This window comes from Jatropha curcas, chromosome 9, assembly GCF_041381405.1.
Source record: "Jatropha curcas cultivar XTBG-Jc1 chromosome 9, XTBG_Jcur_1.0, whole genome shotgun sequence".
Lineage (NCBI taxonomy): Eukaryota > Viridiplantae > Streptophyta > Magnoliopsida > Malpighiales > Euphorbiaceae > Jatropha > Jatropha curcas.
In genome coordinates, this window is record NC_143159.1 from 24,246,607 (window position 1) to 24,318,695 (window position 72,089).

General features: G+C 33.0%; 6 protein-coding genes and 1 non-coding gene across 11 annotated transcripts in view; 4 read left to right on the forward strand and 3 right to left on the reverse strand.

Moving 5' to 3' along the window:
* The window catches only part of LOC149493862 (uncharacterized), a 1,624-nt gene extending 347 nt beyond the window's left edge, over window positions 1-1,277 (reverse strand). Inside the window, exon 1 of the mRNA XM_089726118.1 lies at window positions 161-1,277. Within this exon, the coding sequence (XP_089582244.1) occupies window positions 161-1,277 (1,117 nt within the window). The remainder of the gene's footprint in view (window positions 1-160) is intronic.
* A 247-nt stretch (window positions 1,278-1,524) lies between these two features.
* On the forward strand, window positions 1,525-4,957 carry LOC105640130 (uncharacterized). Its single transcript, XM_020681708.3, has 2 exons — window positions 1,525-4,130; window positions 4,344-4,957. The coding sequence occupies exons 1-2, from the start codon at window positions 1,535-1,537 to the stop codon at window positions 4,691-4,693; spliced, it is 2,946 nt and encodes a 981-aa protein (XP_020537367.1). The 5' UTR covers window positions 1,525-1,534; the 3' UTR covers window positions 4,694-4,957.
* An 18,691-nt stretch (window positions 4,958-23,648) lies between these two features.
* On the forward strand, window positions 23,649-26,948 carry LOC105640084 (putative serine/threonine-protein kinase PIX13). Its single transcript, XM_012224306.4, has 6 exons — window positions 23,649-24,232; window positions 24,353-24,750; window positions 25,106-25,241; window positions 25,368-25,507; window positions 26,088-26,208; window positions 26,312-26,948. The coding sequence occupies exons 1-6, from the start codon at window positions 24,100-24,102 to the stop codon at window positions 26,635-26,637; spliced, it is 1,254 nt and encodes a 417-aa protein (XP_012079696.1). The 5' UTR covers window positions 23,649-24,099; the 3' UTR covers window positions 26,638-26,948.
* Window positions 26,949-27,478: 530 nt separating this feature from the next.
* On the forward strand, window positions 27,479-29,663 carry LOC105640083 (putative serine/threonine-protein kinase PIX13). Its single transcript, XM_089726374.1, has 7 exons — window positions 27,479-27,623; window positions 27,763-28,004; window positions 28,047-28,097; window positions 28,394-28,529; window positions 28,652-28,818; window positions 28,854-29,028; window positions 29,122-29,663. The coding sequence occupies exons 1-7, from the start codon at window positions 27,479-27,481 to the stop codon at window positions 29,445-29,447; spliced, it is 1,242 nt and encodes a 413-aa protein (XP_089582500.1). The 3' UTR covers window positions 29,448-29,663.
* Window positions 29,664-29,939: 276 nt separating this feature from the next.
* LOC105640082 (eukaryotic translation initiation factor SUI1 family protein) lies at window positions 29,940-42,148 on the reverse strand. Of its 5 annotated transcripts, none has more exons than XM_020681713.3 (9): window positions 41,828-42,148; window positions 41,212-41,323; window positions 38,063-38,203; window positions 37,847-37,941; window positions 37,343-37,768; window positions 34,659-34,767; window positions 33,284-33,929; window positions 31,193-31,329; window positions 29,940-30,418 (listed from the first exon to the last, which is right to left on the reverse strand). In XM_020681713.3, exons 1-8 carry the CDS (start codon window positions 41,857-41,859, stop codon window positions 31,208-31,210), a joined length of 1,683 nt encoding a protein of 560 aa, XP_020537372.1. In that variant the 5' UTR covers window positions 41,860-42,148; the 3' UTR covers window positions 29,940-30,418; window positions 31,193-31,207. The 5 variants fall into 5 exon arrangements, with proteins under 5 accessions (XP_020537372.1, XP_012079693.1, XP_012079694.1 ...); XM_012224303.4 differs by having other exon boundaries at window positions 38,063-38,253; window positions 41,828-42,147; XM_012224304.3 differs by lacking the exon at window positions 41,212-41,323.
* A 3,110-nt stretch (window positions 42,149-45,258) lies between these two features.
* Window positions 45,259-45,419, reverse strand: LOC119370758 (U1 spliceosomal RNA). Its single transcript, XR_005178312.1, has one exon. It is a non-coding gene; the product is annotated as a U1 spliceosomal RNA (small nuclear RNA).
* A 19,865-nt stretch (window positions 45,420-65,284) lies between these two features.
* LOC105640128 (putative terpene synthase 3) lies at window positions 65,285-69,532 on the forward strand. The gene is made up of 7 exons (XM_089726277.1): window positions 65,285-65,389; window positions 65,514-65,781; window positions 65,887-66,253; window positions 66,426-66,644; window positions 66,747-66,885; window positions 67,745-67,993; window positions 69,239-69,532. The coding sequence occupies exons 1-7, from the start codon at window positions 65,285-65,287 to the stop codon at window positions 69,530-69,532; spliced, it is 1,641 nt and encodes a 546-aa protein (XP_089582403.1).
* Window positions 69,533-72,089: the final 2,557 nt, after the last annotated feature.

A 72,089-nucleotide genomic window follows, 5' to 3' on the forward strand; every position in this document is an offset into this window, starting at 1 on the left:
ATGTCAGCCGCCTCAAAAGTCATTGTATCAGTAGCACCACAGTCAAAAATCCAGCGATTATCTTTTCTTGTCTGTTTATTATTATTTTCAAAAGATTTGGGGCATTTCTCATACTTTCCTTGGGGTTTTATGTTAAATGACCCCATTCTTTTTCCTTCACCTTCTAGGGTTCCATCTGCCCTTTCATTTTGTGCCGCCACCATCCCCATCGCTCCTCTCTCATTCTGACCTCCTCTGCTGTCGCCACCGCTGCTGGCAGCCTCTAGGTTACCCACGGCGGCGGCTGCTTTGCTGGTCTTTGTGCCCTTGTTTCGGTGATTCTCGTTCCACCATTCTGGATAGCCAATTAATTCGAAGCATTGATCTTTTGTGTGTTTGCTCATCCCACAATAAGAGCACTTGAGTCTCGATTTATCTGGACGGGATGATGAACCATCGTTTCTTGGTTCTGACCGCCGCTGGCCACGCGCGACGAGTCCTACACCAGTTGCTTCACTTGCTTCTTTCTTCCCGATGATGACAAATCCGTCGCCTATGCCCTGTGATAGCGATTCTCTGTTAGCTGGTCCCATGATGTTCAATCGGGCGGCTTCTTTCCGAACAGAGGCGTAGGCGGCTTCAGCTGAGGGAAGATGCTCCGATCTGAGGATTTCCCTTTTGATCTGATCATACAGGTGATCTATTCCATTTAAGAATTGAAATAGTTTTTGTTCTTGTTTGACTTTGTTGTATGTCGCGATATCTGTTGAGCATGTCATCGGATTAGGCTCCCTGCGATCGATCTCCCCCCATATTCCTTGCATGGTGAGCCAGAATTCTTCTAGTGTTGATGATCCCTGTTTCATGCTGTTTGCTCTGGTATGTAGATCAAATATCTGTAATTTATCTTTCCCACTGCTATATGTGATAACAAGAGCATTCCACAAATCTTTAGCTGTGGAATACTCTGTTAAGTTGTTTGCTAGTTGTGGTTCCATGTTCTGAATTAACCATGAGAACACAATCAAATCTTCTTGTTCCCACTTTTCAAAATGTGGATCTCCAGCGGATGGAGGTGTAGCAGCTTCAGTGATGTGGTTTAACAATTTTTTTGATTTTCCCCCAATAGCTACTTTCATCATACGTGACCATATTGCATAATTTTGGCTATTTAATTTGACATTGATGGTGAGGTTATCTGAAATGGTTTGTTTCTGGTTTTGGGTATTAATCAGGTTTGCAATTCTTGTCAGGTCTTCGTCGTTGAGACCCGAGGTATGAACACTATCATCAGACATGATGATATTTGGTTATTTCAGGTAAGTCAGAAGGTAGGTGATGAGCTAAATGTGTTCAGTCAGTTCTGACTGAAAAACACCAGCTCTGATACCATGTTTCACAGAGGGAAAAATTGTTATTATTTTCTGTAAAGATTACATTGTTTTAATATACAAACTGCTTCTAACTATCCACTAATTACGGCTCTAATTACTCCTAAAGTTCCACCTAACATGATTTTTACTTTTACTGTGTGTACAGTTTAGTGGACAGGGAAATGATGAACTATGATTCTGATCCCTACTTTTTCTCTTCATCCGACAAAGACCCTTTTCATGCCTTGAGTTCTTGGAATGATTCTCTGCACTACTGTCAATGGCGTGGTGTTTCGTGCAGTCGCCGACATCCTGACAGGGTCACAGCCTTAATCTTCAACTCACGAGGCCTAACAGGACCTCTGTCGCCTCATATTGGAAATCTCTCCTTTCTGAATGTCATTGATTTCCAAAACAATAGCTTCAATGGCCGAATTCCACAAGAAATTGGTCGTCTTCGTCGCCTGCGATATCTAATACTTGCCAACAATTCATTTGGTGGGAATATACCAGCAAACTTGTCCAGTTGCTCTGAACTTTTATACCTTGACCTCATCGACAATAAGCTTACTGGAAACATACCTGCTGAGTTGGGATCTTTGCCAAAACTTGGAGCACTAGGCTTGGGACGTAATAATCTGACAGGAACTATTCCTCCTTCAATTGGGAATCTCTCATCTCTTTACCAAATATCTATAAGAACAAATAACTTGCACGGACAGATTCCGGAGGAGCTTTCGCAACTTGTGAAACTAAAGGATGTGTTATTTGGAGAAAATAATCTGATTGGTGAGATTCCTTATGGCCTTTTTAACATCTCAAGCATTGAAATATTTAACTTCATTTATAACCAGCTACAAGGAGGCATTCCCTCTGATATAGGCCTTACTCTTCCCAAGTTATCTTCTCTTGCACTAGCATATAATAAGTTTACTGGGTCAATTCCTGTTACATTATCAAATGCTTCCACTCTTGAAAGATTTGCTTTTTCTTCAAATCATTTTACTGGTTCAATTCCAAAAGATCTAGGGAAGTTGCCACGTCTTTTGATGGCTTTCTTCTCAGAAAATCAGTTACAAGATGACTTGAGTTTCATTGATTCTCTAACTAATTGTTCTGGTTTACAACAAATCCATGTTGAGAGGAACTTTTTCAATGGGTCTATTCCCAAATCCATAGCCAATCTCTCCAAAGACATGTGGTTTCTTGGTCTGTCAGAAAATCAGTTGCAAAATGGCATCCCCTTAGGTCTTGAAAACCTCGTTAATTTGAGATTTTTGCAGCTGGGTTGGAATTATCTCTCAGGTCGTATTCCTATTGATTTTGGCAGATTTCCGTACTTGCAATATTTGACTTTGTCTAGCAACAATTTCACTGGAACTATCCCATCTTCATTTGGTAACTTAACTTTCCTGACTATTCTTTACATGAGAGCCAACAACTTTCATGGAAGCATACCTCCAAATCTCGGCAATTGTCGTAGCTTGATCGAGTTGGATCTTGGTCGGAATAATCTTAATGGTTCAATACCCAAAGAAGTTATTGGCCTTTCTTCCCTTTCAGTTGGACTATATTTATCTCAAAATGAACTTACTGGTGTCATTCCATCAGAAATTGGATTGCTTCAAAATCTAGTCTCATTGGATTTATCTAACAATAGATTTTCTGGTATAATTCCAAAAACCATTGGTGAATGTTCGAAATTGGAAGGGCTTTATCTATCGGATAATTCATTTGAAGGAGAGATACCTCAAGCTTTGAGTTTTTTGCATGGTTTAAGAGAGCTGGATATTTCAGGCAATAACTTCTCAGGTAAAATTCCAGATTCTTTAGCTGGGCTTGATGGGTTGAGCCTTTTGAATCTGTCATTTAATAGGCTTGAAGGAGAAGTACCAAAACAGGGACTTTTCTTAAATGCAAGTGAAATTTCATTGTTAGGAAACAATCTTTGTGGAGGAATCAAAGAATTGAAGCTTCCTCCTTGCCCTTCCTCAAAATCCACAAAGAATACACTCTCCCCTGCTCAGAAAATATTAATCTCAGTCTTCAGTGTTGCATTATTTTTGCTTGTGTTGACATCCTTCTTAATTTTCTGGTATAGGAAAAGAACTTCTAGAAGTAAAGGCATCTCCATGCCATCATTTAATCACCAGTTTTTGAGACTTTCCTATGCAGAACTCTTCAAAGCCACTGATGGATTTTCTGAGTCCAATATAGTAGGCACCGGTGGCTATAGTTCTGTCTATAAAGGAATTCTTGATCAAACAGCAAAAGAAGTAGCAGTAAAAGTGTTGAACCTGCATCGGAAAGGAGCATCAAATAGTTTTCTGCGTGAATGTGAAGCTCTTAGAACCATCAGGCATAGGAATCTCATGAAGTTACTCAGTGCCTGTTCTAGCATTGACTTTAAAGGGAATGATTTCAAAGCTCTAGTTTATGAATTCATGTCAAATGGGAGCTTGGAGAAATGGTTGTACGCTAGCCATGTAATGGAAGATGGGAGACAAATAGAATCAATAAGTTTGAAGCTAATGCATAGGCTAAATATTGCTATTGACATTGCTTCTGCACTCGAGTACCTTCATAATGGTTGCCCATCGACAATCATACATGGAGAGCTAAAGCCAAGTAATGTTCTTCTAGATGATGAGATGACAGCCTATGTTGGAGACTTTGGCTTAGCAAAGATTGTTTCTACAATTTCTGTTGGGTCTCAGCAACATCAGCATCAAAGTAGTTCTCTAGCAATCAAAGGAACAATAGGCTATGTTGCTCCAGGTAAACATCTTCTCCTAGTTTATCATTCTCGGAAAAAAGTGGAAATTTCTCTCCGTTGGCCTTCTAGATCTAAAACTCCGATCACAATTCACATTCATATGTCATTTAAACATATTTTTATATGTTGAAAGATAAATGAAATGTGATTACGTATATGCTTTGTTTTGTTCCAACATAGCAAGACTAGTTAATTACTGCATATTCTATTTGCAGAGTACGGCATGAGCGACATGGTGTCCGTAGAAGGAGACATATATAGCTATGGAATTATGTTATTGGAGATGTTTACAGGAAAGAAACCCACTGATAATTCTTTTACAAATGAAGTAAATCTTCATGTTTTTGTTGAAAGATCTTTGCCATATAAAGTGATGGAAATTGTAGATCCACGCATTTTAATAGAAGATGGAAGAGGAACTCCGGTAGATTGCTTGGTCTCGGTATTGAGAATTGGAGTTTATTGCTCCATGGAACAACCAACAGAGAGGATGAAAATGGTAGATGTAATCAGAGAATTACAAAAGGTGAAGGATGTGTATATGAACGAATTAAGAGAGCACTAATTGTCGAATTGAAGGCTCGAGCACCTCCCTAACAGCATTAATGAAAAATTTCAACCATTTCATCCTGTTGCGCATTACAACAAGTTGCCTTTCTCATGGCTAATAGTTGACCAAAGTATTTCTTTATATTTGATTTGTTTGCGAGTATTTTATTAATAATAGAATTAGAACTTTTTCATCTCATTCTTAGTATCCCAAGATAGCAATTAGCATGAGTACATGTTATTATCACTCCCTAATTTCAACTGAAATTCCCATTTTTAACCTTTCCTGCTATGTTCATTAGTCTATTGAAGGATTATTGTAAACCAGTACAAAAAAAAGAAGAAGAAACAGATATTTGTTTAGATTTTGAGTAGAACCATCAACACAGCCAGAAAAACAAAATTGCTCATACCTCTTACACATTATCCTTCAACTTCAACGATCAACCGCATAATTTCACGGCCGTTGCGATTCAGTAGTGTGAACCTCTTCCCCAAATATTGGCATATAATGAATATGACTAAGGGCAGAAGTACACGTGAATGTGTGAGTCACCACCTTGTTTAATTATTTTAGGGTAAACTAGGAAAAAACCCTAAATTGACTCCAATTTTAATTAACCTAATTACTAGATTAATTATCCCAATGTTTAAGGCATAGTTTGCGAACCCGAGGTGGATCCCGAGACCATGTCATGTTGATGAACTAACCAATGAATAAATGTTTTGCAAAGTAAATGATGTAATTGGACCAATGAAATGTTTAAGTGATTTCGACTTGCCGCTCGGGGTTAAATCCCAAACGTGCCTACGTACTTCCGTTTGAATGGAAGATCAAAGTCGACGTAGTTCGATAGACATTTTTTAACGGGCTTTGAATGGGTATGCTTAATGCATAAGTGTGTGTATGCTTCGTGCATTTTGTTTAGGCATTTTGCCAAAGAATTGATTGATTTGATTAGGCGTTTGTTGCCAAAAGTGTTGATTTAAGGCTTTTAGCCAAGAAAATTAATTTAGGCAATTTGTTTGCCAAAAGTGTTGATTAGGCGATTGTCGCCAAAATGATTGATTTAAGGCTTTTAGCCAAAATATTGATTAATTCAAGGCATTTTGCCAAAGCTTCGATTTAAGCGATTTGTCGCTAAAAATGGTTAATCTTATTTATAGGGAATTTGTTGCCAAAAATTAATTAAACCGTAGGCAATTTGTTGCCAAAATGGTTGATTAAACTGTAGGCAATTTGTTGCCAAAAACGTGATTGATTAAGGCTTTTAGCCACAATTATTTATTAATTGGACTTTTAGCCGGACTGTTCGAAATAAAGGCGATCATACCATAGTCATTAATTGACCAGGTACTTTAGCCAATATTGTCGGATTTAGGCTTTAACACCATGATTATTAATTAACCGGGCATTTAAGCTTAATCATATTTAATTGAGGCAGTTTTATTTGCCGAATTGATGATGTGAATGAATTTATGCAGCAGTTTAATTCAGAATTAGAGTAGAAGAGAATATGCACAAAATGCTGAAATTAAATGGGCAGAGTTTCGTTCTTACCTGAGTTAATCGGCGGCCGCTTCTTAGCTTCAGCTTGAAAATTCCAGATTAAGCTCCTCGTTTGGGGAATATTAATTAGAATTAATTCACTTAAGTGACCAAATATCACAACAACGGAAGAATAAAAGCCTAAGCTAAATGCAGAAAAGCAGTAAAAGAACCACAAGGAGCGTAGGGGAGAAAGAGCGTCCGTCAACACAGACAGAGTCTCTCAAACTGTCGAATCGGGGCAGTATTTATAGGAAAAAATAGGTCGGAGGGCAGTAGCTACCGCCGTGGTTTTTCATTCCAAAGGCTTTTTCGGGAGTTTCGTACCTCCAAAATATATTCCGGGACCAGTTCTGCGATCCTCGTAATTTTTCGGACGTTTCAAGTACCATATTGGCATACTTTCGGTGAACTTTCTGAATGGTATCTGGTCCGGCCGGACTGTTTGCAGTCCGGAAAAACATGCTTTTTGAGCCTCAAAATTTGAGTATTCACAGTTGCCCGCCACCGGTGACCATAAAAAAGATTTGTGGGAGTCGGTAGTTGTCTGAAAAACAAATTTTGAAGGCGAAAATCGGACGCGTCCAGAAGACCCGCCTTTTGGCTATTTTCCTTGATTTTTTTTCATTTTTTTCAATTTTTTTTTTTGGGCCTTAGGGGCCAAAATGTGAACTTTTGGGCCTTTGTGGCCAAATTGGGCATTTTTAGCCATTTGCGGTCAAATTGGGAATTTTGGGCGTTAGGGGCCAAGATGTGAACTTTTGGGCCTTTGTGGCCAAATTGGGCATTTTTGGGCCTTTGGGGCCAAATTGGGAATTTTTGGGCCTTAGGGGCCAAGATGTGAACTTTTGGGCTTTTGTGGCCAAATTGGGCATTTTTGGGCCTTAGGGGCCAAGATGTGAACTTTTGGGCCTTAGGGGCCAAAATGTGAACTTTTTGGGCCTTTGTGGCCAAATTGGGAATTTTTGGGCCTTAGGGGCCAAAATGTGAACTTTTGGGCCTTTGTGGTCAAATTGGGCATTTTTGGGCCTTTGGGGCCAAATTGGAAATTTTTGGGCCTTAGGGGCCAAGATGTGAACTTTTTGGGCCTTAGGGGCCAAAATGTGAATTTTTTTTTTTTGAGAAAATTATTTTGAAGAAGAAAAATTATTTTGTGAAAAAAAATTTTTTTTTTAGGGAAATATTACTATTCCCCACATTTTAACCAAAAATGCTTGAGAAAATGTAGAAAAATCTTACGAGAAACAGCAAGAGAAGCAGCATGGCAAGCAGCAGGAGAAACCAGCATCAAGGGCGCACTTTTCTATAAAAACCCTGTTTTTTCCAGTCTCCCTCATTCTTTCTCAAAATTCGTGCCAGAAAAACAGTTTTCAGCCAGTTTCTTCTCTTTTCCTCTTTCTTCTTTTTTTTTCAAAAATAAACCCTTTTTATAACCACAGCATGCACAGCTGGACTAAGAGTCTCTCCAAAGTCGAAAAGATCATTTTAAGGAGGTACGGTCTTTCTCCTATCGTTACCCTTAGGGGAGTGGTAATTGACTGGGATTTTCTATGGGCCTGAATCAGACTTTGGGACCCGGAAGCCCACGTTTTTCGGTTCGGGGCCATGATGGAGGAAATGTGTCCTCTCTTTGAAGAATTCTGCAAGATTATAGGGTGCGATCCCAATGCCCCTTTACTCAAGCATGAGGTCAAAATTGGATATGTTCGGTCGTTTGAAAGCCTGTTTCAGTTCAGTCGGCCACAGGCTAGGGCCATGGTTGTGGATGACCAAAAGGCAATTATGCTGCCACTGATTGATGAATTTTCAGAGACTCGACTAGATGACCCAGACCGGATGAGGCTGAGGATGCGGGCCTTGGTTTTCTGCTTATTAGCTGGTTTCTTGTTCAACAAGGACCCAGGCCTTGGGGATTTGCGACTCTGCCCCATGATTCGACAGATGGAGGATATGGGTTGCATCGGCGGCATTGTGCTGGCAAAGACTATCAGGAGCCTTGACAGAGCTGCTTTAGGCTTCGATGACTGGACGGTCTCTCCGATTATTCTCTAGGTATTTCCCCTTTTCCTTTTCCTTATTTTTTCTTCTTTCTTTTGGTTCATTCCTTTGTAATAGAAAGGATCCATTACTCAGGTTTGGTTAAAGGTCCACCTCCAAGTGGTTGCTGCTCCTACTCTCTTGCCCTATAGCCCCGCCCAGTACCGTACAAGGAGGATCTTGATCACACACCCATCTGCTGATGCATGGACTTCATGGCTGATTGAGTTGGGTCCAAACGAGGTACCGTGGTTCATTTCCTGGTATGACATCACCCGCTTTATCCAGGTTAGCTCTCGCCATACTCGGGTTTACCTTTTAGGCCTTAAACACTGTACTTGGTACTGCGCTTCGCGCGTTTTGAGGCAGATGGGGATAGACCAGACTGTCCCAATAGTAGATGGCACTTCAGCTGATTCAGCCATCACTCCGGGTGTTACCCGAGCCGTCCTTAGGGCTTGGGTTAGAGACCATCACATGGTCAGGCCTTTACCTAATCCTGCCGGTGTCCAGACTTCTCCTGAGTATCGGACTTGGTTCATTGCCGTTGTTTGGCCGGTTGAAAGGCCAAGGAGGAATGCACTGCTGAGTGCACTTGAAGGTTGGGCTCGGGCTAACGCTGATAATGAGATTGGGATTGATGAGGAGATTGTGTTGGCTCCTTGGACAGGCGAGGTTGGAGAGAGTTCAGCAGCTAGGGATGACTTGGAGGATGTTGCCCCACGGAGGCGACGGGACACTTAGACTCTTATAGGCTTTTGGACTTTTGTTGTTTTTCCCTTATTTTGACTTTTTTTGACTTTTTATTTGGGACTTTGATTTTGGATTTTGGATTTTGGATTTTGTTCTTTGGCTTTGGATGTATGTTTTGTTTTTTTTTTGGACTTGGACTTAGACTTCATTATTTATTTATTTTTCTTGGACTCTTTTGCTTTCTGCTTGACTTCAGACTGTTTGACTTTATTGCTTCAATGGGGAATGTCATTTGGCTTTTAAGCTTTCCAAGCATTTTTCAACTTTATTTATTCAAGCTCTAATTTTTGCCTAAGCCGCCCTTTTGGGTTTTCAACTTAGCGAGCTACCCATTTTTGCCTAAGCCACCCTTTTTGGGTTTTCAACTTAGGGGGCCCCGACTTTTGCCTAAGCCGCCCTTTCGGGTTTTCGACTTAGCGGGTTTTTATCTTTTTTTTTGTTTTTTTCTTTTTTTGGCAAAGAAGAATGAATTATGAAATGATTTTTCCATTAATGTTTAGACCGCGCTCAAAGAGGGTTGCCTACATATCTCCGATACATAATTTCTTTTTTCCGAGGAGAATCAGGTATAATGTAGCTCTTTTTACATTATGCAATGCTTATTATACAAAATATCTTTTTAACTGATCTAAATTACATGGATTCGTGAATTCCAAACCATCCAAATTAGTCAAAATGAAGGCTCCGCCAGACAATATTTTCTTCAACACATAGGGTCCAGCCCAATGAGGACGAAACTTCTCACGTGGGTCTATGATTGGCTGTCTAATTTCCTTCAGGACCAAACAACCTTCTTCCAGTTTTCGGTCTTTGACCTTCTTATTAAAATGTCGTGCCATTCTTCTCTGGTAAACTTGAGTTTGGTGGATCGCTTGCAATCGTTTTTCGTCCATAGCCAAGAGTTGTAAATGATAATTCTTAGCCCAATCTGCTTCGTTGATCTGGCTTTCCCGGATAATCCTCACCCACTGAACTTCCAGCTCAATAGGCAACACTGCTTCCATACCATACACTAAGGAATACGGAGTTGCTCCAGTGGGCATTCTGATTGAAGTCCTATATCCCCATAGGGCATTCGGTAACTGTTAATGCCAAGCTTTGTGCTTTTTAACTGTCTTCTACAAAATGACTTTTATAGCCTTATTTGCAGCCTCTACAGCCTCATTTGTTTGTGGACGATAGGGTGAGGACTTATGATGTTGGATTCTCTTTTCTTTCAACAAATCAGAAAATTCCCTCGGCAAGTGAGACTCATTATCAGTGATGATCTCGAATGGCATTCTGTACCGACAAAGGATGTTAGTACGAACGAACTGTGCCGCCTTCTTGGTATTCAAAACCGAATAAGAGGCTGCCTCGACCCACTTAGTGAAATAGTCTATAGCAACCAGGATGAATTGATGACCATTGGAAGCCTTTTGGTGGATCTTTCCGATCACGTCTATGCCCCAAAAGCCATGGTGAAGCAATAGGATTCAAATTGACCGGAGAATGTCTTTGCAGCTTAGCAAAAATTTGACACTCATGGCACTTCTGCGCGTGCCTCACGCAATCTGCATTCATGGTTGACCAGTAATAACCCAGGTTCACGATTTTTCGAGCCAAGGCTATCCCGTGCATGTGTGGACCAGACTCCCCATTATGTAAGGAATCCATGATGGTTTGAGCTTCTCCCTCATCAATGCACCTTAGGTGCAGGCCATTCCAACTTCTTTTATACAGTACTCCCTCAGTAAGGAAATATCCGGATGCTAACTGTCTCAATGTCCGTTGATCAGTCTTGGTGGATCCCTCCGGGTAGGCTTCATTCTGAAGATAATTCTGTATATCCCAATACCAGGGCTTGTCATCCACCAAATTCATGATATATGCTGGCTGTTTCTGCAGCCGAACTGTCAGAGGTCGAATGACTTGGTCTCCCCCTACATTAACCATGGAGGCCAAAGTAGCCAGAGCATCAGCAAACTGATTTTTGGCTTGCAGCAAGTAGTGGAAGGATAAATCCTCAAATTGCTGAGCCAATTCGTCCAAGTGTTGTAGGTAAGGAACCAAACGCTCTTCCTTAATTTTCCATTTTCTCAAAGCTTTGGAGACTATTAAGTTGTAATCCCTGAAAACCTTGAGGACCTTTATTTCCTTTTCCAGGGCTGCTTCTAACCCCTTTATGCAAGCTTCATACTCGGCTTCATTGTTAGTGCAGTCGAAATCTAATTTGACTGCGATTGGGACGTATTCTCCACAAGGAGTTTTGAATACGACTCCAACCCCATTTCCATGGTAGTTTGAAGCTCCATCGAAGTACATTTCCCAGACTTCACTTTCCAAGCTCAACAAGTCTTCATCAGGAAATTCTACCTCCGGCATTTGGTTTTCGACCGGTAATTCTGCTAATTGATCAGCCAAGGCTCCGCCTTTCACTGCCTTCCGTTGTATAAATTTTAAATCATAGGTTGTGAGCACCGACACCCACTTAGCCATCTTACTGTCAAGAACCGGCCTCTCCATAAGGAATTTCAAGGGGTTCGATTCAGAAATAACGTATGTGGTGTAGGACGAGAGGTAGTGCTGCAGCTTTGTACAAGCCCAAACTAGAGCCAAACACAACTTCTCTATCTTATTGTATTTTAGATCGTAGTCTAGCATCCTTTTGCTGAGGTAATACACGGCATTTTCTACCCTTGTATCTTTTGCTTGTTGAGCTAGCATTGCACCCATCGCTTCTTCTGTCACTGATAGGTACAATAGCAAAGGCTTTCCTAGCCTTGGTGGCTGTAAAACTGGCGGGGATAACAGATATTGCTTGACTTGGTCAAAAGCTTTCTGACAATCCTTATTCCATTTGATGGCTATTCCTTTCCTAAGTAATTTGAAAATCGGACCATAAGTATTGGCCGATTGATTGATGAACCGGCTGAGGTACTGTAGCCTTCCTAGGAAACCCCGAACTTCTTTTTTCGTCTTCGGTGCTGGCATTTCCAGAATGGCTTTAGCTTTTGAAGGGTCAATCTCAATGCCCTTCCGACTGACCATATGCCCCAGAAATACTCCGGATGTAGCTCCAAACAGACATTTCGCCGGGTTGAGCTTTAAATTGTACTTTCAAAGTCTAAGGAAGAACTTCTCAAGTGCTGTTGTATGTTCTTTAGCTGTTTTTGATTTAACAACCATATCGTCCACGTACACTTCTACTTCTTTGTGAATCATGTCATGGAAGATGGTCATTACCATTCTTTGATAGGTCGCCCCGGCATTTTTGAGCCCAAAAGACATAACCCTGTAGCAGTAGGTTCCCCATTCCGTGATGAATGCCGTTTTCTCTTTGTCTGGCAAATGCATCATTATTTGATTGTATCCGACAGCAAGATCGGTCAAGGAGACCATCTTGTACCCGAGTCTTCTTTCAGTTGACCCATTTGGATTAAATCCTCTACCTTGGTTGCAGTAGCAATGAGCGACTGAAACGTTGGTAGGTACTGAGTTTGCAGTTGCTGTTGGTAGACAGGCAGCAGATTTTTGATGATTATGTCTACCTGTTCTTGTTCAGAAGGCCGGTTGATCATTTGGGCGGCCTTAGCACTCCACCTCGTAAGGAACGAGGAAAAGGGTTCATTGCTTTTCTGTTTGGTGGTCTCCAGCTCCCTCCGAGTAACATCCACCTCATGTTATAATGATATTGCGTATTAAACGCATTGCAGATGTCTTCCCAGGTCATCATTTTAGACCGATCCAGGCTGACAAACCACCTCAAAGCAGCACCGGTGAGTGATTATTGAAACAACTGAGCAAGGAGCTCGCTGTTCAGTCCGAACGGGTTTAGGGCACCCACATACATTTTCAGGTGCGTTTTGGGACAAGTGGTTCCGTCAAACTTGTCCATGTTGGGCATTTTGAACTTTGTTGGCAGTCTTGCTTCGGGGAACAAGGACAAGGAGTCCATGTCCACCACTTCCTTGTGTGTCTTAAGGGCAGTAATAGATCTTTCCAACAATTTCAGCTTTTCTTTCATTTTCTGAGCTTTCAGCTCAGCAGCAGTTCTGGAGGGCATGTCATCCAGGTTAAGGGCAGGGTTTGAAGATATCGGTGCAACAGCAGGTCCCTGATTGGAGGCAGCAGGATCACTTCCCTTAGCGGAAGCCCCATTTCCATTACCACTACCTAGTTCAGCTATTAGGGCAGTCCTCTGGGCAGCCAATGCCTCATTCATTTTGGCCTCCATTCTGGCCTCCAGTTGGTTCATAAGGTTTTGGATGTCAGAGATTAATGCCATTGATGCAGTCGAAGTTGGTGAGTTTGGTGAAGCTGGTGAGGTTGGTGATAGCACTGTAGGTGTGACTGGAACTTGGATAGGCACTCGAACAGTGGGTACCTGATAGGATAAGGGTAGCTGGATTAGGGTATAGTACTGTGTATCAGGGTAGCATGCGTGTGAGGTAGATCGATCCCCTTGTCTAATTGTGCATGACTAAAAAGAATATTACGTGTTCTTTTTAATGTGTTGATATGTCATGAATACGCACAACATCACGTCATACTTCGTTTTAATGGAATGATTCACATCATTGGGTGCATACAGCCCTAAAGGATAGGTTCTATAGGCTGTGACACAAATAGAGAATTGGCTTATTAAGGGACCCTTGAACCTTAAGCATGGATATACCTAACCACATGTGAAACAAAGAGTTTCGCGTGGGTCCAACAGTACGCATACTCATGGGCCACCCCCAAAAGGATTAGGGATGGTTTGCGGTAACAGGGAGGACGCTTTGGCTGTCCGTCGACATAATCAAAGAGACCTGCCGATCATCGCTACTTGCTATTCAGACTCAGAAGTTTGAACAGAAAGAGAAGAAATTCATTTGAAATTCGTTTTTTATGCAATGGAGAAAAAGATTCTCAATCGTGCAAATAAATCCACAAATTAAAATGTTTTAATTAAATTTTACAATTAAGTCCAACTTTCTTTATCCAGTGTTCTTCAAGAAAGAACACTTGATTCGCGTTAGGGTACCCTGTAAAACAAAACACAACAAAAATAATACCCTAAAGAAGGGCAGGTTAGTTGATGCAGCAATTGTAGTCCACTTTATGCAAAATGATTACATAGGTTCCCCAGCAGAGTCGCCAAACTGTGAGCCCCTTCCCCAAATATTGGCATATAATGAATATGACTAAGGGCAGAAGTGCACGTGAATGTGTGAGTCGCCACCTTGTTTAATTATTTTAGGGTAAACTAGGAAAAAAATCCTAAGTTGACTCCAATTTTAATTAACCTAATTACTAGATTAATTATCCCAATGTTTAAGGCATAGTTTGCGAACCCGAGGTGGATCCCGAGACCATGTCATGTTGATGAACTAACCAATAAATGAATGCTTTGCAAGGTAAATGATGTAATTGGACCAATGAAATGTTTAAGTGATTTCGACTTGCCGCTCGGGGTTAAATCCCAAACGTGCCTACGTACTTCCGTTTGAATGGAAGATCAAAGTCGACGTAGTTCGATAGGCATTTTTTAAAGGGCTTTGAATGGGTATGCTTAATGCATGAGTGTGTGTATGCTTCGTGCATTTTGTTTAGGCATTTTGCCAAAGAATTGATTGACTTGATTAGGCGTTTGTTGCCAAAAGTGTTGATTTAAGGCTTTTAGCCAAGAAGATTGATTTAGGGAATTTGTTTGCCAAAAGTGTTGATTGGGCGATTGTCGCCAAAATGATTGATTTAAGGCTTTTAGCCAAAAAATTGATTAATTGAAGGCATTTTGCCAAATCTTCGATTTAAGCAATTTGTCGCTAAAAATGGTTAATCTTATTTATAGAGATTTTGTTGCTAAAAATTGATTAAACCGTAGGCAATTTGTTGCCAAAATGGTTGATTAAACTGTAGGCAATTTGTTGCCAAAAACGTGATTGATTAAGGCTTTTAGCCACAATTATTGATTAATTGGACTTTTAGCCGGACTGTTCGAAATAAAGGCGATCATACCATAGTCATTAATTGACCAGATACTTTAGCCAATATTGTCGAATTTAGGCTTTAACACCATGATTATTAATTAATCGGACATTTAAGCTTAATCATATTTAATTGAGGCAGTTTTATTTGCCGAATTAATGACGTGAATGAATTTATGCAGCAGTTTAATTCAGAATTTGAGTAGAAGAGAATATGCACAAAATGCTGAAATTAAATGGGCAGAGTTTCGTTCTTACCTGAGTTAATCGGCGGCCGCTTCTTAGCTTCAGCTTGAAAATTCCAGATTAAGCTCATCGTTTGGGGAATATTAATTAGAATTAATTCACTTAAGTGACCAAATATCACAACAGCGGAAGAATAAAAGCCTAAGCTAAATGCAAAAAAGCAGTAAAAGAACCGCAAGGAGCGTAGGGGAGAAAGAGCGTCCGTTAACACAGACCGAGTCTCTCAAACTGTCGAATCGGGGCAGTATTTATAGGAAAAAACAGGTCGGAGGGCGGTAGCTACCGCGTGGACGGCGGGCGCTCCCGCCGTTGAAGGCGGGCGCTACCGCCGTAGAGGGTGGGCGCTCTCGCCGTGGACGGCGGGCGTGGCCGCCATGGACTGTCCACTCTCTAGTTTTTCATTCCAAAGGCTTTTTCGGGAGTTCCGTACCTCCAAAAAATATTCCAGGACCAGTTCTGCGATCCTCGTAATTTTCCGGACGTTTCAAGTACCATATTGGCATACTTTCGGTGAACTTTCCGAATGGCCTCCGGTCCGGCCGGACTGTTTGCAGTCCGAAAAAACAGGCTTTTTGAGCCTCAAAATTTGAGTATTCACAAGTAGCTCCCATGCCTTTTTCACCGCCGTGGATGCTACTCTCACTCTCATGACTTCACTGCAGGTTATGACTACACCAATGAGAGAAGAGCATGTTGGATGATGAGCTGGAACAATCAGTTAAATCAAGTGGTTAGTTCATGTAAATATACAAGAGATGTATTTACCAATTTCCCTCTTGGTTTCTCTCTAAACCTCTCCTATTTTCCATCTCTCTCTCTTCCGTCCTCGCTTGCCAAACAGCTAGCTAGGCTAAGGTTGTAACAATTGGACCTCACAGACCAAACTCAAATCCAACCACCGAGGGCGTCAATTCGTGCACCTCGTAATTCGTGCACCTCCTACAACCACCAGCTACGGCTGCGGATGAATTGATTTGGTGGGGGCACGTGAAATGCATGTGCGAACAGTCTCTAGATCTATCAATTACTTGCCATTTTTTGATTTCGCGTTTGAAATTTTGTTCATTGTAGCAATTCTTTTTGAAATTCTATCTCCAACAGAATTGAAAAGGGGAAAAAAACATTATTGATCAAGAACAACAATGTCAGATATGTATTATCAGAGAATACCTCCTTGTCCCAACATCACCACTTAGATCACCTTCAACTGCAACTGATCTCTGCATCCTCACCCTGGGCATATAGGAGATGAACACCACACTTGCTTTCGTTACGCAGATAAAAAGAGTGTCCAGCTTCTTTCCTCGATAGGAAAGTAATTTAGCTTCATTGTAATAATACGACTTATCTGGATATTTCCCTCAACTGCTCTCAAATATAAACTAAAATCATATCCCATGAACACATGATTTGATATATCAAAACTCGATCCACGTTCATCAGACATGTTTGACAATCCTCACAAAATGCAGCTAACATAGTGGTGATCACCCTGATTATTCGTCAAATTGCAATCACATACAACATAAATGTCATTAAAGTAATACATTCAACAACTGCACACACAGCAAAACCCAAAGAATTAAGCCAATTTGAAGTTAGCTTGATAGTGATGTCACAGCTTGTTTTCTGATAGCCAAACAACTTTGGAATTTCATTACCGGGGAAACAAAAACAGATTGACGGTAGCGAATGATGCCCCTATAAAAAAACAGATCGAGTGTGAGTGTGCGTGAGAGAGAGGGAGAGAGAGGAGACAAAGAGAGAGAGGAACCTGATAATAGTCTTTCCCTGCTGCAACTGCTGTGTGCTGAATCCTCGATTCTGAGTCTAACTCAATGATGTTTAGTGTATGCTGATTCAATAGCATTCCCAGCTTCAAGCAACCAGAAACCAAAAGACTTTTAAGAGATTTCAGTGTGCTAATATTGCGTGGAAGGCTCCTAAGCTTTTTGCAGTTTTTCATACTCCAAAAACTTAGTTCAAAAAGATTCTCAAACGACGATGCCAATTCTTCTATTGCAGTTTTGTCCAAAATTAACCCTTTTACACTGCTTGAGATCTCTGGTAAATTCTGTAGTTTCGAGCACCCAGAAATATTGAGACTGCGTAGGGATTTTAGATTAATGCAGTTTGGAATACTATCAAGCTCTCTACAATTTTCTAGATTTAAGACAGCAAGCTTGTCGAAACGTTCAATGGATGATGGAATCTCAAGTAAACTAATGCAACCTTCAAGATTAATATATTCAAGGTTTAGTGCCTGTGATAGGTCTGGTAATCTGACAAAGTTTCGGGAGTGCCTGAGGTTGATGGAATTCAACTTCTCAAGATTCTGTAACAATTATTTATAGGAACTTAAACAAATAAGCATTCATGAAATTTGGAAATAATTATATGTAATTTGTTGGCGACAGTGGAAGCAAAAATTACGTGGTTTCCCTCCCAAAGCAATTCAAATTGACGATAAGGCAAACTAACTTCAACAAGGTTTTCAGCTTGGAAATTAGATGGAAAAAACTTTAAAGGTCATGCAGTCCAATGGAAATAGCTTAACCTGTCTGATAAAGTTTCAAGGCCTTGTTGAACATATACTTGGCTATGCATTACCGAAAGGAAGAACTGTAAAATTTGTGCAGTCGTAACCTGTCCATCCTTGCAAAGGCTTTAGGATCTAAGAATGTCTCACTCACTTTATACATATCAAGGAATATACCTTCAATTGTTTCAGTTCCCTAACAAATCAAGTGCAGAACATGAAAGATGAGCAAAACAAATATAGCAATGAATTCAATTAGTAATGTAATGACATCTAATTATTTATTGACACAAATTGTACATTTCATTTTTCGTGTACCAAGCATAGGTTTAGTGAGCTTCAATCTTACCGATTTTTTTGTCAAGACATGAAAAACATCTTTAGAAGTCCATAACCTTTAACAGATTCTTGTCGAACAATTTCCCAACCCATTCGTTGTAGTGGATTATGCATCTCTAACTTATTGTTAGAAATTGTCGCAAGACACTTATCAGTAAGTACACTAATTAGTAATAGTGTATATATTTATCATATTGTGCTTCTGGAAAATTCAAATTGTTTTATCATGTGGAATTTCATTTAGTTTGAATGTGTGTGTATATATATATATATATATATATATATATATATATATATATATATTTTTTTTTTTTTTTTTTTTTTTTCTTTCTTTCATAGCCAAGACCTTTTGGATTTACGAGTATCAAAGATAAGTTCTCTATTTCAACTCAAAAAGGTACTAAACAATTCAAAGTATACAAGATTACAATTAAGAAAACTTAATATTATATTTAATGAAACTTTATTAAAATATTGTAGATTTATAATGTTGCACTATATATTGCAAACAATGACATACTTTTCTTTATTACAAATCATTTTGATATTTATCATTTTTAGATTATATTAAATAGGATTTTGATTATTCTTCCTAATAATTTTATAATTCATAATAATTTATTAAAAATAATAATATAAAATAATTAACAAAATAATACTTAAATACCCGTGGGCGAAGCGCAGTTTTTTCACTAATTTAGTTTATAATGCTATTTTAAATATTGATATTTAAATGAACTTAAGTTTTAATTTTTGAACTTAATTATAGTTTAATTTAGTTTTTTGCGATTTTGATGCTTCTAATTTTATATTAAATTATATTTATAAAACGAGACTATGTGCTCTAGAGTTGATTGTTACTCTCTAGAAAATAAAGTAAATCAAGAATTTAATTTGTATCTTTTGGGGCAAGGATTTTTTCTATCAACCGTTTCAAGACACGGCTTGTAAAATTATCGACAACCAATTTGTTTGAGGCAAACCCATAAAGCTCCTACACAGTACCCCCTTTATCTTTTCATAGTACACAAGTGCTCCCAAGCCAACTGTCATCTGGGGCACCTGAAGTACTGGTGCAACTTCGAATTCATATACTCTAAGATGGATTGCAGGATTTGTGTGACTATCATTTTGAGGAAGACACTGAAATCTATCAGTGAGGCGACTAGATTGAAGCGACATATTATAATGATATGTCACTTGCTCCTTTCTCCCGTGTGGTGGTTGATAGCTCTTTTCCGGTTAGACACCACTTGCACCAATACCCCTTGGGGAACCTCGAAACTAGTGCTCCCAACTCTCTACTATTTTTTAAAGTATAATCTACTTCTTCAATCTTAGTCATCTATCTACCAATTGGTGATGAAATAACATAAGATATATATAAAAGAAGAATATTTCTCAAACATAAGTGTTCACTCTGAGAAATAATTACGGATTGACTAATAGCTTAGACGTACCAGATACTAAAGTCTACCAACTACAGGAGAAATTACGCCACTTTAACATCTTAATTAAAGGACTGAAAGTTGTGACTCCATGATAAACGCTTCATCGATTGTTGGAATAAAATAGACAATGCTTGAAAATAAAAAATTGCAGAAAGCTTTGTAAAAGAAAGTGATTGCTTGAATTAAAAATATTGTATTGAAAAAAGGTTGAATTGCAAAGACAAATTAACGTACTTGGAAAAAGAAATTATAATGAACATAAAGGATATTGAATTAAAATTGCTTGATAATTGTAGTTTATTTTGATCTTGAGTTTGATTTTTGGAGTTGATTGTTAGAAGCCTCCTTTGATGTTTAAGCTTGGCTTTTATAAGACACCTGGCGATTATTAGTTTACGTGCATGACATCTCAACTGTCCAGGTAACTACTTAGGTAATTTCTTTCCATTGTGTATTGTGCAAGTAGTTGCTTGATTCTTTTTGTTAACCATCTTCTGTTAACTTCCAACATATTTTCTTAGTTATTAATTAATTAATTATGAGCCTTTAATATGCTAAAAGCCAATTAATTAATTAAAGTCCAAATAAATCATAAAATTACAAGTCAAATCCATAAAACAAAAATAATTAAAATATGGTGTAAATAATAAGTTTCATCATTTTCAAGAGTTTGTCAATATCTTCAAAACTTCAAAAACAAAGAATGAGTTACTATCAAAATTAAGAGATATAATAACTAACTTACCCTGCTCTTGTTTTTATACAGTAGTAAAACTATGTTCAATTTTTGTGGGTTTTGAATTAGGAGTTTGAATCTCTTCTTCGTCATGAGGATTAGATCCTCCTTCAGCATGTTCCATGTTCTGTGGAGGAAAATTTCTAAAACCTGCGGTAGGCCCTTCTTCTGAATCCTATAACCTAGCAACTTCCTTTATAAAGCATATTTCGAGGCATTTGTGAACCTCATCAATAACAATAGATAAAATAAAATGATTGAAAGTAGCAGTAATGGGATCCCAGCAAGCATGCCAGCTAGGCATTAGTTGCCATGTTCGAACCGGCACCAAATTGTATTGTAAATGAACTGTAACTGTCGATTAAAAATTTTGAACTAAAATCGCCAGTTCACGAGCCGGTTAAAATTCATATCGATGTTACAATATAAACTTGAACCAGTCTGGAACCGGCGATTTTGGTCCGATTCGAACAAAGAATTTCTACTTTTTATTTTCAAAAATTTGTACTTAACCTATTCTGTATACCTCTAAAGTCTAAATAAATCTTTACTACATGATACACTTTGCTTAAAAGAGGTTTTTAATGCATAAAATTGCCCTTGAATATTATAAGGGAAAATAATTATTTCATCCATGAGGTTTCATAAAATTAATTAACTCATTTTCATATTTTTATATATTAGGTATTTAATCCTTGAAGTTTGATTCCGTCATATTATATGTCCTTCCATCCAATTTTAATGATTTTTGACCTTAAATATGTAGTGAAAGAGTAAAAAACCTTGTAATAAAACACAAAGAGAAGCATTATCCTTCTTCTTCTTCATTTCTCCAAATCTCCATTTCTACAACTATAGAAACTCAAATAAATAAATAAATACATTTAAACAAGTTAGAAGCTTGGGTTAGTAAATGATAAAATTAGAAATCGAAAGGCAACAATCATATGAAAGATGTAACTCTCTTCCTTGAAATCATATAGACATATTTACTTATACTCGTATATAATATAATTTATACATAAGCAAATATAATAAACATTTGGTGAGATGATTTAAATCTCAAACTGAGGAAACCCAATAGCATTTCAGAAAAGAAATTGGAAACAGTATCTGATTTGGCAAACGGAACCGACGACAAGATATGTTGGTGGCCAAGGTTTAACCACGTCTAAAATGAGAGTTTGAGTTGGTGTTTAGGGCTCTCTCGGAGATCTCTGGTTCCTTAGGTTGGACCCATGCCAAATGGGCTCATATATAATGCCTTCCCAATGAACAAAAGTGTAAAGAGATCTGTGAAAAGGTGAAAACGTGAGGGATTTGGAGGTGACAAACGGAACAGGTGACTCAAAAGACCCGACTCGACCCGCTTTGTTATCCTTTTCCTCCTCCATTAGGATCAGAATCCTCAATCAACGGCACCGACTACCACTACTTCAAGCTCTTCCATCTCAACCACTACTGACTATTGCTTTTCTTTCGCCGGAGCAGACCTTGATTCATGCCTTTCTTTGTTATACAGTATAGTTTGATGTGATGGAAACAATATCTTTGAAACATAATGGTTGGAGAGATGAAGAAGGATAGTGCTTTAATTTTTTGTTTTATCATAAGGGTATTTTTGTCTTATTATAGTCTTTTAGTCGTTCACCAGATATTTAATGCCAAAAATCATTAAAATTGACGGTTTAACACGATGGAATCAAACGTCAATTACTATATACCTAATATACAAAATTATGAGGATAAATTAATTAATTTTGTAAAATTTTAAGGACGAAATAATTATTTTCTCATATTATGATTCTATATTTGATATTTCAAAGTAACGTAGATATCTATCATGCTCTTAAATTTACAATTTTTAATAACCACATCCTAATTCATCCTTATACTTTACATAAATAATTTTGCAGCACCTCAAACATTGCGAAGAATTTATTGTGCCCCTTAAAGTATGCATTTTGATATCATTGCGCATCTCTCTACACTAGCAACGCTAGTTTCTTTATATGTTTTTAGTTTTTATATACAAATATTGATTTAATGTGTGGTTGTTACAACTTTTAAACTATAATTTTCATATTTTTAATTACTAATATGTGTTTAATAGATAAAATTTTACAAGTTTGAATGTTTAATAGAAAATTTTGCTAGTTGAAGTATTGAATATGTGCAATTTTTATAAATTGAAATATTTAATAAGTTAAAAGTAAAACTAAAAAGTGTATTATAAATTTTTTTTATATAAAATATTGGGGGGGTGAATTTATACATTTTACTAACATTGTACCAAGGATATCTCTAAAGTATTTATTCATGACGGATATTACAATATGATCTAGGTTGGTTTTTAAAAATTTTAATTTGTCATAAGAATAAAATTTTAAAGCTCGAGGACAACTTATGCTGTAGGCCAATTATTAATAGATGATGACAAGCTAAACATCACATCATACTTAAGCATGGCCGGCTCATTAAACCGTCGGTTCAAAAATTTTAAATATTGAATTTGAATCGGTCTTTGAACCATCGGTTTCAGTCCGATTTTGGTTCCAGCCGATTCTGATGCGATTCTGATGAACCAACGGTTTCGATTACGGTTTCCTGCGATATAAATTTTTTTTAAAAAAAAAAAATCCGTTCTAACGTTACATCTTTCTTTTGAAAATATTAATGTGAGTTTAAAATATATTAATAAATTTTATTTTAAATAAATTTTAGAATGCTCAAACTCATATAAGAATAAAATTAATTAATTTTACAAAATAATCAAATAAGTTATCAATTTATTTTGTTTAAATGTTATCAATTAAATAAATAATAAGAAAATTTTGAAAAATGCTTCAAAAAGAATGTAATTTTAAACTTAGTAAACAATTTAAAAGGATAGAAAAAAAAAGTTAAAAACAATATAAATTTAGACTAAATATTTCTCTCTTTTTATACTATTTTACTTTTTACATTTTTAACTTTTAAAATAAAAAGTCTTTTAAAAAAAAAAACTTAAGTAAAGTATCATATTAAGACTTTTAGAGACGTATAAAATAGGCTAAGTAATTATTATTTTGAAAATAAAAATAGAAAATTTTCCGTTCGAACTGGACCGAAATCGCCGGTTAACCGATGGTTCAGGGTAGATTCAGGTTCAGATTTTAACATTTACATGAACCTTAACCAGCTCTCGTACTGCCAATTCCATTTCAAAATTTTAAACCAATAATTCCGGTCTGATTTTGTTTCATATACAGTACGGTTCGATTCCGGTTCAAAATTAACCGTGGCCATGCGATTCACACCCAGAACAGCTTCAGTCAACGCTGATTTTCCACTTTTGCATCTTTTGACCTATAATTTGCAAATGTTGCTCACGATTCAAAAATGCAACCCCAAAAACTTCCTTTTTGCTCTGCCACAGCAAATTGTAGAAGTAAAGAATTTGTCACGCAGTGTTCTTACATTCAAGTGATTTCGATGCAAATCTGCACATCGGGTCGAGGAACGAAACGGGCAGAGGAAGAAAATTGAGAAGAAGAAACTCTTTGTAAAGATTTCATCAAGAAAATATATTAAGGTTGCTTTGACAATATCGCGTTCAATCCCTTGTCATAGTAAGATGCTACGCGAGTGCTTGGCTCTTTCTCTTTGTTGACTTGAAACAAACTATATCAAGTCTTTTTATAACCACTGTGAGACGAAGAGTACAGCTTTTGATGCATTGACTTCAATCCTAAAGGTCTATGTAACAAGTCCTGTTATTTTCTCTAAATCTAATTTCACCACCGATTACGCCAATATAGGAAAAAATACTATATATTTTGATGGGTATTTGCTGGAGTTGCATTAATGGCAAGTCCAATCCAACCCCAAAATCTGATATCCTCACTCCGACACCTGCAGAGCCAATCCCAGAACCAGATCTACTCCCGAGTAGTGTGGCCCATCTGATCGATAGTAAGTTATCATATTACCAATGGATTTTGTTCATTTTGCTCCGAATTTATCATGGAACTTTCTGCAGACATGTGGTGGGCACTAAACTGTTCTGTTTTTTTCACTTTATTATATCATCAGGTGATGATTCTTTTCTGGGTAGCAACGTTTCCCGCACCAGTTGGATGTCTATGGCAACTACCAATGTTACAACTCTGTTGTCTCAAGTAAGCGGAGTAATTGCAGCTATTTGGGCCGATAATGTTGCAGAGGACAATGAGTTCTCAGCTGCAATAGAAGATGACAACATCCCAGACGGGGGAACTGCATCTGATACAAAGTTGAAAGCTTTTACTTTTGCACAATTGCAAGCTGCAACCTTTAATTTTAGAACTGATATGGTGTTGGGAAAGGGAGGTTTTGGCAGTGTCTATAAGGGCTATATCAAGGAGAATGTACCATCCCAAGGTACCAGGAAACGAGCCATTGCTGTTAAAAGATTGGATGCAAACAGCAAACAAGGATTTCGACAATGGAGAGTGAGTTTGTTCATATATCATTTCGGTTTTTTTTTTTTTTTTTGGTTGTTCTCAAGGATTAGAAAGATAAAATAGATTGATGAAACAAGTGAAAATCAAATTTTCTCGTTTTTTCCATTGTTTTGGCATCTCTTTTTGTCTTTTAAATAAATCAAATGAATATGTTTTAATAATATAATTTCCTTTGATCATTTGAAAATAAGAACCAAAAACTATAACAGAATTGATAGGCCTAGGATGTATGAACTTTTTCAATTTCTCTCTGTTAGTATAATTGTTAAATGTAATAAATAAAGTTTATCTTTTGAGCAGATTCATCGTTGAATCATTTTTTCGTTGTTATTTGTCTGTACAGACAGAAGTTGGTTTCCTAGGAAGGCTTTCTCATCCTAACATTGTAAAGTTGTTGGGATATTGTAAGGAAAATGAAAAGTTCCTCATTGTTTATGAACTCATGCAAAAGGGCAGCTTGAATTACCATTTATTTGGAAGTAAGAACTAATTAACGTCAGTAAATTGTGAAGTCGCCAATTGCTGCATATTTCTTGTTTTTTGCCGATAAATTAAATAACCTCATTTTCTTCTGTGCGTTGCACTGTATATTTTGATTTGTGCAGAGAGCTCAAATCATTTGCTTCCATGGGAAAAAAGGGTTAAGATTATGATAGGAATGGCTCAAGGCCTGTGTTACTTGCATACGATGGAGAAGCCAATAATTTTCAGAGATTTCAAGTCCTCAAATGTACTTCTTGACCAGGTAAAAATTCTGTATGATTTCTATATGCCATTCAGGAATATGTCTAGGTTGAAGCCATGACATGACAAATTCTTTTGTATTTAGGCTACTTCAAGGTCTTGAGTATTTTAGAATTAAGTTGCAGCTATATTCTCTCTGTCATGTTCACAACATATTTGTACTGTTACAAGATAAGAGTACTGAGAACAATTCAAAACAGAACAGATATGTTGAGAATAGCAATGTGGATTCTAAGACAACAAGTTTAGAAGATTGGATTTGATTGCAGCTGGTTTCATTACTTTCATTTGCATTTCCATTAATTAATATGATTAGTTAAATAGTTATAATAAGGTTTAGTTCATTTGGAAATTCTATCAATTAACATAAGGTTTTAGTTCAAGCATAACTAATTCCATAAAATTAAAAATTTAGAATTCTAAATTAATTTTTATTTTATACCAAATATGAAAGTGTTGATATATTAATGAATTGCATAAAACTTTATGCAGTTCTTTTAAACCAAGCAAGCCGTACAGAAAAATATTAAGTGATTCATGAGTATGTAATTTTTCTCCAACTTCATTTTTTCTTGCTTTAGTCTTGCGCTGCAAAAATATCAGATTTTGGCTTGGCAAAATGGGGATCTGCCGATAATTCATGTGTAACAGGACATGTTATGGGCACAGCTGGTTATACCGCTCCCGAGTATAAGGCCACAGGTAATTCTTGGAACCATCTAAACCCAGATAAAGTAATTTGGAGTTATACGAAGCCACTTGTTATAAACTGACTTCTTAAACTTTTACATAAATCATTTATCAGGAAGGTTGTATGTAAAGAGCGATGTTTACAGTTTCGGTGTAGTTTTGGTCGAGATGCTTACAGGCTTGCGAGTAATAGATAGGCAACGTCCACCTGGAAAACAACAGCTGCTGACTTGGGCAAGTCCACGCTTAATCCATAAAAGAAAGTTGATGGAGATAATGGACTCTAGGTTGGAGGGAAGATACTCTGTCAAAGAAGCTTTACAAATTGCTCGGCTTGCTTTGAAATGTACTGAGAACGGCCCGAAGTTGCGCCCATCAATGAAGGAAGTTGCAGAGATCTTACAACAGATTGGAAATCGATATGTAACTGGTGAAGCCTAAATTTCGTCCGACCTTGTCTTCATCAGATAGCATTATCAATTCTTGCCTTGAATTTTGAGAATGATTAACTGTAAATTGGATAAGAGTGAACCTCATTCGTTTGATTTCACCCGATTCAAAGGTTAGGTTTTGCTGCATTGCAAAAAGGATGAGATGTTGCCATATGAGCAGCGAAAAATGAAGGGTTAATTAAGCCATTATTGTCTATTTTCATTTAATTAAACCACTATTGTTGGATTGTTGAATTTAATCATTTTATCCTGTGAATAATATCACTCGTTATTCTTATAGAAAAGATATCAATTGAATGATATTTATGTTTGATATTATTTATTAAGTAAATTGTCTGTTTTAATTTGTTGGCAAAATGATCTTGCAAGCTTGACGGTACTCAATTGCAAATATTTTCCATTTACATATCAAAATAGAAAAAACTAAAAATTTCAGATATCATAAATGTGATTTACCCCTGTTTCTTCCCCGTTTTCCATGCAATCGAGGAATGAAACAAGAAAGTGATAAGAAGCAATAGGAATGAGAAACTCTTTCTGAAGAAGCAAGTTATAACTATTTTTAATTCATCAAGAAAAATATTGTTAAGGTTGCTTCCACTTCGTCGTATTCAACCCCTTGTTTACGTTAAGATGTTTATATTTGCAAGTTGTTGACCTGAAAGTTTCTGATAAAAATACCAATTTTTTACCATTGACAGAGTAAGAGTAGAACTCTAAATGGCAATGACTTCGATCCTCAAAACTCTATGTAATGTCTTATTCTTTTCAACAGTGAGTAAGCCAGTATAGAGAGATAAAGAAAAAAAAAAAAAAAAAAAATCTTTTTGATGAGTGTTTGCTCGAGTTACATTGTTGGAAAGTCCAATCCAACGCCAAAATCTGATATCCGCATGGACCTCACCACATCACAACCTGTAGAGCCGATTCCAGAACCAGATCCACTCCCGAGTACTATCGCCCATCTGATTGATAGTAAGTTGATCATTTTACAATTGGGTTTTGTTCATTTTGCTCTTAATTTGTCTTTAACTTTCTGCAAACATGTGATGGCACTAAAATGCTCTGTTTTTTTTACGTTATTGTATGATCAGGTGATGGTTCTTTTATGGCTAACGACGTTTCCCGCAGCAGCCGGAAGTCCATGGCAACTACCAATATTACAGCATTATTATTTGCACCAATAATAATGCAGAGGACAATGAAATATCAGCGGCAATAGAAGATGACAATATCCCAGATGAGGGAACTGCATCTGACTCAAATTTCAAAGCTTTTACCTTTGCCCAATTGAAAGCGGCAACCTTTAATTTTAGAAGTGATATGGTTTTGGGAAAAGGAGGTTTTGGCTATGTCTATTAGGGCTATGTCAACGAGAAACAGGCTGTTGCTATGTAGAGAATGTTGCTCATCAGAAACAAAGGATTACGGCAATGGAGAGAGAGTTTGGTATATCTTCGTACATTATATTATTTCGTTTATATATATAAACTAATGCTACTTGTTTATATATATATATTTGGTCGTTGTCAAGAATTAAAAATAAATACGTTTCAGTAATATAATCTCCTTTGACAATTGGAAAATAAGAACCCAAAACTATAAAAGCATTGATACCTAACAGGCCTTGGGGATATTATAGTTTTCAATTTCTCTCTGCTAGTATAATTGTTAAATGTGATGAATCTATTTTCTTTGGGCACTTTCATCATTGTGTTGTAATTTTGTACCAATTGTTTGTACAGACAGAAGTTGGTTTCCTCGGAAGGCTTTCTCATCCTAACATCGTAAAGCTGTTGGGATATTGTAAGGAAAATGAGAATTTCCTTATTGTTTATGAACTCATGCAAAAGGGCAGGTTGAATTACCATTTATTTGGAAGTAAGAACTAATTAATCTGTGTAAACTCTGTAGTGGTCAAATGCAACATACTTTGGTTTTTGCTGATAAATAAATAAAATTACCTCATTTTTTCTATGCACTGCATTTTTTACTTTGTGCAGAGAGCTCGGATCGATTGCTTCCTTGGAAAACAAGGATTAAGATTATGATGGGAATGGCTAAGGGTCTGTGTTACTTGCATACGATGGAGAAGCCAATAATTTACAGAGATTTCAAATCCTCAAATGTGATTCTTAATCAGGTAAAAGTGCTGTACTGTTTATATATGCCTTTTGGAAATCTGTAAACGTTGAAGTAATTTAAACCAAGCACTTTATACAAAGATATCAATCTTTAACCTGTTATTCTCTTGCATTTCTTTTATACTGCAAAATATCAAACTTTGGCTTGGCAATGTGGGGACCTGCTGATAATTCATATGTAACGGCACAAGTTGCCGGTAAAGTTGGTTACATCGATCCCGAGTACGTTGCCATAGGTATTTCTTTGAACCATCTAAAACTCAGATGACTAGTTCTGTTCAAATTTCTGGCCTTCAATAACTTGTAGTTACATGGCACCAATTTACCAGGAAAATTGTATGTAAAGAGCGATGTGTACAGTTTCGGAGTAGTCTCGGTCGAGATGCTAACAGGGTTGCGACCAATTGATAAAAGACGTCCATTGGAACAAGAAAACCTGGTGAATTGGGCAAAACCAAGCCTAGTCCATAAAAGAAGGTTGAGACAGATAATGGATCCTAGGTTGGAGGGAAGATACTCTATCAAAGAGGCTTTACAAATTGCTCAGCTTGCTTATAAATGTCTTAATGAAAATCCCATTTACCGCCCATCAATGAAGGAAGTTGCAGAGATGTTTGAACAAATTGGAGATCGATATATAATTGGTGAAGCATGAATTTCATCCTCCCTCGGCTTCCTAAGATATACCGTGTCCATTCCAGTAGTGAATTTTTCGGATAAATGTGATTGTATGCAGAAATACTTCAAATTTTAGCTGTCTTGTCTTGTAAGTTGCTATAATTACAATTTTTTTTTTTTTAACAATTACAACCTGATTTAAAAATTTGAAATGTAAGGTAAAACAGACTTAGGTCTCTAAATTATATCCTAATTAATACTCTTTTCTTTTTTTTTTTTTTTTTTTTTTTGAGAAGTTATTATAACGCCCCTAACATTCGCTTAAATCCACTATTAGGTATTTCAATCAAAAAAAAAAAAATCCATACAAAATATAAGCATATTTCATTTAAAAAATTTATTTAACTAATAGTAAAATGCTGGCTTTCTGGATGAAAGAATTTTACGTGTTTGTAACCATCCCACAGTAACAAAAGTGAGGGAATACTCAGTACCGAACCACATACTCTCACCTTATACACCCAAGCAATGGAGGAAAATTGTTCATTTATGTTAAAAATGGAAACATTCATGCAAGACATGGCTCACCTCACCTCTCAAATCACAAAATATAACAAATAACATGAGTAGGAAGTGCCATAAGATCATTACAAAACCAACACTAAATCAACCCATTCCAGGTAAGGGGAAGAGTAAAGATTAGTCTATACAATCTTGACATGCGAAAGTAAAAGGAAGTTTGACATTGCTGCAGAAAAGTCATGTAAAATAGTCGATTTCCTAAAATTTAATCTCGGCGTAGATTTAGGCATTGCTGCAGAAAAACTTCATATACTTGAACATCTTTGCAGAAGGAAGTTTGACCCTAATTTTCTCGTATAAAAGCAAGTTCAAGGAAAACTCAATTCTAACCTCCGCTCAGCACTCATTCCTGGGATTGTATCAAATGAGGGTTTAAGTAGTAATTTAGTAATTTGCTTCCTTCCATAATCTCATGAATACTCCCACCTGAGTCAAAGTTAGAAATCAACATGAAGTTTTATTAACGATTAATTCATATGCCCAAAATATAACATCAGCTACAAGTTGATGCATGTGTAATATGGTCTCCTATATTCTTAGTTAGTCTTTGCTTGCACAACGGGAGTAGTTTGCTGACATGGTAGCAGGGCAAAATACTGGGACGAGAATATGTAACTCCACCTAGCATCATTCAGATGCATGTAATAAAAAGGCTCATACAGTAAATTGAATGTCTAAGCTAAGATTATTAATACAGACAGTTCAAATTGCTGCATTTGCAATAGTCTTTCACCAACTAGGGCGCTCTGCAGGAAAGAAAAACTGCTGGGAATATGATCATTTTAATTGATTGCTGTAAAATTTGAAACCTAATTTTCCTGAATTTACATGGTTCGTCAAGCAAATGCAAATTCAAGAAAAAGATAGCAAATCAAGTACCATGATTGAGAAATAAAGTAAACAGGCAAATTAAATAAGGGGAGAAAATAAAATTAAGATATACACTATATTCATCATAATATCTAACCAATAAAACATAAAAAAAGAACATAGAAACAAGCAAACGGTGCCGAGAGAGAAAGAGAGAGAAGAGAAAAACAGACAATGAAAACAGAAGTATATACATCAGTTAATAAAAAGCCAGAAGAGAAAAGGTTGATTTATCCCGAAACAATATAAATAAACACATTCAGGTTAATGTGAAATTTCATTATGCCATTTTATGCAACATAAGATAGCTGCCTAAAAGAAAAAACTGACCATTAAGAGTACTTTTCATTTCTTGGTTTTATCAAGAACCTCAATATATCTTTTTGGAACCCCATATTGTTCGACCAGATGCCGTGCTACATCATCGATCACACCACCTTGAATAAGAACCTCAAACCCCTTCTTTCCTGCAAAAGTACAATGTGGAAAAGACATTTCAGGAGACAAGCATATGCAGATAAAGCCACATTTTACAAAAAATAACATTCAAAAACTTAACAGGGATGGCAACAACGTTTACAACACTAATACCTCATCACTAGCCCAATTACAAATAAGGTAAGAGTTATTTCAAACATCAGTCAGAGCCCCAAGTCACTTCTCATATCCATCTTACAATGGAAAAACTTGAAACATTTAAGTAAAATTCCAAAAGTTTTGATTAAAATGAGATATGCAACATAAGAGTGACACGGGTCCTCAACATTAGGAAAAAAACCAAGGCATGTTCAGCATTCCGAAGTCAAGTCCCACAACTACCAGCATCTGCCTAATCTTTGGCCCTACAATTGCCACCATGAACCTTCACTATCACCACAGCCACTTGGCATATAATTACTCCAACTACACCACTGGCTTTTGCTATTGCCATTACTTCTACCAGTATGCTCATTTTCACTACTCTACAACTAAATAGCCAATTAACCACTGATATCTTGCTGTCACTACTCACTACCGTCAATAGCATCACCAAAAGGTAAGTGTTACTACTTTAGCATAATCTTCGTTGCAATGATGCGGCTAATTTCATTAACTTAAAGAAATATGATACTAGAGTAAGCTTTTACTTACTCTTCATACAACCTGTTATAAAATATCAAAACTATGACCAAAAATATTACCAAACCTTGAAAAATCAAACTCAACAAAACATAATATTTAGCTGAGACATCAAACAGAAAAAACACAAAAACATTTTCCATAAGCAAACCAGAAATACTCTGCTAATTGGAATAATAATTTGAGTGATAAGACACTGCAGAATAATTACTAAGATGAACAGCCAATTACATGGAAAATTAGGGTAGTTCAAAAATCCAATTATCCTATTATTAGCTAATCACAAGTTTCTAAATGGTTTACAACCAAAAATGAACTTTCAACATGCATGCATCTTCACGCAGTTAGTAAACCACCCCTTGCTCTTTTTTCTATTCTGAATATGGAACCTGCCACAAACAAAAAGCCCTTAAGCCTATACATTACACATGAGCAGAAAACGAAATCCTCCCGAGGTAAAGAAAACAGTCAAAAAAAACCATCACTAGTACAAAAAGACTCCAATCCCATTGCTAACATGCAATACAAACTACTATACAAAGACCATTAGAAAATCACCAGAATGAAGCCGAGAATAATCAGCTTTATTGATTATAAACAAAAAAGGGAAACAAGAATGATTCTTGGTTATTAGTACTCTGTTTAAACCAAAGATGCAAGCTCCACAATTGATTCCTTTTTCTTCTTTCTAAAATCCATGAAATATATAATTAAAAAGGTCCAAAATGCAGGGTAAAGCCAACTGCTCACAAATGATGCTCTCTTGCTTTTTCCCTACTTGCCACAACCAGCCAAGTGGCCAACTCTATAAATCAAAGTTAGCAACAACTGCAACTGCTTCTTATGAACCTTATAATAGTACCTCCTCTTTTCATGTAAGGTCTAAGACTGAATATATATAGTAAGATACTGTACTTGCGAATCCCAATGCAACTGAGATCCATAGCTTACACCCATGTGGCAACACAGTATCAACACTTGTGATTTTTTTTTTCTTTTTTTGTGTGCGTATTTGTATCATTTAATTTAAAAAACAAAATATCTTTATGTTAGAGATAATTTAGAATGACATTAAGATAAAAATACCAAAGCAACATGCAGAGTAACATCACAATAAGCACATTCATGCATAATTATTTTAGTTCTTGCCGAAAATACTTAGTGCAGCACTTAAAAAAATGAACATTGCAGCCATTACAGTCATATGTTAACTTCAAAAAATTTAGACCCAGAAACTGAGTTTAGCAGCAAAAGTATTTGCTGTTGACAAATACCATCAACGACCAGTTCATCCTAATATACCTGGTAGCTCTTGCACTGAAGTACTGCAAGCAAATTTTTTCTGCAACTCTGATGCCAATGCCTCAGCATCCATCAAGAATGATTCTATACCTGAGACCTTTGTGACCTTCTTGTTACCTTGTCGCCTTTCTGTTACAATTTGAATTGCCTTCAATGAACCTTTACGAACAACTGACTCGCTTCCACGCGTAACAACGTAATGTGCTTGCATCCGGCTTACAAATGTCAATCCTAGATCCTTCTTATGAATCTCAGTTGGGTATGTTGATCCTTTCTTAATTGCTCCCTTGAACAAAGCATCACATAATGTTGGATCTAAAACTACAAAAGCCTTGTTTGTGGGCTTGACCAAATTTTCTTTCTCAATATACTTGAAGACAATATCAGAAGCTTCGGAAGCACTGTAAAGTTTCCCAGTATCGGCACCAACAGAAGCAAAAATGGGATTGACATGAACACTTGGTTTATAGATCTCTGTCACTTCAAGCGTTTTTTGTGGCCGACTTGCACTAGTAGCTTGATCAGCAGTCTGATCAATTTTCTGTTCCTGCCTCTTCTCTGGCTTAAAGGATAAGTAATCTGGATGGGCGCGGTTAATGGAAAATAATACAGTTTCCTTTTTATATTTGTCTTCCTTCACTGAAATCTGTCCACATGAAACAATAGTTATTCTAAATGTCAAAAATATATCAATTTCCCACAAAGAACTGATATATTTGCTTGAATGTGTATCCTGACTTTGCAGTTCATTTCAGTTCTAAAAGGCTAATGGGCCTTACTTTTGTAAAAGAACTTCAAATCGAGTAAAAGAAGAAAAAGCCAGGATAACTGAAGCATGCATTGATTCTCGATGAATTACAATTGAAGTTAACTTAGGTTTATTTTTTCTTTTCTAGAGAAAGTTGTAGTCAATATATTTGCACAGTTTAATTGAAGACCATGCAACTGTAATTAAGAAAATCTTTTTTCATTATTTATCTACATCTTGTTTTCTAGGTAATCTTCTTATCAAATGATATATGTATATCAATATAAATTTTGACAATCTATTTCAAACCCTTAACCTCTGCCCCCTAAGGTGTTATCATTGGATTGAGTTATTGTTTGCGAGCTGTTGAAATTATTGGAGAGTAATTTCAGATACTCTTAAGTTTCTGAAGTTCTAGAGCAAATACTGATAATGTTCAAAACTATTTGGTTTTTTATTTTGAATTTGCTAGTCCTTTTTCTTTTTATATCGGGCTTTTTCTTCTTTTACTTGATTTGAACTGCTTTAATTTATTTCTGCCGACAATTTGTCCGCTTCTAAATAATTAAAAGAGGCTCTTTCTAAAATCTTAAGTCTCAAAGAGGAAGGAGAGAGTGGGGAACACACCAATCCTGCAGATGATTTTGCTTGCAGCCACTTCGACAATTTCTTGTGGGATGATTTCTTGATATCTAGCATGACACCAGAAGGTCTACAAGGCAAAACATGGTTTGACCTACACCATCACAGAAAAGTAGCAGCGTTGTTTTTTTTTTTTTTTTTTTTTTAAAAGAAAGACAAAGAACAAATGATGAGAAAAAAAATAGCCCATCCAGTACAGTGGCAAATTAAGTTCAAGATCTTAAATATGAACCCTCAGTTAGATGACACCAAGGTCCAGTTAATTTATTTGAGTTGATGCATGCCCGCCGTCGCTCTGTGTGTGTGAGCACATAAACACAAAGGAAACTAAAGTGAATACTTTCATTCACACCCACGTTTATGAAATATCTACCTTTTTATTGTATTCATCAGATGTCACATTAATCAGCAGTCAGTAACATCAAGCCAATGCTTTCTTGCCTTAAATGTGAATAGCATCTTCAAAGTCCAAACACTTAGAGCAGACAAATGACAAAATATAGCCAGGACAAGTTCGAAATAGATTATTCAAACTAATCAAACCTCTTTATCAGGGTAAGAACTAAAACATTAAACACCTTTTTGACAAATAAAAAGTGCTAACAACTTATATCTATGAGATATGAAATACTAAGTAAAAAGTGTGTAACCATATGAATAACCACCACCCTTTTGAAATATTAAAAGGCAAGTGAAAATTATTTCATCAAGGAGAATATAACTTGAATAAGGACATGTTTTCTTTTAAAATTTCTTCGATTTGAATATAATTTCATCAAGGAGGATATAAATTGAATACGTAATTAGGCTCTATTTGTTATGCAGAAAAGAGTTTCCCCAAAAAATAAACAAAATGCTGTGTTTTTCTCATCTTTGGGACAGATTGGAAATTCAGTCCACCCAAAACATTGTCCGGGTCTGTTTGCATTGTTGTTTAAGCTGCTATGAGAAGACCCCTAATATTGATTAGAAATCATAAAATTTTATGTTTTGAATTTCAGATATTTTAGTTATAAAAGCTTCGAAACAGCCATTAAACTACATTCGTAACAGCACTTAAAATATCTTCAACCTGCATGCAAAAAAGCTAATTTTTTTGGACTTCCACAAACTCGTCCACATAAGTACAAGCTTATTAGCCACTAGCCATTGTTGACTGCCTTCAAGGCACAGTTCCCCATTTCCATAACTTTACCGTTTCATGTAATCCTATCAGTCATTCTACTACAAATGGAAAACTAACTCATAGCTCCATATATTATCATGATGTTCTAAATCGAAAAGTAAATTAATTTTTTCAATTGATTTCAATCAATAGCCAAATGATGGAAAATAATTACTTTCACAGCGAGTCTTTTACATCAAACTTTTCTACATACAAGTTACTTTCCATGAAAGAAACAAAGCTTAAGTCCTTAATTTCCGAGTTTGTCATTACTAAGGCTAATCAGCAAAAAACCGAAAAAACAAAAAGCCAAGTGACAAAATATAGAACTGCCACATCAATGCAAATTACTAATTAGGAGTGGACTCAATCAATGGAAGTTGAATAATATGATTGCAAAATTTGAAGGTCCAAAGAGCAGAATTCAAAAAAAGGATACAAGTTGTAAGGGTCAAAATAAACACACCCCAAATTTACAGGCAAATATTGACCAAATTTCCCCTATTCTAATGCATTATATCTAGCACCATGCGCAAAATAGTCTTCTTACCTCCTCATAAACATTTCCATTTAAGACGAGCTTGGTGAAAGATAACCAATTCACATGGGGGAAATAGAATCCATAAAGCAACAAAGTGCACAAATAAAATGTGACACTAACCGAACAACGGAATCTCCATGTACATTTGGTTTTTAATTTTCAATACTCAATACACATAAATTACATGTCAAATAGATAGGAATCATTCCCATGACAGATAACTAACTAGGGTAAGAAGCACAATCTTAACATGATGCCTATGAAGTTCAAATTATTGTTAGCCTTGGCCAATTGAAACATTTCAATAAATTCCAATCTAGGACTCAAACTTTATTTAAGAAGTTCACCATCAATGATTTCCTCCAAAAACAAGAAATAACTAAAACACTTATAAAGGTTACATAAGGGAGATTCAACACGCATTAGTATTTTGGTATATACCAATGTCCCTCCCAGAATTCAGTTCCAAGATGAAAATATACAAATTCCTGACACAGAATCACAATGAAATGTGTATTCATAGATGTATAACTCATAATGCATGCTAATCAACCCTAAGGCCCGCCATCAAAATGAGCCTGCAATCAATATGGATTTATCAGTTTCTCTAGTTTTACAAAGAGGAAATACAGCATTAGATTTCTCACAATTATCAGAAAATCAGATGCCAAACAACAAAATATACCATCATGATTCATTCCATATAACTTCTACATGGAATAAGATAACTTGCATACCAAGAGAGAAAAAGGTATCTCAGTCTCAAGATCATTAGGTAATTGTTCACCACATACAAAAGTTTAGTTACAAAAGGCAACCATGGAAACAATCTCACAGACATGCAATCATCAATTTGTATGTTAATCCAATGACATAGGATGTTAAATATGCAGAAATGTCGAAGACCAATTCAAATGTGAGATTGAAGGGACGGGAATGCAAACTTCCTTATAAACAACTTACCATAAGGTGCTTCCAGGCATTGGAAGATCTTTGTCCTTAACAGTCATATGCAGGGCTTGCAACAGGCATTTGTCCAAATAAGCATCCACATCAGTAGTTGACAACATATGCTGCCCCTCAGCATTTGATTCATCAGTAGCTATATTATCTTTTATTTTCAAATCACCCACATCTGCACTGACTTGTTCTACAATGTCATTTTTAGAATCAAGTTTCACGTTTGAAGATGGATGAGGCTCCGATGTGACCTCATTTAGGTCAGCAGATTCCCCAATTTCTTTGCTCTGATCCTCATTCTGCTGATCATCATCACCACCAGCTTCACATGCATCGGGAACTTTAACTGATGATGAGAAAGCAGGATCCTCAAAGACAACATCTTCCAAGAAACCTGCATTTGGCACATAATGGCCCTCAACAGATTCCCTGCAATTGTAAGAGTATGTCAAAGACGGGACTAATTAATAATCAATCAATCTCCCAAAAAGTTCTAGCAACACTTGCCAAAGTAAGTCTCGGTAATAGTGAGTTATCCTTAAGGCTTTTCCACGCAAACCAGCTTTTATTGCTTCAGTGCTCTTCATAGTGGTAGATCCAACCTGCATAGAAGAAAAAAAAATTGCAGAAACAAATATTAAATCAACCACCAGGTCAGAATCAGATAGTACAAAAATGGAAGGAAACTATCAAGTTGAGCCAGAGGTTCAAAAGAATGCTAACAGCAATAGGTGCTGGATTTCCAGGAACTTTTACTGCCCATACTTCCCCTGCTGAAAAAGAAGGTAGGCCTTCAGCAGGTACAGTAATGCCGGGGAACATCAAATCCGCCCCTCCAATGACAAACCGAGAGACCTCACCCCCCTTAAGCATAAAAGAAGGCAACAATTCAGGGACCTTCCAAAGAGCGAAAACTGCATGATAAAATGGAAGCAATAAATAGGAAAAAAAAAATCAATATCCATCAAGAGAACAAAAATTTTGTATTTTGAATGAAGAACTTGTAGTCTTTTATGTTTGTAGTATATTTCAAATGAGCCCCCTAGTCTTTAAGATTTTAGTCAATTTTAATTGAGCCCCAAAGCTATAAAATGTGCAACCATCTCTTTAACGCAACATTTTATAAAAAATTTAATCAAATTGACCATATTCCTATCATTTTGAAGTAGGAAAATAAGAATCAACTTCTTAAAATCTTCATTTGAAATTCATTCTAAATGTTGTCATTATGTTTTTATTGTTTTCATTCACTGAAAGAAAAAGAATAACGAAATGATTTCTTCAAATAGTTAAAAAAAAATAAAGAAAGAAAAAACAAAACTTGCCTTCTGGAGGTCAGAGATACAAGTAAATGCTTCAATATACTGGGAAAAAAAAAAAAAAAAAAGAAAAAAAAAAAAAAAAAAAAGACTTGATTGTATAAAAATCAAATTTGAAGATCACACTTTTAGTTTAAGGGCTCAACTGAAGTAAGCTACAAGTTTAGGTACTAATAATGTCCTTGCACTACTGATTTTAACATAGGTTCCATTTTAAATAATTTTACCATCCAGTAAAATTTGAAGGTTCATTTTCTGAGGCTCCAACATTCTTTCTTCAAATATGAGCAAAAACAATTCTGCATATGCGATGTTGAAGATTCTAACACTCTTTATTTTCTCATAATCTAGAACAGCTGCAATCTCAAATTCTCCAAGCTTCATTAATATCATCATATTTTTTTGTGCATCAAGGCCTCCCAATTAAGCCACAGTATCAGGTACAAACAGTTTTGCCCATTGTCAACTGCATTTCAATCAATCTTGCTGCGTTTCAAGATTCTCATAACCTACAGTACCCTAAACTAGTATTGACAACTTGAAAAACTCTTATTCCTTTTTCACACAGCTGAACCAAAAAACAAGAATTAATTATATTAACTAAAAAAGCATCCCTTAAAAAAAATTCAGCTTCAGCCTCGGGTTTCTCAAATACTCCATTTGCAGCTGAACACAAGAGACGTCATAGTAAATCCAATTCAAAAACAGAAGCATGCAAGACAAAAATTCATGTAGTAAGGCTTTGGCAAGAAAGTCAATCAGATTAATTGTGACAGAGATAGATCAAACAAGGAAGAATGGAATTAGTCAAAAAGAAGATTGCTTTATTTAGTAATTTCCAGTTTAAATTCAGTCTTTGATTCGGCGTCGAAGTAAGCGTAGAAGAGATTGGTCAAGCCCACGCATCGGTTAAAGTGCTTAAGTAGTCCTGTCTCTGGGCTAGGAAAAAGGGAGACTCTTACCCTGCCTCTGAAGGTCTTCGCCCATTGAACATAGCTTATGTTGAGCTATCTTTCCGAAGAGATTCTATTATCTTGTTTCCAGGCCATGAAGATCAATCAGTTCCCTTGCTTCTGCTGATACAGGGCTTGAAGAGGACTTGAGCGATGAGATCGTGTTCTAAAGAAGTAAGGAGAGATCGAATCTACGGCGAATCAATGCTATCATTACATTCCACATATTTCCAGCTAAAAAGACATTATGCTCCATGATAAAATACCTTCTTATTAGCATTAACTTTTCATAATTTAGTTTAGCACCTTCATTAAAAAAAAAAACAACTAGCACAGGTACAAGAAGCATATTTCCTTATATCTTACATCAAATGTTCATAGTTGGAAGAATTCCCCCCACGTCCTAACTTTCTAAACTATAAGCAACAAAGGACTTCCAGAATCAAGATATTCTTACTAGTTAGAGACCAAGCAACACCCCATCAAAATGATGCATAGACACAATGATGTATGCATCTGCCATAGAAGCATATCAGTGTGAGAAAACTAACATTTCCTCTTCAAACAACCGAAACAAGTAAATCCAAAACGCAATTCATGAAAAATCCTAAAACCATAGATTTCCAGTTTCTTAGGCTCAATTTATCACACGGGAGATGACTTCCATGTGAAAAAATATTTTGCAGTATTTTGTGGGAAAACAAAGTTATTTCTTGCCATTTTATAGTACAACTAAAAATGAACTAGGAAATTATTTTCCAAATTTTGGAGAATGCATCAAAACTAATTTTCTTTTGATGATTATGCTAAAATTTAGACAACCAAGTAGATATATGCCTACATGCACTTGATTTTAAAATACTATAGGTTAAAAGAACTATGGTAAAATAACTAATGGACACACACATATGAGGTCCTCTTATGGATTATTTTTTCCATTCATATGACTTTTTAGAGATATGGGAAATTACTTCTTATTCTAAGAAAGGGATGTCATTTTCCTTGAATATGGCCAGGTTTTCACTTTACCAAGAAAACGCTTTGAGTGGAAATTTTCCCTAAGCAATAAAACTGCTTTGAAGACATTGCCATGAAACAAATGGAGCTCAACCATACTTTCTAGTATTTCAAATCAAACATACAGCATATATTAGCAAGAATGGTTTAGTAACATCAAACATAGAATGGTAGATAGAACAGTTTAGATGATAAATCACGCACAAATTACGGAATGAAGAAAGTAGTAGATTAAGGATGACTCCAGTGCATCAGTCACATCATTAGACTTCCTTGAAAACATAACCAAATCTAATGGAGAATCGATCTTTTCTGTCAACTCCAAACTTAGGATTAAAACTTGATTCGAGTTAATGGGAGGTGGCTATTGGAAAAGAGGCATGTGCTCCGCACCATAAAAGCTACTACTATAGAAAAACAATGAGCTAGAACTAAGCAAACATAGCCAGCTACTAAGCAAGCACAGCATGTGAATGCCAACGTACACATTTCAGCGAGCAACACTTATTTTTTCATATAAAATAAAATTTAAAGAACATGAAATAATAGTGGAAAAAAAACATGAAACAATGCTATTGCCAACCTGTAGGGAAAATTTCTGTGCCTCGCCCATCAACATCAAAAAACATAGGAAAGCCACCTTCGACACCAAATACATGGACTCGATTTTGAAATTTTGCAACAGTAATCTCTGCCTAAAACACACATCATATAAAAATAAAAAAGAATCAGTTCCTAAATTATAAAACAACAATCAGAACACTATCTTCCACTATCTCCAAAAGGCAAATTAAATACGGTTAATATAAATTTAGCAATTGAGAACTTCTAGTATCACCTTGGAGCTTATTCCTTTTCTATACTCAACCACAAACAAACACTCTCAATTTGAAGATAAATATGCGTTTGATAAAATATAAATATCCAGCTCCAAATGAGAATAGAAATGCATAAACTTTACAACCTATTAAAGTAACACCAAATGTCCAAAATCAAAATCAAGCACTTAATATTCACAGAAACTAACAAATACCCAAATCATAAATAATATTAACAAAATCAATAGAAGCGTCTCAAAAACCAATGAAAATCAAATACCCATTAATGCATTAAATAAATAAATTCATCATCACTAATACACATTCAGAAACACGACTAAAAAATTTTTTTAAGAAGTGCAAAGAAGAAAAAATCTTTACTTTGGGCGGGAGTAAAATGTCAATATCGGCATCAGAAGCTCGAGGAAACTTATCTCTGATGGTTCGTTTAAGCTTTTTTCTGTCGGCACCAGAAAGCCTCTGATGCGATTTTGCCTCTACTGCCTTCTTAAACATTTTTTTCCCTGAGCGAATATTGTTTCTTCTGCTAATTTAGAATTGAGAGAGTTTTGAAAGTGAAATGATACGATGAGTTTGGCTTTCGAGCAAAGGAAGGTTCGGGAAAGCTAGAGTATAGTAGCGGTGCAGAGGTACTATAAGGAAGTACTCATAATTGTGTTATCGGAGGGTTTACAAATTTTTAGTTTTTGTTACAAGCTTCAGTTACCAGGAATTTGTTGCGCGCATGCTTAAATTTTTCATTTTATTAATTTTTTTTTTATTCGCTAAAAGCTTATTATATAAAATAAAAAAAATTATAATATTCTTTAAAAATATTTAAAATTTTGAAATATACCTTTCTAATTGTAATTAGTATTATAGTTAGCAAAGATATTATCTTTTTAATGAATAAAAATAGAAGTTTAAGATTTTTACTTATTTTTATTTTTCAAAATAAAAAATAAAATATTCATCGTGTCCCAAAAAGATAGTTCACTTTTTATTTACACACAGATTAAGAAGTATGATTAAAATACAATTTTATTCATATAACTTTTCAATTATGTCAATTTTAAATAACACATGAGCACTTATTATATTTGTATAATAAATAAAAATTAATGAGTGTTATTGAAAATAAGATAAAATTTAATGAGGGTATAATAAACAATTTAAGAGTTAACTATAATACAAAAAAAAGAAAGTGGACTACATTTTGGAACAAACCAAAAAAAAAGATGGACTACCTTTTTTGGGACAGAGGTAGTAATATTTTTAATGTAAAACATATATTTAAAAGGATTTGGGTATTAAATAGATATTTATAATCGGGTTTGACATGAATTCATATAATAAAAATAAAACTATAAATGAACTCCGATTACTTAATTTATTAGAATATTCGAGTTCATATAATATATTTTAAGCGAATATCTAACATGTTGTCAACCCTACTCACCCTTGCATCCTTATTTTTTAGGCTCCAAAAAGAAATGATTGTTAACTCCTAGAGCATCTCTAATATTAATGTAAATTGTAGCTGATGTATCGTGTGGAATAAAATGTATGAACGGTGACGTGGCTGAATGTCTATTTATAGACATTGAATTTTAAGAATCTCTCTCCAATATACACTAATTTTGAGTCATTTTCTATCTTCTTTTTTAAGCCCACAATTCAATACGCAACCAGTCACTAAAAAGTAATAAATGCTCACATTGTCTAAAAGACTCTAGAAATAAAAGATGTAGTAGACAATATTTTTTTTTTTTTTTAACACCTCAGCTTAGATATTAGCATTAAAAAGCATTTCTTAAAAAGTCGTTCCATTTTATGTAGTAATTAAATAAGAGCAATTCAATCCGATGCTCTTATTTTTTCCTCAAGTTCCTAGTTAGTTCTTATAACATGTTTGCATCATTTGATTATTTGTCTATATTATTTTGAAATTATTAAATAGTTCACAATTACCATTTGAGTAATGTTAAATGGATCATTTTGATCTCATCAAATCCACCATTTCCATTTAGATTGTTGTAATTCAGTAATTGCCTTCTCAAATTTTTTTTTTTTTTTTATTTTTTATTTTATGTTCTCATTCTTCCTCTGTTAAAGCATTAAGTATAGTGTTTAATTCATGCATTGAGTTTTGCGAGTGAGTAATGACTAAGAATGCACATTCCCCTCCCTCTGCTTATCTCGTCCTCTTTTAATATAGAAAATTGAAATTTGAAATTTGAAAACAATCTTTGGAATAAGAAGCGTTGTCCAAAGATTTTTCACACTCTTAAGTTTAAGTTAAAAATAATTGAGAAACAATCAACATTAGAGCATCTCCAGTACTAGTGTGGATTATGGCTGACGTGTCATATAGAATAGAAGGTATGAACGGTGATGTGGCTGAATGTCTACTTACATACATTAAATTTTATTTAATCTTTAATTTGTTTAAAAAATCCTTTTCCGCATTTAATAGTTAATATTTGACAGATAATTGTTTATTATAAATACACGTGTTTATAGTGCTTAATATTTTAAATCGATACCCAATTGTAGAAGTCTTATATATTTTAATTAGGAAGTATAATTCTATTCTATAAGTTGTATCCCATCTTAGTAGGAATTATATATTGCATATCATCACTGTAAATATAATTATTTTATCTATTCAAGTTTTATTTATTTTTGCTATTAAGTGTTTCTTTACTTTCATTATGTAGGTTTTTCCACCATCAAGGTACCTCGAATATTCATTGCTCGACTTATTATTATTAGTCGTTGTTGCATTAATTTTAATTTAATATTAATATTATTTTACATATAATCAATATTATTCATTATCAATTGTCATTGAACTTTGATATTACCTAAATTTTAATTTATGTTTATGCATAAAATATTATAACTTTAAGTCTAATCATCGGTTTATGCATTTAATTTTTAACTTGTGTCTACTTACGTAAGGCATGACCATAGTTTCGAAATCGGTAATTTTGAAATCCAGTTATAAAAAAATGTGAAATTGAAACTAAACTACTTCTAAGTGGTTTCTAGGAAGGTTTTGAAACCCCCAATTTCGATTTTTTTCCGATTGTAAATTGAAATTAAATAATTTATTTCAAACTTCTTAAAAATTTTTTTTGAAATTTGTAGCTTGAATAAATAATAATAAATATTACTATTGAAAAAAATTAAACCAATTTAATAAAAATTTTAAAAATTTATTTTTAAAAATTATAATAAAACAGAAAAACAAAATAAAAAAGTTTTCAAGAACATGTTTTCATATTTGCAAACCTGGTTTCACACTAAAACCGCAGGTTCCGGTTATAAAAAATGAAGAACCAGAACTGAATTTTAAGTATATAATTTCAGATATGGTTTGAAACCTAGAATCGTTGATCATGGTTTAGTACCGGTTTTGACCAGTTCAATTTTGATTCGACTCCAGTTCGTAACCGAATGGTTTAAGTTTATTTTTATTATAATTACTATTTTTGAGTAAATATTTTCTTATTTATAATTAAATTAAATTTTATAAATTATTATCTTTTTTTTACTTTTAAATTTATGAATATTTTTATTCAAATTTTGCAAAAAAAATAGAAGAAAATCAAACCTGTTTTTAAATACTAAGACTAAATGAATACAAAAATATAAATCCATAGAATTTCATAGAATTCATTTTACATCAAATAGGATTTAAATAAAAACTTCAAATTTATGCATTAAATTTTTAGGCATATAAAAAAATAAAAAAATCTTAAAAATACCAAAAAGTTCATATTAAATACCACAAAAATTAAAATTGGAAAGGGGCCGCGCGAACGCAGGCCCCTATTGCCACAAATTATGACGTAGGCTCTCCCTCTCGGGGAGACCTTAGACCAGCACCCATCCCAAGTGCAATGGAAGTCACTGATCTAGGCCATAGACCTTCTTGATTATCCATTGACCCCGTCCAGGTAAGTATCTTCTCTCGAATGCCTTAGCCTCTACTTATAGTAATCTGCCACATATTCAACAATGTGTGTTCTCAATGTGGGACTCAACGCAATTCTTAATATGCAAAACAACTAATCAAATCCTTTTATTTTCTTTTCATTCTTAAGGTTCCAACTTTCTGGATTCAAATTATGCTCATAAATCACAATTCTCAAATGCACTTTCTCAGGAAACAAACATCACCACCTTCTTCTAAATCCATTCAGGAAGAGGGCAGCGTTGGTAGAAATTATTATCTATGCAATACCGCAAAAGCTTCTCCCAGTAAGGCTCCTGCAAATCCAAGAATTCAATTACCATTAAGGGCATAATAGTTTGGTATAAAAAATTAAATAAAATTTTCTAGAATTTACTTGGAGTTCTATGTTACTGTAGAAAAGCTTATATATTAATTATTTTTTATGCATAAATGAATGGTAAATCAATTATATATACTATAAAACTAATTATTCAAAATATTTTTAATTAGGGATTCAGAAAATGCAATGAAAAACTCAAATTAAGCTTTAGTTTTATAAATTAAAAAAAAAAAAAGTTAATTTAACAAATTTTAAATAGATAACAAGATTCAAGTTATAGCAAGAATGTAGTTAAGAAACAATAAAAAGGGTTAAATGGAAAAAACGCAGTTGGGCAGAAATGTAATTAAAGAACAGTAAAAGGATTAAGTGAAAAAAGAATTTAAACTTATGATTGACATGTGGGCCTAATGATGTGTTTACAGGATTGCTTAGACAATGGGCTTCAGGCCCAAAGACTCACTTTCTGGTCTGTCCAAAATTGCCTCAACAACTTTAGGAGAATAATACCCGAGAGTCAAGAAGATTAGCCACATACGAACTGACCAGATGAGTTTTGGACAATATCCCCCCATGCCACCTTCCGTTCAGATGCAAAGACTGCCCCGTCCACCGTGCACGAAACACGGCCAGCCACAGGACGAGTCCAGCTATGGCCGCCACCCATTCTGACAGTCCTACCCAAGCCCGCATGTCGTTGAACAAAGTTTAGATAAAAGAAATTAATATTTTCTTATTTATTTTACTTTATAAATATATATAATCATATTTTAACTAATATGATACTATTATTGAAAAAATCATAAATTTAAACATTTTAAATAATATTGCAGTTTTGTATGTTAATTTTTTAACTTTATTGTTTCAATTGAATTCTTAAATTTTTATATATTTTTTTAAACGTAATAAATTTCATAGTAGATCTTTTTATTTCACCAATTTTTATTTTGAAAAATTATTCAATTTATAAAAAATATTTATTTAACAATTTTAAACATTTGAATTTTTAAATATTAGGCAAAATCTTTTAGATTATTAAAAAACAGATTATTCATTTATTCTTTATTTTGAAAATTTTCACCTAATAATATTTTATCAAATCTTTTACATTTTTTGTATGAGATAGAAGTAAAATAAAATGTAAAAATAGCAATAAATATTGAAACATTAACATTAGAAACGTATTTTATATGTCCATCTCTAATCCGTTTCTAAAATCGGTTTCTAGTTCATTTCTAATCCGTTTCTAAAAGACACCCGCGAATTTCTGGGACTTTTGGCAACGATATTTCCGTTTCTAAATATTTCGTTCCTGATCCGTTTCTAATATTTCTAAATGCAAAATAATATGTTCAATTCCATTGCTAAATCGTTTCTAATACGTTGCTGATTGGCAACGGACAATCAGTTGCTAAAAATTCGCTGCTAATTCAATATTTTCTCGTGAAAAGTCATGCAACTCCCATAAGGCATGAACAACTACTAGAGCAGGAGGCCTAATTTATGATTCCAAAGCATCTAATTTCGAAAATGCCAAAACAAGTAAGCTAAACTACAAAATTCAATCATCTTATTAGTATCAACCATATTCAGGATATAGAGAATCAATGCCAGAAAGTCAAAAAAGAGAGATTAATATGCATGGATAATTGATAAGAGAATTTGGACACCTAAAGACAACATGCATTAAATCTCCATCATCTCCACATAAAAGGCAATTACATTCAAGATCAACACCCCTCATCTTTAAATTTAGCTCAGTGGAAATAAAGTTATGATTAGCTCGACATAAAAAATTTTTAATTTTAAAAGGAACTGGGAGCTTCCGTGGTAAATTTCAATCACCAAAAGAATTACAAGCAACAAAATTTGAGATAGAAAAAGGAATATAATAAGTCGATTTCATCGTATACAATCTAGACCTAGAATAGTGCCAAATAAAAGAATCTTCAATCTCCAAAGAACTCAAAGGAATAGATAGAATACACTTCACCTCATCATGATGGAGGAAGGATTGGAGTTCAGCAATATCCCTTCATGTCAATAGGAACACTGGTACTCGGAGATGCCCTGTTCGTAGCTTTTTTAGTTGTATGGTTATTGAACGAGGGTTCTACTTCTAATCTATTATTGACATTTATTTTTTGTTATGAACTGAATTTATAACTGAACTTACACGAAAACACCAATTCTTATTATTGGTTTAGATTCTAAATTTTCTTTTACTTACTTTTTTTATTATTATTGTTATTTTAATACTTCTACTCCATTTCTTAGATGATGGTCATTTATAGTAAATTGGAAAAGAAAAATTGCAGCTACTGTTACATTTTATATTATTATTATTATTATTATTATTATTATTATTATTTTCTACCATATTAGGAGAAATAAGGATTATTTTGTTGATTCTCTTGCAAAAAAAAGGAGTTGAGGCGGAATATGTTTTCTTAGATTGGATTTAGTTTTGATTCGGATTTCTTTTTGTTTATGTACTAACTCTCTTTTTCTAACTCAAGGTAGTCCTTGTTTATTCTATTTTGATTGTTTTATTTTTCATATCTTTTTAACTTAATATTTTCGAGTTAGATTTGAGTGTATAGGGAAGTTTGATAGTTCTCTATTATTTTTTTTTTTGATTTATATTAATAAAATAAATTAATTTGCTGATAAAAAATTGTTATTATTATTATTTTTATAATGAGCTTTTTATCTCCTTTTTTAAGAATGAGTAGAAGTGTGTCATACAATTTAACTTATTTAAAATGATATTGTTGAAAAAAAGATATTTATTTAGTTTCTCTGCATTTGATAACAAAAGGTAATTCTATTGGTTAATTTCTTTGCTATTTTTAATAGTTGGCTTTTATGCAAATTTGGTGTTATTGGATTATCTTAGTTCTTCCTGAACTTTTTTGCAAAAATACTTATAGTCATATTAAAACCAAATCTAATATAATTAAATGAAGCAATTTAAGCAGCCATTGAAGTTCGGACTTAAGTAATCCACCTATTCGAGTTTAAGCAACTCACCATTTAAACAAATTTAAGTAGTCCGTGACAAACTTAAGGAGCTCAACATTTAAATAGACTTAAGGAATCCTTGAAGTTTAGACTTAAACAGTCCATTTATTCGGACTTAAGTAATCCATCCACTCAAATTTAAGTAACTCACTTAAAATATTTTACTAAGCTATAATATGTGTTGGATATAAATGACCAACATCTTTGGAGGGCTCTTGATAATACCAAAATATATTTAATTAAAATATTTAAAATGTTGAATCTCTAAGATATCCCTTAACCCTCGAGTATCTCAAGGAAGATAGCGGAGAGATTTTTTTCACTACTCCATCTATGATAATCTTTAAATGGTTTCTTATTTCTCCCTATATAGATATACCAAAAGAGAAAAAATTATGAGACAATTATCAATTTTCTCCTTCCCTTACTCTTGTTTAATATAATAATTCTCTTCAAACACTCTGCAACCAAAATTATATTTAAACTAGGTGGAAGCAAGCGTTGCTAGCTTGCTTTTTTACTTTATTATTGTAGATTGTATTAGAAGTTATTTTTTTTATTGTATATATAAAAATAAATATTTCAAAAAAAATCTTACAACTTCAGATAAATGAAGAAGTAAATAAAAAAATATAATATATATAAATTAAAATAGGGTAAATGCATAAAATATAAAAGTCCTAGACAGTAAATATTAGTTAAATTATTTTTGTAGAATTATAAATTTGAAAAACATACAAAAAAAAATTCATGAATAAAGATGATAATAATAAATATATAACTATTATAAATAAATGGATACAAAAAAATTAAGCATTCAATCTAAAACTAAAAAAATCAAATATTCAAATACAAATATAGTTAATTATTTTAATAAAATAATAATTTTTCAAATTAAAAATTATTTCAAGTGATCTAATAAAAAAATAAAAATTCAAACTTAAATTATAGATATAGATAATTATTGTTAATGAATATTAATTTTTAAAATATGATTCTTTAGATATAATTTTTTAATATTTAGATAACAAAATTAAAATTTAAATGACAAGAATATTATTTTAACTATAAATGATGAGGTATTTCAATTTATTTTTTATTTATTAAATGTATTTATTTTTAATTTATCAAATAATTTTATTATTTTTAAAATTTATTTATTGAATTTAATATATATATATATATATATATATAAATATAACTGCAACAGTAAGGAGATTTCTCTTTGATCTAAATGGCAAAATAATAATAACAAGAATAAGAATAAGAATAATAATAAATAAATAAATAATATATTTATATTTCTTTCCCCAATTTATTAATTCAGTTTTAGTGAAACTCTTTCAAAACTCAAAAACTCAAATCATATCAAATACTTGAATGTATGCAATATACCAATAAAAACATATATTATTATAATAATAATAACATGAATTTATATATATATATATATATATATATATATATATATATATATATATATATATATATATATATATATATATATATATATGAAGCAATAAATAAAAAAATTTTCAGTTTTATACAATTTGCTAAAAAAATACATATATGTATTTATATTTAGCTTTTTCTTATGTTCTTCTCTATAAACACAATATTTCTCGTACCTGCAACTACAAACATACTACATATATGATGGATAACAAAGAAAATATTATTAAATAATAAAGATTAAAGATAAGAGAAATTACGGGATGTACAAGAAAAGAAGATCATAAAAAAGAAAAAAAATATACCAAAGAGTTAACATTATCTTAATCGAAGAAGAAAATAAAATAAATAAAAAAAAACACAATCAAAACTCAGAGAATTGAAAAAAAAAAAAAAAAGAAAATTACTGTGAAAGAAAATAACTGGAATTGATTAATATGAATGTATATATAGATAGATATAGGTATATATACAAGAAAAAAAATTCAAAGGTATTAAAAGTTTCAATTTCAAAATTCAAAAAAAATTCAAAGGTTTTAAAAGTTTCAATTTCAACATTCAAAATTTTAAAGAATTAAATATTTAAAATTTTAGGTATAGGCATATATTAGATTGGATATAGGAAAATAAATATTTAAAAATTAATTAAAAATTTACAAAATTTATAAAAATGAAAAATGAAAATACTCAAAGGAGAGAATATCAGGTAAGGTTTTTGAAAATTTTTCTTTTATTCGGGATTATATATATATATATATATATATATATATAACCATGCCAAGATCACAACTAGTGTTTCTATAAGAGGAGATGTCATTGTGAATTGCAACTTGAAATGCAAATATTGGATTTTATTATTAAGATAAAATTTGCCTACTTTTAACGTATAGGTGACTCATACACTAAATGTGTAGATATAATTTTATAAATATTTATCGTGGGAATATCCATAGAATTCTCTATAAATAACGATATCCACTCTTCATAAATAACTGTAATATTAACTTTTCGAATTGAAAGCCACCCTCGTGAAAAGAAAAAGAGAGAGGAAAATCTAGTTTGTATTTCTACAATATTAATTTTGCATTTTGAGTTTTATTTATGCTGAAACTATTCTAATTCAAGATGAAATGAATATTGATTTCAACTTTCAAAATAGTTAAACATCTATTTCCGCTAAATTAAATAATTGGTATTTTAAATTTATGTACTAGATGTTAATTAATCTAACTTGCACATGCAGCCAGACGAGCGTATCAATTTGCTGATCTGCCTGGTGAACTACTAGATGCATACATGGAAAGGTAGATGCTAGAGAATATATGTGTTGTGAAGGGAAAATATTAAATGACAAACCTAATCTTAAAGTAGGATATCTCTTACCAAAAAAAAAAAAAAAAAAGAAAGAAAAGAAAAAGGAAATAAAATAATAATAATAATAATAATAAAAATTGTGAAGAGTGGAATAGTGACGCGGAAATGGAAGACCTGCCCAAGTAAAATGTATGGGTGATAATGGTACGGAGAATCTCCAAAGTATGGATATGTGGTGGATTCTCCCATCAAACTTAACTAGGTGTAAACCCATGCTTTATGTGGAGTTAGAAATCATTACTGAAAATTCTATTTGTTTTTTAATATTTCCATGACAGTACCAAAAAAAAAAAAAAAAAAAAGGAGAATTATTATTTTGTCCCTCAACTTTGGTCAAATACATTACTTGGTCCTCATTTATTTTTTCAAAATACATATGAATATATCCCTAATTTTTGCTTCCATCCAATACTTTAGTCCTTCTGCTTTTTCTTTTACTATTTTACTGTGAGTCAAAGCATTAGAATACAATCAAAGCAGGGAGAATTTTTTATGACTAAAAACCTTTTCTCAACCGTCTTTTGCTTTTTATCTTTCTCAACCTTCGTTTTCTTCATCTCACCTAATGATCTTATCAAAATAAGATATTAGAGTGAAGTTATATCAGAGGTGAAATTAAATGAGCAGTTGAAAGAAAAAAGTTACCTAAACAAATTCTCATTTGAGATTGAAAATTTAGTGTTCTACTTAATTTTTTTATACATGAGCAAAACATTACCAATCTTGCTCTGATTCATAACAATACCCAACCCAAACAATGAAGGCTTTGCTTAGATCCGCTACTGACATCTCCACTCAATGTTGGATAGAGAGTCTCGAGGATCTAGATCTCAAATTTGGGTTATTCAAGTACGGTGGAACCAATTTATCGTTTTAATGGGTAGTTGTTGGAGTTGAGAAGTTTTGAAATCTGTGGGTCATTTCCAATTTGCTTTTTATTCCGATAAAAACTCATTTTATTTTTTGAATCTTCTTTGCTTCATCTTGTCACCCATAAAGAGAGAACAATTTTGTTCGCTTCATTTGCAAAATAATTATTTGTTTAGTTTAGATTTGAAGAAAGAAAACAAACAAGAATAAGAAATATGTAATTTGATTTAGAAAGCATTCTATAATTCTAATTCTTATTTGTATCTATCTTGCATTCCTCCTATTTCTCTCTCTATATATATATATATTTTTTTTTGAACTGATTCTCTGTATTTTCATTACCATATGATACTATCAAAAGTTATAGCTAAACAAATTTTAAGACATTATAATAGCTTCGTCCATAAAATTTCTTCTCAAAATTATGGCTTTTTGTGTTCTTAAAAATTTTAAATTTTCTGGATTTATTTTTACGCAGCTTTGTCTGTATTGTGTTTTTTTTTCTTTTTTCTTAGATGAAATAAATGGCATTTTTAACTTTTTAATACAAACTAATGGTAAATCCTCTTAAAATAGATGAAGGACTAAAGTATTGGATGATAATAAAAGTTAAGGACATAATCATGTATTTAAAGAAAAACGAGAACCGAGTAGTGTATTTGACCAAACTCGAGGAATGAAATAATAATTCTCATAAAAAATAATGAACTACATAAAAAATTCATATAACATGTCAGAAAGCAATGTGTTAGCCAAATCACTTCTAATTTTGCATGCACGTGAGAGAGTACAGGACAACTTCGATAGACGATAGACTTAACATAAATTATATATAACACCTTTTGAAACATACTTTTCTATCCTTAAAAAAAACATATTTTCTGCACGTGAGGAATGAAATAATAGTTCTCCTAAAAAATAATGAACTACATAAAAAATTCATATAACATGTCAGAAAGTAATGTGTTAGCCAAATCACTTCTAATTTTGCATGCACGTGAGAGAGTGTAGGACAACTTCGTTAGACGATAGACTAAACATAAATTATATATAAAAGCTTTTGAAACATACTTTTCTATCCTTAAAAGAAACATATTTTCTGAATCACAAACCTTTTTTTTTTTTAATTTGTTGTCATAATAGAGGTTTAAGGTATAAAAACAAAAGAATATATAATAAAAGAAAAAGGACGATGAAAGAAAACCAATGATAAAAATCGAAGTTAATAAAAGTGCAAAGTTAAGTCTGAAAGAGTAAAATAAAGATGCCTTTGGTTTAGCTAATTCATGCAGTTGACAGTTATTTTATACCAATAGCTAGGTTGTAACTATTTGGTAAGTTTTTTAATTAGCAACTAATAAGTGATAAAAGTCTCAATCAGCTGCTATTTCAATAAATTACTTAACTACTTTTAGGAGCTTTTTCATAATAACCAGTGGCAAATTCATATTTATATTATCATGAACTTCATTAATCTCATAAAAAATAATTATTAATAAAATTATTTTTTTCCAAATTAATGTTTTTACGATAATTTTGTTAATAATTATTAAAAAAATTTCTTAAATATTATTTTAAAATTTTAATTTTTTTATTTATGTAATACATTAAAATAAAAATTAATATATTCACCTTAAATTGAAAAGATATATATACATTACACATCATAATATATAAAAATAATTATGCCAATAATATTCATTTTATATTTTAACAGTAACCGCTATTAAAATTTTACCAAACACTAACAATGATCAGTTAATTGATCTCAATCATCAGCCATCAACTATCAGTTATCAGCTGGTATGAACTGTTGAACCAAATGAGGCCCTAAGACATTAAAGTGAAAAGGAAAGAAAATCAATTCAAATTACCTTCAACTTGAGAAGGAAATTCAATTTGATGTTAAATATTTTTTGTGTGTATATATCAAATGTAAACTCAATTACTATGATGACAGAAGTCTAACTTTTGAATTGGTTTTCTTCTCTTGTATTTTTCAGTTTGTTAATTATTGTGTTCCTTTTTTTTTTTATTCTTTTAGAAATTATTATATGTTTCTTTTGTTTGTAGGGTTATGTATTGAAGTTCCCTTCTTTGTAAAAATTGGCTTATTTTGTCATTGTCTTTTTTCTATTACTCCTTCCGTCCCATTTTATTTGCATGGTTTGACAAAATATGTATATTAAGAATTTAGTCAACAAAAGTTATATTACCATTCTTTACCCATAATAACTCATTAAGATACTAAAAACCATCCATTCAATGAACAATTATAAAGATTATTATAGAAAAATAATTGTTTACATGTTTAAATTTAGAAATCTTGCAAATATTTTAAAACATCCAGAAAAAAAAAAACAAGTAAAAAAAAAAAAAAAGACAGAGGGAGTATATATTATTTATTAGGAGAAGTCGTTGAGTCATTATTGGAAATAGATTAATACATATCCATAATTAAAGAAAAATCCTTGAAATTACACGAGGATGATGGAATGCCGGTGATATTTTTATTTTGTATAATTTTCTTTAGTCATGAAATTCAACAATAGCATATTAGCATCGATTCTTAATTTTTTTTTATCCATATTTAATATTGTTTTTCTTATTTTGTATAATGAACAACTTAGGGCAGGGAGGGAGAGAGTTAGTCAAAGACTGGCTGACATGACTACTTTTACGTTTTCAATGCTTCGAAAACATTCTCATAACGTCCTATTTCTATCAAAAAACTAACAGTCTTTTTTTTTTCTTTTTTTTTTTTTAAACAGATTCAACTCTAGATTTATTTTTTTTAGTGTCGAAAAAGAAAGATTCAAATATGAATCTATTTCCAGATTATATGTATATTTACCACTAAATAATATTTTGGTGTGCAACATATAATTTTACTGTAATAAAAATTTTGATATTTTTGTATAACAAATCAAATTTTAGATACACCAATGTTACATTGCGGAGAAGTGTAACCGGTGAAATTTACCCGAATGTTCCCTTATTAAAGTTTGCAAATTGAAATTCTGATATTAGAAAATAACTCCCAATAAACTTTTTCAAAAAAAAAAAAAAAAAAAAGACATTGGCTAGATAAAAGAAACATCATTCAAGATATTTTCCAAAGTTTGGGTATTTCTAATGATTTAGCCGATTATATTTATTCAAAATAGAAAAAATTTGTTTAAACTAGATTCATGATCTTATTTATGGACCAAACAAACGAAAATTAAAAATCTTTTAAAAAAATTTCAACTTTATCTTTTTTTTTTTTTTCTAAGTGTATGATCAGAAATATTCTCATTTTAATAAAAATCTTCAATTTCAATGGTTTAGTCCATAAGTGAGTTCAAGATATGTATTACCACTCTCAACTTTTCTTTCCTTATCTCTTGTCTTGGACCTTTTGTCTAACTTTATTTTCTTTTTAGGTTCAAATATTATTTCTAAATGATAATTTAATGCATAGAACGAATTTGAGTTCTCAAAAAATGAATTTAAAGTATAAATATGCCATAATTATAATATATCATAACTTGAAATAAATAAATATGTTATAAGTATATGTGGATTGATACAATCTAATATAAATCAATTGATCTTTAAGAGATATCGACTTCGAGTCTTTTTGATATAACCAATTTGATGAGTAAAACGTGGTTACCTATTATGTCTATATATATATTTTTGAGGTTTTGAATGCAAATAAACATACACAAACCCCACATCACAACAAAAACATCATAATTTAATTTCATTAGCTAATTCATATACATTTTAGACATGATAAATAACATGCTGATTCATATTATTACATCAATTTTTGGCATGTTTGTAATATGATACAATAGCTGGCAACGGAAATAAACTATAGGTGGAAGTTAGGATTAAAAATATATGTAGTTTTCTATCTAAATAGTAAATAATATTATTATATTAATATTTTAAAAATTAGAGAAAAACTGAAAGAGAAATGAAAAAGAAAAAGAAAGAGGTAATCATATTAGTGGAGACAGTCAGGGAAGAATCTTTCTCATTTTTAAAGTCCATTGCACACATACCTAACAGCACGAGTGCAAAGTTTGTTTGTTTTATTTATTTATATACATAAAAAATAAATATAAATTGATGTTTTTAAAATCAAACCAAATTTTTTTATGGCGTGCATTCCACGTTAACTATACTCGTCGTATATTATTTTTTTTATCTATATAATATTAAAACATAAGTTTTGTTTAGATTAAAATAAATACAAGTGGATAATTTTAATTACACTTTACCATACAAACTACTTGCAATGCTACTTATGTATATAATTCTATTTTTATATAATGAAGTGCTCTCAGAATAAAGTTCAAGCCAATCTCTAGACTTAATCCTTTAGTCTCTAATTTATAAATGCACATTTTAAAATCCTAATAGATGCCCAAAAAAAATAAAAAAAAAAATCAAGTCATCACTCAATCTTCAACTTTTATCTTCAATCCCAAATCAATAAAACGTGGGATTTACCCATTTCCATATACAAGTTAATTTACTTGCGATTTCTTACATATTTTAAGTTTCTTTTTTTTATTTTGTTTAAAAATGAAATAATGTATAATAATTATTTAGATTAAAAGTTCATATTATAATTTGAGATGGCCACGATTCCAAAACCGTCGATTTCGATTTTAAAAAATTTAAAACTGAAACTGAATCGAAAATTGGCTGTTCCAGTTGCGTTTTGGAATCGAACGGTTACAGTTTCAGTTTCAAAATCGACAATTTTGGGCAGTTCTTCGATTGATTTTCCTGCGAATCGCATAATTATAAAATAAAAAATTATGAAATATTTTTTTTGTTGAAAGTTTAAAATTTAAATATTTATGAAATAATTTTTAGAAAAGATTAAAAAAAAGCTTAAATTAATTTATTTGTTTTGAAAAAAGGTAATATTTGAAAAAAAAATATATTGGAACCGGGTGAAACCACCAGTTCGAACCGTCGAAATCACCGGTTTATAGTTCCTCAAAAATTAAAATAAAAATCGAACCGTAGACTCTTGATTCTGGGTCCGGTTTGAATTAATTTCGGTTCCTCACGATTTTAATTTCAGTTCTTATATTCCAAAAACTGTGGAATGGCGGCCCCTAATTACAATCATAGCAGAATATTTCATTTACACATTTTGTATAATATTGTTCAACTACCAATATCTCCACTTCTGATTTACAAGAACATGCTAGGTGTGCAAGGGACTTCTTAGCCCTTGCACATTTTATATAATATTGTTCAACTACCCACATCTCCACTTCTTATTTAAAAGAAAATGCTAGGCGTGTAAGTGACTTCTTAGCTCTTACCTGCTTCAAGTTATTTCATTTTCCTTAAAAAGTATGGGAAAAAGTTAAAAGCTGCAGAACATGCGAAAAACAGCTAGGTTTGTTGGTGGTTTCTTGCGTTCTTTATTATTATTATTAAAATGCAAGTCATACTTTTATTGGAAAAAGGAACAAGAAAAGAAAATAAAGAAATTAAAGCTCCATTTGTTTTTGAAAAATAATTTATAGTAAAATAATTTGTTAAAAAATATTTTTCAAATGACTTACTTTTCATTGTTTGATTGTAATATTAAAAATTAGTTAAAAATATTAAAATTTTTATTTTATAAGACCATAAAAATATTAATAATAACAGAAATTTTATAATTTAAAAATATTATTCTTAAATACGAAAAGAATGAAAAAAAATATAAAAAAATGTAAATTATGAAAGTCGCCAGTGGTCGGTGGTGGCCAGTGTTTAGCCGGTGGTAGATGGTGACTGGTGGTAGTGACTATAATGATTAATAAAATAAAAATATGAATTTATAAAATTTATTAATGTTCGGAAAATATTTACTCTCTAAAAAATGGAAAGTTGTTTTCCTTAAAAAATGACTTAATTTTTCTTTGACCAAAAAAATATTTTCCGTTAACTTATTTTTCTAAACATTCTAAACAATATAAAATTGTGGAAAATAATTTCCTTTTAAGTTATTTTATAGAAATAAACGGAGGCCAAAACATGGAAGAAATCACGGGGTTTGTTGACTGTTGATTCTTACATGCCGTGCAACTCTTAATTTTTATTATATTTTTTTAATGGTTGTAGTGCAATTGCATTGAAATTGCCTATTTCAGTGCTCCTTTTTCTAATTATAATCGGCGTTTTGGCTTTTCTTCATTTTAATTGCATTGAAACCGCTGGTTGCTATATCAATGTCTTGAAAATACCATTATTGAAAACTTTTTTTCGGAGAATTACTGTCGATTTGCAGGAGGATAAAATATATCCCTAAATTATGTCTATATTAATATTTAAATTCCTCTATATTTGAAAAATAATGACGACATTCTTAGTATTTTTTTCATTATCAAGCCTTCCAAAAAATTAGTTATTTTCATCCAAAAAGTCAGTACATTTTCCTAAAAAAATGTGCATAACTAATGGGAAACTAAAGAACTCACTTGTTAAATATAAAAACTCGATTAGGAATGTTATAGCTATTTTTTAAATATAAAAGTATTTAAGTGTTAAGTATAATTTAAGGACTTGTTAATATTATAGTATACCTCAGCGGGATGACCAGCTGTTTCTATGTCTTGAAAATCATCATTATTATTATGATGAGAGAATTGTTGTAAATTGTTTTGATTCCCATTGGGAAGTACTGATATACTTGTATTCTTTAATTGAAAAAAAAAAAAAATGCTATTTTATCTTTGTATTTTATCAAAATATTTAACTTTGCTCCTATATTATTATACATTTTTTAAAATACATAATTTTGTTCCTATCTTTTACTTGTGTTATACTTTTATATCTTTCTATTATTTTTTTATACTTTTCTAATTAATAAAGGGACAAATTAATTAATTTTGACAAAATGTAATGATAAAATAGTCAATTTTACAAAATACAAGGATAATATAATAACTTATTGATGAAAAAAGTACAAAACATTGATACAAAAAAAATATAACGAAGATAAAAAAATAATGCAAGGGAAGTAGCAGACTTCCGACTGTATTCAGCTCCAATGTAATATTGAGAATCGCTTAAAGGAATTATTATGTCGAGAAGAGACCATATGGGCACATTGGTCTCGTATGTTGTGGTTGAAAGAAGAGGATAAGAACATGTCGTTCTTTCATTCCAAAGCGAATTTCAACAATAAGAGGAAAACGATTTGAAAAATCAAAGATGATCAGGGTGTTCTTTTTATGAGGATGAAGGTGATATAGCTCGACTAATAATTACATATTTTATGAATTTATTCTCGACTACGGTACCTCAGGACTATTCAGATATTATGGAAATAGTTAAGCCAAAGATTTGAAGGGACATGAATGAACAACTACTTCAACCGTTCACTAGGGAGGAAGTTAAACATTCTCTGAAGCAGATGCATCATGCGAAAGCGCTGGGGCCGAATGGTTATATCTCCTTTTTTCGATCATTTTGGAAGATTTTTGGTTTGAATATGAAAAATAAAGTTTTGTCAACCTTAAATAATTCTAAGTCGATGTCTTCTTTAAATCATACATCCATTGTTCTAAGATTAAAAATCTAGAGTGTGCTAAGGATTATAGACCTATTAGCTTGTGCAATGTAGTATATAAACTTGTGTCTGAGACCTTAGCTTATAGGCTGAAATTAATTCTCCCTAATTTAGTTAGTAAATCCTAGTCCGCTTTTGTCCTTACCCATCTGATTACAGATAATGCCTTCATTGCATTTGAAATTTTTCACTTTTTGAACAATAAGTCTAAGGGCAAAGGGTATTTTGCTTTAAAACCGGACATAAGCAAGACATATAATTGAGTGGAGTGGCATTTTCTTAGAAATGTTTTACTCAAGCTTGGTTTGAATATGAAATGGAATAATTTGATTATGAATCGTGTGTCTACTGTTTCATAATCTTTGCTTATTCACGAATAGCCTAAGGAGAAATTTTACTCGCAGAGAGGTCTTTGCCAAGGAGATTTGTTGTCTTCATATCTCTTTGTTATTTGTGCTAAAGTGTTTTCAGGTTTAATTTCAAAAGTGGAGTAAGAAGGGAGGATGAAAAGGGTTTGTATCTGTCCTCGGGCAGCTTCTTTTTCTCATTTATTTTTGGCAGATGATAGCATAATTTTTGCAAGAGCTTAGGAGGGTGAGGTGAATGTGGTAGCTACCATTATTGCGACTATGAAACGACTTTAGGGCAACAGGTCAACTTCGACAAATCAGAAATTTCTTTCAGTCGGAGTACTTTGCCTGTGGTGCAGGAGTTGGTGAAGACCAAGCTTAGAGTGTCTGTAGTCCGGCACCAGTCCAAATATTTGGGATTACCAGCTATGATTTGAGGAAGTAAAAAATAGGTATGCCAATTAATTTGTAACCGAGTGGAGAAGAAACTTAAAGGATGGAAGGAGAGGACGTTATTAAAAGCAGGAAAAGAAGTGCACATCAAAACTGTAGCTCAAGCCATCCCTAACTATACCATGAGTTGTTTCTTGCTCCCTATGGAGATAAGTTGGCAGATAGAGAGCTTAATGGCAAATTTCTGGTGGGGTCAGCAGTAGGAGGAACGAAAAATCCATTGGTGTACATGTGACAAATTGAGTGTGTCCAAATTCACAGATGGAGTGGTGTTTTAAAGACATTAGAGATTTTAATTTGGCATTTTTCGCTAAGCAAGGGTGGTGAATAATTGAAGACCCTGATTCTTTATCGTCCCGTATGCTTAAGGCAAAGTACTCTTCGCATACATCTTTTTTAGAAGCTAAGTTGGGTTATAACCCAAGTTACTCTTAAAGAAGTGTATTTGAGGCAAGAAGAGTGATCCAATAGGGAAGTCGATGGATTGTGGGTGATGGGTCAATTATTAGACTTCGGAAGGATAAATGGCTTGTGGATACAAATCAGCCTAGAATTCTTTCTCCACCTGTGATTTTAAATGAGAATGCTTCTATGAGTCATATTATTCTCCATAATCCTAAACAATGGAATGTGGATTTGATTTTGGCTATCGTTACTCCAGAAGAAATGAGGAAAATCTTATCTATTCTTCTCAATTTAAGGCGCGATTCAGATGTCATGGCTTGGCCTTTTTTGAAGCATGGTAAGTACACAGCTTGGAGTGGCTATGGACTATTACATGAAGATAACTTTTCACGATCATACGCTTCTTTTTCTGTTCCGGTTAATACTACTCCATGGAAATATCTGTGGCAGCAAAATATCCCTCCTAAATTAAGCACTTCGTCCATAGGGCCTAAAAACCATCTTTCATTAGCCAATTCGCTAGTTCGATAAGGACTGTAGATTCATGTAGTTTGCGAGGTTTGTGACTTGGGTATTGAGAGTGTTATCCATGCGCTGAAGGATTGTGTTTTAGCCCAGCAAGTGTGGAAATATTCGCCATTGAGACTTATAACTTCTGAGTATCAGGCCTTGAGTTTCTTGGAATGGATTGAAATTATTATAAGTAAGTTCCAAAAAGAGCAGATTGAACTATTCTTGATGACAATATGGGCAATATGGCGTGTGCTGACAGTGATTTTCGCAAGTGCACGAAATTGCAACAAGTAATATAGAATGAATAGAGTATCGTTTCCACAAGAATTGTTTACCACATACCAAAATTATATTAACCTACTATTATTTAAACGGCAATAAGGGGAATTATTTCAAGAAATTAACTTCAATAAATAAAAGAGAATAAAAAAAAATCAAGCGACAATTTTGATTAAAAGAAATCAAGGATTAAAAGCTACTATGGATTTTGAGTTCACTTAATTCTGTCCAACTTATTTTATTAGTTTGATAATCAATTTTAATTGTTCAAGTAGGGGAAACAACCCTAAAATCACTGACAAGTTCTCCCGATATAATGTTAGCTATTTTAACCCGGGCTAATTACGTATCTTCCAATAGCGCAATCAAACATCAATTAAATCATTAAGTTTTATGGTTTGTTTATGAATTCATAACCAAAAGTTGTTAAATTTTGAAAACTTCCCATGAGTCAAACCATATAGCTTCCACGTCAAATTATTATTCTCATGTAATTTATTACCTTTTTCATGTAAAAATCCCTTCTCCCGATAGTGATTAATGAAATAAATCAATTCAGGGGAGAAACTCTGCCTGGAAACATTAAGTTTAATAATAAATTATACTTTGAACAAAGAAAAGTAAATCTAATATTATAAATTGAAAAATAAATTAAGCTATATCAAATCTCTAGTATTAGAGTTTAGTTCGACATAGTAATTAAATAAAAATCAATTAGACTTGAAAATAATTCCATAATCACTGTGAATAATGAAAAGTAAAAACAAGATTAAGAGTTTAGAGATGAAAACTAGTCAACAAATAATTCTGGATGGCTTTCTTGAATCTTGACACAAATCTTGATCACTTGAAGTCTTAGGGAAAGAGAAAACAATAGAACAAAAGATGGTAGAACCAGAGATCCCCTATAAAATGAATCGATCTCTCTTTATATAGACGTCATGGGGAAAACTCTGACTCTGTTTAGGAAATAGAGTCTCTGTTTAGTAAGAAATTTTTTAGAGATAGAAAACTATTTAGGCTTTGAATTTCTTCTTAATTAGGACTCTCCCATGCGTCTAAATAGGATTAAAATTTGATTGGCACTTCAGGAAAGCATCTCATGTGGGTCCATGCAAGTGGTGCAAAATGGGCTGACGTTTTCGGCCCAAGGCAAGACCAGAATTTCGGCACGGGTGTGCTAGAGCCTGAGTTCTAAGGATGATTCAGCACGGGCTGTGCTTAGAGGCACGTTTAGAGAAGAATCTATGGCACGGGCTTGCTATGTTGCATGGCTAGGGCATGCTAGGCTCTGAGTCTCCATGATGGATGCAGCATCAGGTGAGCACGCCCTTGAATTGATATCATCTTGAGGCACGGGCGTGCTAGATAGCACGGCTAGGGCGTGTTGGGTTCTGAATCTCCACACTGCTTTTCCCTGAATTCAGCACGGGCTGCTGAGTTGCACAGTCAAGGCGTGCTAGAGCCTGAGAGTTTTTGCTTTATTTTGCTCTTTTCTATGTCAAAATCCTACAAATTTCCTGAAGATCAAGCAACTTATGATTCAGGGAAGCTTTTGAATAAAAACATAAATAAAACTAAATAAAAACTAATTAAAGTAATTAAAACTACTAAGAATCCTAATAAAAACTATATTAAAAATACTATAAAAATAACACTTATCATGTATAGAATTTGTAAAATTTCAACATGAGAGACTATATGTTGTCGAGGTTTCGCAAATGGCTATTGCATGCATCTCAAATTTTCAGCAAGCTAATTTGTCTTAACCAAGTTCGCCAGCTACTGAATCTGAACAACTATGGAAGCCGCCCCCCATGGCTAGGTCAAGTTGAATGTAGACACATCGATCAGGGAGTTAGTGGGCAGTGGCTATAGTTTCGTTGCTAGGGATGAGAAAGGTGAAGTTCTGGGTTTGGATACTCAGTTTATTAGTATGGTTTTAGCTCCAAAAGAGGCAGAAGTAGATGCAACAAGCTTTGAACTTTCAACAGCTCTCAAGATGGGTGTGACCTCACTGATTTTGGAGACAGACTCTCTCTTGTTGGCCCGGCCTGACTCAACATATCACTTCTCAGCAATTTCCTACTTTTAACTTTGGAACAAGGGTATTAAATACTGATATGTTAACTAAAAACTTTGGAAATTTTAGGTGTACCCACATTGGTAGAGCTACAAATAGGTAGCTCATAAAAATGAGCTATCTAGGCTAGCTTTTAATTCTTTAGATGATATAATATGGATGGAGGAGGTACCCCATTCCATAGAGCAATTTGTTTATGTTGCAAACTTTCATTAAGTTTATAGTATTTCTATTGTTTTCTAAAAAAAAAAAAAAAATGATAAAAAATAGTGACAAACAAAACCATGTATTTCTAAATATGTAAAGATGATACTATATATTATACAAGGATAAAATTATATTTTCCTAATTCCTATTTAATTTGGTGTTAAGACCTTGAGAAATTTTAACTTTTCATGAGTTCCCATTACTTTTCAAAACTATTTTTTGTCACTCCCCAAGCTATAGCTTCACACTCTCTCTCTATAATGGGTGTCAAAATGGTTTGGCGTGTCGGGTTCGACATATATTCGCCTAACACGAGACATGATTAGAGTCAACACGAACACGATCCATTTAACAACTGTGTCAAATTTAGTGACACGAACATGACACGAAGAATTAGGCAGCTGACACGAACACGACATGTGTAAGTCGTCTAATTTATAAATAAGTTAAGTAGGTCGTGTTGACTTGTATCTGACATACTTAACCTGCTTATAATATTTTTTAACCTATTTAACTCAAAGCATATTTAAAAATAATTTTTAATACGTAAAATGCATAGATTTTTCAAGATTCATAACTAAAATAAAAAAATTAATACAAAAATAAAGTTTAAATAGGTGTTATTTGAGTTATTTATATTTGACACTAAAATTACCTTTTTACTCTTAAATAAACGGGTTATTCGCCTAATCCGCATGTCAAACCCACGACACGGCACATTTACATTCGTGTTATAAATGGGTGACGCGCTTATGACAAGAACTTTTTTAACCTCAATTCTAACATGTTTATTTCGCGTATTAGGCGAATTTTATTCGTGTGTCAGACCCATTTTGACACCCCTATCTATATATAGTGTCAAAGCCTTGAAACACTAATTCATTTCACGAGGCTATTACTTATCTTTTCAGCTTCTTCCCAATTGCAAAACACAAAACATAAAAAATGGCCTTTCAAGCTGCTACGCAAAGAGCTCAGGTTCGTCGAACAGCAGAGTTTCACCCATCCGTGTGGGGTGACTACTTCATCAAGCATGTATCGGACAATAATGTAAAGCAATTGGCAATTTTATTTTTACTTTCTCAAAATAAATGTTCAAATACCAATTAACTTCTATGAAATGGTTTGATTCTTTAGAAACAGTATGATTTTTGCTTCTTAAGATTTTCTGCAGATAGAGAGCGTTTGGAGTGAAGAAGCCGAAGTTCTTAAAAAAGAAGTGAGGGAAATGCTTAGCTCTGCTGCTGGTAAACCTTCAGAGCAACTCAACTTGATCGATGCAATTCAACGACTAGGCATTGCTTACCATTTTGAAGGACAAATAGAAGAAGCATTAAAACAAATTTATACTACTTATCAAAATCTGAATGATGATGACGATCTTTATACTGTTGCTCTTCGATTTCGGCTACTAAGACAAGAGGGTTCTAATGTTTCAACTGGTAAGTCCCCCTACTTCCATTCCTTAAAAAAAACAAAAGAAAGAAAATAAAATATAACATTATGAGAAGAGGGTTATAATGTTTCAACTTTTTGCGGGTGGACAGATGTTTTTAACAAGTTCAAGGATTCAGAAGGTAACTTCAAGGAATATCTAATCAAAGATGTGCAAGGTTTGTTAAGCTTATATGAAGCTTCATATCTCAGTATACAAGGAGAAAACATACTAGATGAAGCTTTTGAGTTCACTAAAACTCACCTTATCGCAACCCAATTGAGTTCTCCTCTTTCTGATCAACTTAGCCATGCCTTAAGGTGGCCTGTGCGTAGGGGCTTACCCAGGAAAGAGGCTTGGCATTACTTCTCTATCTACAAGCAAAGCGAGGAACACAGTGAAACTCTGTTGAAGCTGGCTAAACTGGATTACAATATAGTGCAAAAATTGCATCAGAAGGATATGAGCAGCATCACAAAGTAAGCTATTTTAAAGGATTAAATACAAACCACTACTCAGATCTGTCTTAATATGCACTATGGTCCTGATATTTGATGAGAATTATCATTTTTAGCCTATATATACACTAACTTCTCAAATAACAGGAAAAGAAATAACAAGAAAAGAAATTAATTGATTTGTGAATCTCAGGTGGTGGATAGACTTGGATTTCACAACAAAACTCCCCTTTGCTCGAGACAGAGTGATCGAATGTTCGTTTTGGGCATTAGGAACATTTTCTGAGCCACACTTCGTTTTTGCTAGAAAAGTACTGTCTAAAGCCGTTGCTATGCTGTCTGTAATGGATGATATTTATGATGTGCATGGCACATTTGAAGAACTTGAGCTTTTCACCAAAGTGATTGAAAGGTTAATTTGTTAATTAAGCACACATCCCTTAATTAATTAGTTCATAAGCAAGATTTACGAACTATAATTAATCTTTTTTTTTCAATGTAATTTGACTTTCAGCTGGGATATTAGCATGAAAGATCAACTTCCAGATTACATGAAGGTGTATTTTCAAGCATTATTAGATTTTTATTCTGAAATAGAGGAAGAAACAACCAAGGAAGGAAGGTCTTTCTGTGTTCATTATGCGAAAGAAGCGGTAAAACTTTCTTTTCTTACCAAACAAAATGATTACAAAATATTTTTATTTTACATTTTTCCTGAGTTTAATTTGCAGTGCTCACAATTAAACCCTTGCTTGATCATTAATCTGAATCGTAAGTTTCAGTCCTAGAATATTAGAACTTAGATCATTTTGGTTTTGGTCCAATTCCAGCATTTGTTTTGATTTTGGGTATCTTCGGCTATATTAGCTGTTTTAGTAGCGATTAGCTATTAGCTTATAGCTGTTAGCTCTTTATTTAAGAGTTTAAATTAGAAATATTCAGTAAAATAACTGTTTAACTTAAAATGATAAAAAATTACGTTAGTTGTTTAATTAGTTGAATTCAGAGGAAAAAATATAAGGAGTATGATTATCAAAAAAATTTAATTAAATACTAAATGCTAAACGTTAAAGTATTTAATGCTTCATAAAAAACTCCCTCAACTTATAAAAACTATTATAAAAACTACGGTATTGATAGCTACAATCAATAGAAATAGAATTTTGACTTCGTTAAAATGTTGAAAGTTAGCTGAAAAGCTGTTGTCGAGCAGAATCTTCGACATGGTTTGGCTCGGTCTAGTTCTTGTCTGGCTCCTTTGATTTTTAATTTTGATTTGAAATCGAAATTTCTAATCTGATTTTGCGCGAAATGGACGTACGGCTGTCCGTATTTGATATAATAAATTATAAAATTTGATTTCACAATGTTTAGAACAATAGAATGAATATTTTTGTTCATATCAACTAAATATGAAACACGAAATTCCAAATGAATTTGAAAAAATTTTGTAGCATTTAATTTTACCAAATGAGGTTTAAATGGATGTTAATAGGATCAATGAAATTGCAGATGAAGAAGCAAGTTGGAGCCTACATAATTGAAGCAAGGTGGTTCAACAATGATTATGTGCCAACATTTGAAGAATATATTTCTAATGCTGTGATTAGTTCTACTTATCCCATATTGATAACCTTATCATTTTGTGCGATGGGTGAAGTTGCTTCAAAGCAAGTATTTGATTGGCTATTCACTGAACCTAAACTTCTATATACTGCATCAGGTCTTGCAAGGCTCATAGATGACATTATGTCCCATGAGGTATGCCAAATTAGCTCTATCAAATTAGTATTATCATAGCTAGTTCACTTTAATATGTCTTCTTGATATTTCCAAGAGTTTTCAAGATCCGTGTCCATTTTTACAGTCTACGATAAACCCGACTATCTCCATTCCCCCTTGGAGACAAATGAGCTGACCCGGGGAGTTTAATATTCCACTTTAAAGTTGACACAATTTGATGTGTCAACTTTTTTAGTGTGGTGATTGTGCGAAACTGGACTTTAAACATTGAAAGAATCAAATAAAAATAAAGCTAGATTTTGAATATATTGAATAGGCTAATTATGATTTTGAAAAACATATATAAAATTTAGGGGATAAAAGTTAAATTTTGAGATCACTAGTTCCACCCTTGTCTGGGAGAAATTTTTAGGTAGACTACCATGTAGCTATAGACTCATCTAATGAAATAAAGTCACATTAGCAATTTGCCTTTTTCTAGCTTATTCCTGTTAATTCTTTCATATTTTCTATTTGGTTAGAGATAAAAAACCTAGTTAGCTTGATTTAAGAGTTATTGACGTGGAACACAAGCTGCTAATATGGTTTTATTTTATTGGATGAGTTTACATCTGAGGTGATAGATTGAGTTTACCTAAGAATTTCTCTCTGCCTAGTGCATACATGCAGGCTATGAACTGAATATAAATAAAATATATATTTTTTAATATATATATATATATATATAACATAATTAGCCTACTCTTTAACCCACTAAATTGATGAAAGCTTTTGTAATTGAGAAAGTAACTGAACACGGGAGTTTCAATTTTTCACATTAGTAGGAAGATTAACCAGATAATACTTGATTCAGTATAAATAAGCATTTTCCTAGTGATTTATATATCAAATATTCATGCTTTTGGGGGGAAAATTATAGTTTTATCTAGACCTAGTCATATTGACTAAAGACACATGAGGTGGATCTCACGTTGAAATCCACCCTATATATATATATATATATATATATATATATATATACTCTCTTTTGTTTAGAGAGTACTATAGTACAATATTATATTTTACAATGCTGCAATTTCAGCAGACTTCAAACTGAAACTCATAAATCAATACTGTATAAAGGCACATTAAGGGCGCATATAGAGTAAGAAATAAGTGATTATTAGGTAACGGGGGAAGGGATAGAACTTGGACCTGTACAGTAATTTTAATGAAGTCCAATTAGAGAATTATTAAATTCTGCAATTTTTAATATATATGCAGTTTGAGCAAGAAAGGGGACATGTTGCTTCTGCAGTTGAATGTTGTATGAAGCAATATGGTGTGTCAAAGCAGGAAGCTTACGAAAAGCTGAATAAAATAGTTGCTAATATGTGGAAAGATCTGAACGAGGAGCTGATGAAAGAAATTGATATTCCAAAACCTATTCTAATGTGCATTCTGAACATTGTACGTGTAATGGATGTTGTGTACAAGGATGAAGATAGCTATACCCACTCCAACACTTCTCTGAAGGATATTCTGGCTACCTTTTTAGTCAATCCTGTGGCTGTTTAAGCATTAATCAGTTGCTTTTTGTTTCTGAAATGTAATTGGAGAAGCAAATAAATGGGTCTGATGTGAAGTTCAGTTTCATATATTATGAATCTGAAAATGGTTTGACAACATTCAACTTTGTTTTGAATTTGGTTTTCTAAGTTTTGCTTAATTGCTAATTATTGTATTTCTAATGATAATTAGTTGATAACAGTGAATATTGTATGCTGAGATTTTCTTTTAGAGCAGTGGGTGATTAAAAGAAAGCTTTGAGGCATGAATAATCGCTTTCTTTTAAGGATTTATTAAGGTTTAATGTATCAGAATATTCCAAACTTTGTTTACTTTTGCAATTTCACCTTATTTTGACCTTTATGTCAATTTTATCCTAATTTTGACCTTTTTGCAGCAATAAAACTCTCAACTACAATTAAGGATGGAATTGCAATTTGCAAATAAAAAAAAAAACTTTTCATCATTTTTTTAAATTAATAATAAAAGTAAGATTTAAATGTCTTTTGAATATCAAATTATGATCAAATCTAGTAGGTGACACACTTATAAATTTATAAGTATAGTATTTGACAGATGTGCAATTAAAACAATTAATAAGTTATTTTTTTATTAAATGGATAATAATATAACTATATTATCAATCCAAAAAATTACAGCCATTAGGATTTTTCATCTTTAAAATATAGATAATATGAAAATAAAATATGTAATTTAAAAAAAATCATATTTTTATTAAATTAATTTTTATTCTATGCTTGTGGCAAGTAATATAAATTTATGTTATGAAATTATTAGTTAGCACATTTATTTAAAAATTAAATTTTAATTTATGCAACATTAATTGGATAGACCGATGGAAATTTTTTTAAATTTTATAAGTGTCACATGATAATTTACAAAAGACAAAAAAAATTTTGCATCTGCAATTTTATCCTTAATTACAATTGAGAGTATTATTGCTACGAAAAGTCGAATTAAGGTAAAATTGACAAAAATATCAAAATTGGGTGAAATTGAAAAAATTTGCAAAGTTCAAATTACCAAAATATTTTGATATATTAGGCAAGATTTTTTTTAAAATTTTATAAGTGTCACATGATTTAAAAAGATAAAAATATTTTTGCATTTGCAATTGTGTCCTTAATTACTAATGAAGGTATTATTGCTATGGAAAGTCGAATTAAGGTAAAATTGACAAAAATATCATGATAGGGTGAAATTGCAAAAATTTACAAAGTTCAAGTTATCAAAATATTTTGATATATTAGGCAAGGATTTAATTATCCCCACTTAATTGTTGAGGTTATAGCAATAATCCTCCCAAGATATAACAAAGATTTGGATATCTATAGGCAACATCCTTGAAGATATTCCTTAGGAAATTTTGTACGTTTTGTTTAGAAATAGATAATAAAGGAGAGGAAATTATTTTTCGGTGTTTGGATTGGTTATTACAAAATACTTATTTTTTGAATTTTAAACTTAATTATTACAAAACACTTATTTTTTGAATTTTAAACTTAACTATTACAAAACACTTATTTTTTGAATTTTAAACTTACTTCGGTTTCAAGAAAAAGCTATTTTCGATTTTCAGTTTTTGCAGTTCGATTCGATTTGGTATGCAATCAAACCGCCCATTTACATATCCTTACTTTTTAGCACCTTTACTCTCAAAGTATTATATTTATGAAATAGGGCATATTTTGGGGTCTATATGATTGTACCATCTGTCCTCTTATTTTACCTCTAATTTCTGCTACTTGCATTATTTTTGGTCTAATGTAATTATTTCTAATCTTGTATACCATAATTCGCTTGGAACATTCAACATGTTATTATATAATATATAAAAAAGAATTCAATAAAAAATATCTAGTTTAATATGTAAGGATAATATCTATTACAAAATAAATTATGAAATTCAATTATCTAGACTTAGTTTATAGTCCCATTCATAAACCAAACTAATATCAATGCAGATTATGATGAATAATCTTCAACATAGAAATTGTCACAAACTCCATAGAATTCTAACACAAAGCCAAACCATAAACTAAGCATTTCTATTATATATCAATTGTAAAATAGCATTCTATAGATCTAAATATACGATTTTAATTTTCAAATATAACTAAAAATAAAATTTCAATCAATCAAGAAATGTAAATAACGAAATGTACTACAAATAAAAAGAGATAGTACATGGATGAGATGTACTACTTCAAATATATATATATATATATATATATATATATATAGTGATGGAAAAAATCATACAACAGAAGTCATGAGATCGTATATGCATAATAGAGTGATCCAACAGGAAAGTCGATGGATTGTAGGTGACGGGTCAACTATTAGGATATAGAAGGATAAACGGCTTGCAGATACAAATCAACATAGAATTCTTTCTCGACCTACGATTTCAAATGAGAATGCTACTATGAGTCATCTTATCCTCCAAAATCCTAAACAATGGAATGTGGATTTGAACAGAAAAGCAAAAACGCAAAAAATAGATGAAGAATTTGTATATTTCTTCTCTCACAGAAAGCTGTAC

Bases quoted from the DNA above. Each gene is read 5' to 3' on its own strand.
- LOC105640130 (XM_020681708.3), top strand. From the start codon at position 1,535: ATGATGAACTATGATTCTGATCCCTACTTTTTCTCTTCATCCGACAAA. The intron at 4,131-4,343 runs GTAAACATCTTC...TTCTATTTGCAG, and splicing joins AATAGGCTATGTTGCTCCAG to AGTACGGCATGAGCGACATG.
- LOC105640084 (XM_012224306.4), top strand. From the start codon at position 24,100: ATGGGTATTTGCTGGAGTTGCATTAATGGCAAGTCCAATCCAACCCCA. The intron at 24,233-24,352 runs GTAAGTTATCAT...TTATATCATCAG, and splicing joins TGTGGCCCATCTGATCGATA to GTGATGATTCTTTTCTGGGT. The intron at 24,751-25,105 runs GTGAGTTTGTTC...TTGTCTGTACAG, and splicing joins AAGGATTTCGACAATGGAGA to ACAGAAGTTGGTTTCCTAGG.
- LOC105640083 (XM_089726374.1), top strand. From the start codon at position 27,479: ATGAGTGTTTGCTCGAGTTACATTGTTGGAAAGTCCAATCCAACGCCA. The intron at 28,530-28,651 runs GTAAGAACTAAT...TACTTTGTGCAG, and splicing joins GAATTACCATTTATTTGGAA to AGAGCTCGGATCGATTGCTT. The intron at 29,029-29,121 runs GTATTTCTTTGA...CCAATTTACCAG, and splicing joins TCCCGAGTACGTTGCCATAG to GAAAATTGTATGTAAAGAGC.
- LOC105640082 (XM_012224303.4), bottom strand. From the start codon at position 41,962: ATGTTTAAGAAGGCAGTAGAGGCAAAATCGCATCAGAGGCTTTCTGGT. The intron at 38,254-41,211 runs GTTGGCAATAGC...TTTATCATGCAG, and splicing joins CACAGAAATTTTCCCTACAG to TTTTCGCTCTTTGGAAGGTC. The intron at 31,330-33,283 runs GTATATTAGGAT...GTACTTTTGCAG, and splicing joins TTCAGTGCAAGAGCTACCAG to GAAAGAAGGGGTTTGAGGTT.
- LOC105640128 (XM_089726277.1), top strand. From the start codon at position 65,285: ATGGCCTTTCAAGCTGCTACGCAAAGAGCTCAGGTTCGTCGAACAGCA. The intron at 65,782-65,886 runs GTAAGTCCCCCT...GCGGGTGGACAG, and splicing joins GGGTTCTAATGTTTCAACTG to ATGTTTTTAACAAGTTCAAG. The intron at 66,254-66,425 runs GTAAGCTATTTT...TGTGAATCTCAG, and splicing joins GATATGAGCAGCATCACAAA to GTGGTGGATAGACTTGGATT.